We start from the raw sequence: 66,023 nt of genomic DNA, 5'->3' as shown, positions 1-66,023 counted from the left end.
CTCTGTTCTGCCTCAAGTGCCCTGTCCATTATTCCATGCAGCGTATGCTCCAACAGGTGGACAAGAGGTACAGTGTCACTGATGCATGCACTGTCACTGCTCACCATCCTTGTGGCCTCCTCAAACGGTGACAGGACAGAGCATGCATCCCTGATCATGCCCCACTGGCGTGGTGAGAAAAAACCGAGCTCCCCTGACCCTGTCCAGGTACTCATTGATGGCCCTCTGCTGCGTGTGCAGCCGCTGCAGCATGGCCAACGTTGAGTTCCACCTGGTGGGCATGTCACATATAAGGCGGTTCTTGGGCAGGTTCAACTCCTTTTGGAGCTCAGCCAGCCGAGCACAGGCATTAAATGATCGGTGGAAATGCACACAGACTTTCCTGGCCTGCTTCAGGACATCCTGTAAGCCGGGGTACCTGTCCAAGAACCGATGCACCACCAGGTTAAGGACGTGAGCTACACAGGGCACATGGGTCAGTTGTCCCTGTCGGAGGGCGGAGAGGAGGTTGGTGCCATTGTCACAAACCACCATTCCTGGCTTAAGCTGGCGTGGCGTCAACCACCTCTCGGCCTGCCACTGCAGAGCTGACAAAACATCCGCCCCAGTGTGGCTCCTGTCCCCCAAAAAAACCAGCGCAAGCGCGGCATGGCATCGTTTTGCCTGCGTACTTGCGTAGCCCCTGGACCGCCTACGAAGCACCACTGGTTCTGAGGACAGAGCACTGGAAGAGGCCATGGAGGAAGAAGAAGAGGAGGGGGTGGAGGAGAGAAGTGTGTCACAACCAATAGTAGCATTTTGGAGGCGTGGTGGCGGAACAACCTCCAACACTACTGCACCTTGTCCTGCATCCTTCCCAGCTGCCAGAAGAGTGACCCAATGGGCCGTGAAAGACAGGTAACGTCCCTGTCCATGCCTGCTGGACCATGAGACAGCAGTAATATGCACCTTACCGCTGACCGCCCTGTCCAGCGAGTCAAGGACATTGCCTTCCACATGCCGGTAGAGAGCCGGAATCGCCTTCCGTGAGAATAAGTGGCGTTTGGGGACCTGCCACTGAGGAACCGCACATTGTACAAACTCACGGAAGGGGGCCGAGTCTACCAACTGAAAAGGCAGCAGTTGAAGTGCTAGCAATTTAGCCAAGCTAGTTTTCAACCGCTGGGCATGTGGATGGCTGGGAGTGAACTTCTTTCGCCGGTCCAGCAGCTGGGGCAGGGACATTTGCCTGCTATAATTGGACGTTGGTGTACCCCTAGCAGAGTTCCCGGAAGCACTTGGCTGTGACACACCTAATTCTACACCTTCATTCCTCTCAGAGCAGGTTTCAGAGAGGACTGAAGGTCTAGTGGGGTTGGAGATGCCAGCTGATGAGGAGCAAGGAGAGGTCCGCTTTGTTCTTTGGTGTGGGTCTTTGAGGTACGCTTGCCAACGAGCTGCATGGCAGGTCAACATATGTCTGGTCAAGCATGTGGTGCCCAAGCGGCTGATGTTTTGGCCACGCGAGATACGCTTGAGACATATGTTGCAAATAGCAGCGGTGCGATCTGATGCACTCGTCTCAAAAAAGGCCCACACCAAAGAACTTTTAGAATAACGCGCAGAGGCAGCGCCCTGCACAGGCGGAGCTCTGCGGTGTGATTCAGTCGGTGTGCTGCCCCTAAGCTGGCCCCCGGAGGGCATCCTGCCTCGTTGGACATGTGCCTCCTCCTCCTCCTCCTCCTCTCTCCTTCCAGGCACCCACATGGAGTCAGTGCCCTCATCATCCCCTCCCTCTTCATCGCTGTTGCAAACCTGGCAGTATGCTGCAGCTTGTGGAACATGACTGCCAGATTGCTTTCCTTCTTGAGCATCCCCTCTCTCTGCGCTCACGCTACTGCCTTCCTCTAGCTGAGTGTCATCATCAGAGCCCACAAAACACTGGGCATCCTCCTGGAGCATGTACCCAACACTGTGCTCAAAGAGTTCAGGAGACTCCTCAGGAGGACGTGGTGGGTCTAGGGAAGGAGTCACTGATGATGACATTGAGAGGAGGGAAGACGATGCGTTGGCAGCTGCTTTGCTAGTACCCTGAGACTGGGTGAGAGAGGATGAGGAGGATGAAGAGGGCTTGGTCATCCACTCTACCAAGTCAGTGGCATGTTGCGGCTCAACATGTCCAGCTGCCGAAAAGAAGGACAAGCGTGTCCCATGGCCACGTGCTGATGACAATGCACCAAGTCCATGACCAGCACTGTTGTCTCTAGACACAGAGCCTGCTTTCCCTCTTTTATCGGCTCACGCCTGTCTGCCTCTCCTTGCTGGCCTTCCAGACATGGTAATGGCCTGAAGGGAGTTGGGTAAAACAGCAGTGTAATGGAGTCACACAACACCCACTAAGCCCTGCAGATGGCTCTATTAGAGAACAGCAATAAACGGTAGATACAGGTGTATATTGTGCTGGAGTCACACAACACCCATTAACTCCTGCAGATGCCTTTATTATAGAACACCAGAGATAAAGGGGTATACTGTAATTGAGTCACACAACACCCACAAAGCCCTGCAGATGGCTCTATTAGAGAACAACAATAAAGGGTAGATACAGGTGTATATTGTGCTGGAGGCACAAAAAACCCACTAACTCCTGCAGATGCCTTTTTTATAGAACACCAGCGATAAAGGGGTATATACAGATGTATACTGTGCTGTGCTGGAGGCACACACAACTTCCAATAACTCCTGCAGATGGCAAGTGGGCTCAAATAGATAAGAGCTATGTAGGTGGATATAGCGGTGTGTACTGGGTACAGAGCACGCAGAGAGCACGCACAAGCTCCTAACACTACTGACTGCAAGCTCTATTATAAAAGATAGATCACTAGCTATATAGGTGAGGTGAATATAGCAGTGTATACTGCGGTCAGGGCACACAGACAACAACCACTACACAACAGCAAGATCGAAAATCGGCCGAAAACGATCGGTGTGTACTGTGTTGAAGGTACACAGAACACCCACTAACTGCTTCAGACGCCAACACACTACACTAGGCCGCCGTGCTGGCGGCCTTATATAGTGTGGGGCGTGTACTACACAGCCTGAGCTATGATTGGCCACAGGCATCCTGCCTGTGGCCAATCATGGCTCTCCTCTCTGCTGGCGCTGTGATTGACCAAGCATGTGGGGTCACAGTGCATGCTTGGCCAATCATGAGCCAGTAATGCACTGCGATGACGCAGTGCATTGTGGGCCGTGAGCGCCACACGTAATTTGGCGCGAACGGCCCATAACGTTTGGAATTCGCCGAACGGGCGAACAGCCAATGTTCGAGTGGAACGTATGTTCAAATCGAACACGAAGTTCATCCCTAGTAATTTGCCATTTGCTGGCAGGGGTCTGCAGTCCCCTTTGGTGTAGCAATCAATAGCAACTGAAAAGAGTCTTTTTGTGTTAGCTGTGTTCTAAGTGGACTACTGGTCCCAGTCAGTCCTTTGTAGACTCTGCAAACCCTCCTAGATGCAGCAGCCTAGCTCTATTCCCAGTGGCATCACATTCTCTCTCTCTGGCTCTACATCTACTTCTGGCATGTCTCTCTCAGATCTCCTCACTGTGCCTGTCAATCGCTGACCCCAGATGGATCCCTCCTGATGACTTTCCCGGCAATGTTCCCCACTGTCTTTCTTCTGCTCCTTTTCAAGACCCTCTCATTTGGGTTGTATGAAGAGGTTCCTTCCCAGATCATGAGCTCCAGGCCCAAGATCACCCCCCAGAAGGAGGGCTCCCTCAAAGGCCATGACAACCTAACACTCTATCACTCAGTTCTTCCACCCGACAACTCCTCCCCCCATCAGGCTGACCCTGGGTGTATATAGGAGGCCTGCCCCCAGCCAATCCTAGATTGGTAAGGGCTCACAGATACACCCTATGTCACTCCAATCCTCTCTTTCCTCCTCTTTTCCAGAAACCAGAGGGAGGCGCAAGAGAGATTATTCCCCCAGATAAAAAAAAAACAGGCCTAGCTTTTATCTAGGCCTGCCTAAATTAACCTGCACTGGCTGAAACAAAAAAAAAATGACTACCTCTAGCAACCTACCTACCTAAGGTAGAGGGTGTTACACTTGCATGACAGAAGGTCAGTTATAAAGGAGCATTATCACTCATGTGTGCCCGGGACAGCTTCATCTAGCTATGGACCTGCATAAACAATGTACTTAAACCACTGTGTATTCTTAAAGTATACTAATTATTTGAAGTGTGAAAAATAAGTGTGGTTGAAAGTGTAAATATTAGTAATGGTGAACAAACAATCCTTAAAAATCAATAAAAATGTAAAAACAAGGATAGTGGCACTACCTATAGATTGAAGAGCAATCTAGCAGTTCACTCTTTAAAGTCTGTAAGGACCTCCTCATGCAATATAATTGTGAAAAAAATATATAAATGTGAGAAAGATAATAATAATAAATCCCAGCACTGGGATAACCGCCTGTATCCTGTAGGGTCAATGAACTGTCAAAAGACCTCCTCATGAAACCGATCTCTCGCGGATACCACAGGGGGTTATGTCCTCAGAGTGGTCTGGTACCTGGTGCTAAACCAACAATGGTAAAAAGTGAGTAAATCCCAAAGATAATTATAACATGACATAAAAAATATGAATTATAACATAAATCTGAAAGAAATCCATAAGTGAGCTCCCACTTATACCATATACCAATACAGTCACATCATCATAGAGTCACATATATGCATTCATTCTGATATAGATAGATGTTTGTGCTATTGAAAAATAGTTGCAGGTGACTTTTGGTGCTCATAGTGCTTGACAGGTGACTTGCCCCCTTATGGGTCCCCACTCATCAGCTCCTATGACCCCTTCAGGGGTAATATGTCTGTAACTCCACAGTATGGTCCGGTAGTCTCAAGCTGCAACATCCACAAAGCGATTTTGGATGGCCAATCGGTGGCAGATATATGCAGTAAGATTCCTCATAAAAAAGAGAGATTGGCTCCTATGGTGTAGTATCCAAGAAAGTTCATTTATTTAAAATATTTGTTAAAAAATCAAACATAAAATAAAATAAACCCCAAAAGATCACGGGCAAAATCCATATGCCTAAAGTGCCTATCCTGGAGAGGCAACTCTATAACAAATATAGCATAATGCTGTGGTTGTGGGGCGTGCGGTGTGCATGCCAGCTGCATTACACCCACTAGCCCTAGTTCCTGAAAGTCATATGATGTGTGTGTAAGAGCCATACGCGTTTCGTAATTAACGTCTTCAGAGGCGATCATCGCCGCTTTAAAGAATTAATTGCTAGATCGCTCTTCAATCTACAGGCCACTACCCCTGTCTTTACATTTTTATTGATCTTAGGGCTCTCATTTGGGTGCTTTTTAAGGGGCGCTGCAACCTTTTTTATCATCCTAAGCGCAGTTTATTTTACTATTTTCTGAAAATCCTTCAAAATGTTCTTGGAATATTTCATTTATGTCCAGAGCAAATCAACAAGTTCCATTTTGAAAAAAGTCCATTTAAGCTCCTAATAAATTCCTGTTTTTAGTTTAGCTCAAAAAAACACAAATTCAAACCTAACTGTCATTAACCCTTGCTTGGCTTTCATGCCAAGTACAGTTAGAATAAAAATAAATGTGCCTAAAAAAGAGCAATATTAGTTAAGGTGATCAAAAAAAATCCTTAAAGATTTTCTGGGAATATTTCACATACAATATATCCAAAGCAAATCAGCCTATTACATTTTGAAAAAAGTACATTTAAGCCCCTAATAATTTCCTGAATCCATGGTCCTGTTATGTTCTGGACTGCAGAGTGGAAGGGCTCTTCTTCGGGTATCCATGCTGTTATCTATATAATGTGGACACTTCCCCTTGATTGTCCCCTCAGGTTCTAGAAGACTGCAGTAGCATACTGATGTCAGGGAAAGAGGCAGCAACAAATCTGTTAATGGCAATCCCAAACTGCAGTCTTGGATCGCTGGTCTCCACTCCCAGAAAGGCATGAGAGAGAGATGTCCATCAATAGATCTCCCTCAGCAACAATAGACCTCTCCAGTATTAATGAACTCACCGTAACAATGGAGCTTTTCTGTCAGAAATTAAAAACTGTGGGTTTTGGTCCATTCTGCTTATTAATTTTTTTTTGTTGTTTTGTTTATAGCCTTCTAAATAAACGAATACTAGGCGCATTTAGAAACATCTTAAACATGCTTATTTAACTGCTCAGCTGTGTGGTCAGCAATTTCTTATTCTCGCTCAGCACAACTTGAAAGCAGGTCCTCTGTCCTCTACTCAATTTCTGAACAATTTGAGAAAACATCCTCTGAGCCACAAGTTCTTGAAAATTGCCTTTTCAAAATATACCATGTGTGAGTATTTTCTTCTGCAAATTTACTTGCTGCCGCCTTTGCCATTTAGCTCTATTGGTCATAGTTTTTAAAGGGTGTTTCTGAAACCAAAGCCTTGGATGTAAACCGTTTCAACACAATAGTATAAAGACAAGCTAAAGAGGCCTGTCAGTGAATATTATAATATAACTTTTAGTGTGCCTTTAGTGATACTTAAATGCTAAAGCAGGTTGATGATTTAGGGCCAATGTCGGCAACTTTACTAATGACACTGGGTAAGCTTTATAAGAGAGGTTCTCTCGGGTCTAACTGCGCTCCCAATAGGAATCAATTTACATTCTGTGCCTATTTGCCTAAACAGTGTCCAAAAACACAGGTCCTCAAGTAAAATAATACAGTAAGAAATATTTTGAAACCTTGACTCCTTTTGTATAGAATAGAGAAATGCTATTATGGCAAAGAAACAACGTTTGCCAGCTGATAAGTGCATATAAACAGAATACTGAATACATTGTTTGGGTAGTACCTGACACTTTAACACTGTAGTTATATATTTCAGACAAGCGTGATCAATTTGAAAATAATCTGATGCTTTGTTTCCAGCTTTAGACCAACTGCATACTGTTATTAAACGTTTCATTAGTTTATCATTGCAATATTGCATTTTGAGTGTTTTATTTGAGGTGTGTTCAGCCAAGTCAGTTGGCTTTTCCTTTATTGTTATTTCTTTAGGGTGGAATGAGCAAACATTTCTAAAGAGCTGGGCAGCAATAAACTAATTATTGTGAAGTTGTTTTACAATTGTCTAAAGTTTTCCAAGCAGATTACCAAATGTTTAATGTTAAATCCTAATGTCAATCATGTAAAGCAGTGGAAGATGATCAGTCAGATACTTGTAAACATTAATATTAGTAATTAATGTTTTTTGGCACTCCCAGTCTTCCATATATAAGACAGCAGAATGAATAGAGAACATATTGTGAAGGACATCCATTTAGAAACACACACTTTTAGGTCATCTGTACCACCCAAATCCATCATCATGAGTTACAGTGGTCACTCCTCTGCTGGATCACACCATGGAAGCTGCCATGTTGGTAGGAACACATATGGTGTTCCTCATGGAGGATCTTCACTTAGCCATCATGGAGGATCCCACTCTTCTCACCACCATGGGGGATCTCGTGCTTTTCATCATGGAGGATCCCACTCTTCTGATCACCATGGGGTTTCTTATGCTTCTCATCATGGAGGATGTCATAATTTACATCATGGAGGTTCCCATACCTCCCACCATGGAGGCTCCGTCAGATTCCATTCTGCAGGTTCTCATAGTTCTCATCATAGAGGATCCCATGCCCCCCACCATGAAAGTTCCCATAAAGTTCATCACAGTAATCACTATAGAGCCCCCAGTGTACATGGAGGATCAGGAGGCAAAGGAATCTCCATATCCAAGCACGTTCATGGAGGTGCTCACAGCAGCAGCCATAAAAGCATTATTAGCCATCATGGTTTGTTCAGTGTTAATGGGAAGGAAACCATGCAGCATTTAAATGATCGTTTGGCTTCCTACTTGGACAAAGTCCGCTCCCTAGAGCAACAGAATTCCCAGCTTGAAAGGAATATCCGGGAGTGGTACGAGAGGAATCAGCCCAGCACTTTACCTGACTACAGCGGCTTCCTCAGAATAATTCAAGAGCTTCAAGGCCAGGTAAATAAATTATAAATGTAAATTTTTTAAACACACCCTGTTGCCTAGATATTTAAAATAAGAAAACAGACTAGGCATATTAGACATCTAAAAGGATACAACATTACATATTTTATATAGCACCAGAAATGGGTCTCAGTGCATTTTGTTCATGATTTTGAGCACTCTGATGTGTCTTACAGAAAAACACAGACATCCACCTTTTTTCTGCAGCACACTAGATGACACTGGAGGACACTGCAGCACAGGGCTTTGTAGAGAACTGAATGGAGTGTACACTTTGTACACTTTCAATAAAGTTAATAAAAAAGTAAACAATGTCTTGCATTGTAAAACCCATGGCACCACTCATCACCATTGCTGAGTACCAGCTGAATGCTAAAAGGGAATATTTTAGCATGTGGCTAGTGTAAATGTACCCTTAAGTCATGTTACAGTGCAAGTCATAATAGATTTGCAGTAAGCTACATTAATTGATACAGGACAAAGCTTAGGTAAATACACTCTATGAATTTATCCTTTGCAATAAATAATTAACACCTATAATTTCCAGATTTCCTCAACTTCTGTGGAAAATGCCAGGATTGTATTACAAATAGACAACGCTCGTCTAGCAGCAGATGACTTCAGAAACAAGTAGGCCTTTCTATATTTCATGTCTTTCATGATTATTATCAATATCAGCATTAATTGCTTTGTCTTCCTTTTGTCACCAGGTATGAAATGGAACGCCAACTGGCAAGCAGTGTTGAGGCTGATGTGAATGGACTTCGTATACTCCTGGAAGAACTTAACAGGGAAATATGCCATCTGCAGGCACAAGTAGAAAACCTTCAGGAGGAACTGCAGCTAATAAAGAGGAACCAAGGGGAGGTGGGATAGATGTTACCTCTTTTTCAAGATGAATCAGAAATGTATTTTAAGAAAAAGAATTCATAATGTGTTGTTACAGAGCAGGTGTAAATATTGTTGAAATCACTTTTGCTTTAGAGGTATGCTGCCATCCTGGGCCATCTGTGGGAAATTGACAACATAACACCTTTTGTATTTTTTTTATCTTTTTTTATTTGGCAATGAACTTAAAGTGTTAGTCAACCCAAGACACTGCATTCACTATATCTGGTCTCCCATGGTACACAGAACATAGAAATTCAATTATTTTAGTAAATAAAAACTGTTAAATAAATTTTCTCAGCAGTCACAGCAGTCTTGTGACTTCTATTAGTGTCCAGCTGAGCACTGGTTAAAGCTGATAGGAGGAATTTTCTGACTGTCCTATAAAACTGCAAGACTCCTGACCCTCTGTCTGTTTAGTGCTGATTGGACCTGTGTTGGTCACATGCACTCTACCAAGAAAAAGAAAACTCTGTACCAATACACACCAAACTGAGTATGGGCAGCTTGACTACATAGGTTCGGTGTTATCAGGAAATTATCAGGGGACAATGGAAGGAGAGAAGGATCAGAGAAGTCAGAATCAAATAGTCTTTTTACACAATGCAGACGATTAACCTCTTAGGTTCCACAGTGGGTTTAGGAACACAATAAATTATCTCAAAAATGTCTCAAACTATTCTCAAATGCATCTAAAAACCCACTACATTTGCACATTGACATAAGCCCAAAAGCCGAGTCAACACAGGTTCTAAAGCACACATTATGGAGATCTACAGAAATGCACCCATAACACAACTAGCTTCTAAAATTTTTACTTTCAGGAAGTCAACACTTTGCAAGCTCAGTTGGGTGCCAGGGTCAATGTGGAAATGGATGCTGCTCCATCGGCCGATCTGAATAGAACCTTGTTTGAGATCAGAGAGCAGTATGAGAATCTGATGGAGCGGAATCTGAGAGAGGTGGAAACTATTTTCCGTCAACGGGTAAGTCGATTTGTAGACTAAAAAAGCTTATTGAACTTGTTAGAAAAATTGTGGGATAGCAATCTATTCAATTGTGATCATTAGGCCCTATTACTTAATGGTTATATTCCAATAAACAATAAATATTGATGATAACATGTTCAGCTTTAATGCTCAGTTGTACTGTACCACCCCAATCTTCCCATTACAGTGAACATCAGGACCGCTGCTCTCATACAGAAATCTTAAGAGGTCCGCCACACCCCTTGCACAGCCACAACTACCAATGGCCACACTCATGCTTCCTGATCAGGGATGTGAGTCTTTATTGGGACACTGGTGCAACTGGGCGTTAAGGCTGTTGCCTAAGTACACAAAGAAAAAAAATGCAGTGGCATGAATTAAAATATATAAAAACGAATATAAATGTGCAAATCAACTTAAGCCTAGCTACTGTATATTAAAAAATTGTGATGCGTTTCTACACAAAAGATCAGAAATAAACCTCCTTTGACTTTATATATAAAACTATATGGAAATTAGCCTCCATATAATAAGGGGTACATGACTCTAAAAAACTTTCTTTTTATATAGACTGAGGAACTGAATCGTGAAGTTGCTTCTGGTTCTGAACAACTCCAGTCTGTACAAACTGAAGTCATTGACTTGAGACATTCCATCCAAACCTTGGAAATCGAACTGCAGAGCCAGCTCAGCTTGGTAAGTGTTATTGCCAGCCAATTAATAAAGTTTGTGTCAATGACCAGTTGCTGGTCATTTTAGTCTGTTTGCATGTTCAGTTCATTCTGCAAAGACTAACAGTATGTACTGTAATTACCAGTTTTTTTTTGTATACAATCTTTCTCTATTTTTTCCCAGAAATCAGCTCTAGGAAACACCTTGGCAGAAACAGAAGCCACATTTGGGGCTCAACTTGCCCAATTACAATGTTTGATCAACAATGTAGAGTCCCAGCTGGGCCAGTTGCGATCTGACCTGGAACGTCAGAATCAGGAATACAGGATCCTGATGGACCAAAAGACTCACCTGGAGATGGAGATCGCCACCTATAAGCGCCTATTGGAGGGTCATGATATCCAGTATGTATTTCAGGACAAGTAACTGAACTAATATTCCTTAAAACATGTAGTCCTCAATTTATAACAACACCTATTCACACTGATCCTTTTAAGAGGAAAGACGTAATTGTTATATTTAATATAATTTTTATATAATTTATTTGCTATAATATTCAATCAGCTACCAGAATAGAACAATACAATTTGGAGAACAGCTTAATTCTAAAACCAGACAGTTCATAAAATGTTTCCATTTTGTTTACCAATATATTATTTAAACCAAGCCATACAGAATAGTCAGAATACCATATATTTCCTCATTATTCTTTACTGTGTGTTTTACATTTCAGCACTTCAAGTCAAACTTTTCTAGGAGACAGCCATGGTATGTAAACATATATTGTCTTAAAGTGAACCTATATTTTTTTTAAAAACAAACATAACAAACCTGTCATACTTACCTGCTATGTGCAATGGTTTTGCACAAAGAAAGCCCGATCCACCTCTTCTGTCTGCTCTCCTGGCTCCTCCCCTGCAGAGTACCCCCCATAGCAGCTTGTTATGGGGGCACTTGGGGGGGTTTTCTCCCAACCTGGCTCTTTGTGTCCATAGACACACACACAATGTGGCTTGACACCCACCCCCGATCCCTCCTCACTTCTGCTGTCTCTGAATATATGAGGAGGGAGAGAGCAGAGAGAGACACTGCTCTTGTGCACAGGGTTAGATCAAGGCCAGGCGCAAGTAAGTATAAGAGAGGGGTTGGGGCTGCACAGAGAAGGTTTTTTATCTTAATGCAGAGAATGCCTTAAGGCGAAAAAAAACTTTAGGCATTAGAACCACTTTAAAAAGCAGGGCATGAGCTGGTGGAAATATGCATAGAAAATAAAAAATATGGGAAACAATTTAACTAGTACCTGGACATTAATGGAATTTAGACACCATCCCATAGGATTTGGACCTCATTGCAGATCCTTTAAAAGGCGACTCCATTCCATGACCTGGGGGCTAGGCACCAGGATGAGGTATTTCACCCTATTCCGTCCTCCCTCCATCTGTATCTTACCCAACAACCATTGTCCTCCTATACCCTCTTTGGTTCTCCTATCACCCCTACCTCCCTTATCTGCTTTTGTCCCCTAACAACCCCATTAATAAACTCTGACACAGAGACCTTCTTAAGAGATTGGAAAGGATGATTTATTTATACAGTGGTGTGAAAAAGTGTTTGCCCCCTTCCTCATTTCCTGTTCCTTTGCATGCTTGTCACACTTAAGTGTTTCGGAAAATCAAACCAATTTAAACAATAGTCAAGGACAACACAAGTAAACACAAAATGCAATTTGTAAATGAAGGTGTTTATTATTAAAGGTGAAAAAAAATCCAAACCATCATGGCCCTGTGTGAAAAAGTGATTGCCCCCCTTGTTAAAACATACTATAACTGTGGTTGTCCACACCTGAGTTCAATTTCTCTAGCCACACCCAGGCCTGATTATTGCCACACCTGTTCACAATCAAGGCATCACTTAAATAGGAGCTGCTTGACACAGTAAGGTCCACCAGAAGATCCTTAAAAGCTACACATCATGCCGAGACCCAAAGAAATTCAGGAACAATTGAGAAAGAAAGTAATTGAGATCTATCAGTTTGGAAAGGGTTATAAAGCCATTTCCAAAGCTTTGGGAATCCAGCGAACCACAGTGAGAGCCATTATCCACAAATGGCGAAGACATGGAACAGTGGTGAACCTTCCCAGGAGTGGCCGGCCGCCCAAAATTACCCCAAGAGCGCAGCGACGACTCATCCAAGAGGTCACAAAAGACCCCACAACAACGTCCAAGGAACTGCAGGCCTCACTTGCCTCAGTTAAGGTCAGCGTTCATGCCTCCACCATCAGGAAAAGACTGGGCAAAAATGGCCTGCATGGCAGAGTTCCAAGGAGAAAACCACTGCTGAGCAAAAAGAACATCAAAGCTCGTCTCAATTTCTCCACAACACATCTTGATGATCCCCAAGACTTTTGGGACAACATTCTGTGGACCGATGAGACAAAAGTGGAACTCTTTGGAAGGTGTGTGTCCAAGTATATCTGGCGTAGAAGGAACACTGCATTTCAGAAAAAGAACATTATACCAACAGTAAAATATGGTGGTGGTAGTGTGATGGTCTGGGGCTGTTTTGCTGCTTCAGGACCTGGAAGACTTGCCATGATAAAAGGAACTATGAATTCTGCTGTCTACCAAGAGATCCTGAAGGAGAATGTCCGACCATCTGTTTGTGTACTCAAGCTGAAACGAACTTGGGTTCTGCAGCAGGACAATGATCCTAAACACACCAGCAAGTCCACCACCGAATGGCTGAAGAAAAACAAAATGAAGACTTTGGAGTGGCCTAGCCAAAGTCCTGACCTGAATCCTATTGAGATGTTGTGGTATGACCTTAAAAAGGCTGTTCATGCTCGAAAACCCTCTAATGTAACTGAATTAGGACAATTCTGCAAAGATGAGTGGGCCAAAATTCCTCCAGGACGCTGTAAAAGCCTCATTGCACGTTATCGCAAACGCTTGGTTGCAGTTGTTGCTGCTAAGGGTGGCCCAACCAGTTATTAGGTTTAGGGGGCAATCACTTTTTCACACAGGGCCATGATGGTTTGGATTTTTTTTCACCTTTAATAATAAACACCTTCATTTACAAATTGCATTTTGTGTTTACTTGTGTTGTCCTTGACTATTGTTTAAATTGGTTTGATGTTCCGAAACACTTAAGTGTGACAAACATGCAAAGGAACAGGAAATGAGGAAGGGGGCAAACACTTTTTCACACCACTGTAAATACTAACTCTGTTGCTGTACATGTGCTGTATTTGGCCTATGGTAGCTTGCCCGATTTGGCATTACTATCCATTATTCCTTCTAGAATTCCAACAAAACAAAAAAAGATCTTGACCTACTCCTCATGTATATATGTATATGCCTCGGTCTGCCACCATTTACTATCCCATATTTTCCCTACCTTTGAGACCCCTGTTTTGATGGTCCCCCATAAGATTTTGTGTTTTACAGTTATTAACAAAATCTCTTAGACTATTGGTCTATAGTGACTTTTGTCAGATGCATTGCCTGCATTTTTTGTATAACATTGTTTTGTATTGTATTACAAAAACTTTTCAATAAAGTTCCTGTTTATTAAAAGACCACCCCATCTATTTGATCTTCATCTTAATGTCATTAATTTACTGAAACCCAATACCAATCACTTTAATCAGCAGTCATACTCTATAAACATTTATTTTAGCCAAATATATTTAAAAAATGCTATCTGAAATTCACGTTGCATAAGTCACTATGTAGCCAGATATTTTCAGGCCATTTTTGCTAATGAGTTCCATTATAGTCACATTGTCTGCTGTGAATTGTATATGGGACAAACAGCATTCTAGGTGGCAATATTATGAATGATTACACAGCAACCTGCTTCCCTTCCTACCATGTGCAAATGGTGAGCTTTGGTCCAAAAATTGCCCACAGTAGTTTCCAGCTGTGGAAATGTGGAATAGTCTTGCACAGGAACTTATTCCAGCTGTAGACATTTTCTACAAAAGTTGTGTGCATTCATGATACTTCAAAACATAAAGGAATAACTGCATTTTCAAATACACAGTTGAATGTTTGTCCAAGTCAAACTTTCTCAGCTTGTGTACTAAATAAATACATTTCAGGTCTTGAGGTACCACTGCTAAAATCAATATATCTACAACTCATGGTACATAAGAAGGTTTCTCAACTTCACTAATTATGTAACAATAACAATGATAATTGGAATATATTGGATTGATATGAGAAACGTAGACAATTTGTATTCCTGTGTAATGTGACATAGATCTTTCTTAATTTGAACTATCATATCTTCTACTTCCAGGATCTCACCACACAGTGAAAGTTCACCATGTGACTAGCCCCACTCATTTTAGACATCATCAAAGTCATCATCAACATCATAATCATCATAATGTTTGCTAATGTGTTTCTGACTCTTCTGGAGAACCCTGTGGGTAATAATATTATCCTAGCTCTAGAAAGTCTTTTGGTGTCTTCCTCTGCCTTCTTCTTATGTGGCCTTCAGTATCTGCTTCACCTAGGCAAAACTTGGCATGAGATATGAACTAGATCCACCAAGATACCCAGTAGACACAACTGAAATTATGCAAGGTTTAGGATTAGTTAGATACAGAATGTGTTCATCTTTAGAGGTTGGTGTTAAACGATTCAAGTTTACCTAAATAGTAAGTTAATTTCAAGATGTTAATCCACGTGTTACAAATGCTATGGAGTTCAGGCCTTTGAACACTTTTAAAGATGCAAAATTAAAGAAGGTATTTCCATGTACCCAACATTATTTAGGGATTACATTATGCCAGCGCATAAGATATGACTTTTCATTCACTTTTTTCTTGGAGCACTTTCAATACTTTTAGGGCCCAGGCACATTCATCTTGTTACAATAATGCCTTTTAATACACAGATGTTGTGCCAACATGTAATGCAATGTGTCGTGCAGTGCCATTTATTGTGCAACAGCATTGAATGCCACCCAAATGCATGAACAGAATGCATCTATGCTATAGTATGATGCAGTACACAACATGGTACAATATGGGTTATGTTGTAGTGCTTTGGAAAAAACAATAGAATGCAAGCATTTTTACCTGGGACCCATTCAGAACAAATAACCTGTGGTACCACAATGCCCTAAAACTAAGTTGTGGTGAATGTGTTACTGTAACACTTTCAAGAGTAAACAAGCCCTTATGGTACATACAGTTTAAATGCCGTATTCTTCACTCAAAAGAAGTGAGTTGTTCCATAATCAGTCATTTTGAATTACAATGATCCTATGCAAAGGAGTTAGAATATGAACCAGTCTAATCAGTATAGAATAGAATATGAATTTTTGCAGAATTCTCCTTCGCAATGTAGTTTCCGATTAAAAATACCCAAAAACAGCATCTTGAAATGTGCCTATAGTAAGTGAATGCACATCTAAAACACATGATTAATTCAAGTGTAACTCTAGTTTTCTGTTGTGAATTTAGGGGGTTTTATTAACATAATCCTGAGCAGGTTTTATTATAACGTTGAAGCATCAGTTTTATAATAATATGTTACGAACCTATTTGTATTGTCTACCATTTTACATATTAATGGTGTGAATATATATATATATATATATATTCTGGTGTACTACTGCAGTAATCTGGTGAATTTTGATCATCATTCTCTTGTCCTTGTCACCTACTAAATTTTCAATAAAACAAATCATATCTTCATGCATTCGGCTGTGTGTGTGTGTGGTATTAATGATGCACATGATTTTTCCATACTAAAATAATAAAATAAAAAACAAAAAAGATCAAAATACTTTTTTTTATATGAGTGCCCACAGCGCACTCTTGGACCAGGGCCTAGGGCAGCAAGATTACAAGGGCCAGCATCTATACTCAGACATTACTATCCATCTGGTCATTTGTGGCTTAAAAAGAAGCTGCAGGAAAGTGGGTGCAAGGGATTCTGAGAGGGATGCAAGACTCTTTATAGTTGAGAAAGCATATAAAGCAGATCATATGCCACCTCTAGTAGTTTCTATTATATAATTGTGTAGCGGTGTCCCCGTGGGGTCGCTGAGTGTAGTAGTTCCACCTGTCACCCTGCTCAGTCCAGCATTCACTTCCAGTTACTCCTCATTGAACAATAAACAGTCCATCAGCTTCTTTTTTGTGGTTTTATTGAGGGATTTAACTTGGATGGGGTAAAGAGAACATGGGATGCCAAGATAATTTATTTTAAGCAAATTAAAAATATTTGGATGCCAATGCCAATCTGTATTTGCAGTCTCTAAAGCTCCATACTCCTCCAGCACATCACTTCTGAGTCATTTTTGCTTCCTCTACTGCACAATACTTGATTCCTGGTACAGCTAGCATATGGTTAGGCCCCACTCTGAACAAGGCCCAACAGTTCTGGATTCACTATTTGCTGGCTGGGGTCTGTATTCTCCTTTGGTGTAGCAACAAATAGCAACTGAAAATAGTTTTTTGTGCTAGCTGTGTTCTAAGTGGACTACTGGACTACTGGTCCTAGTAAGTCCTGTGCAAACTCTGCCAACCCTTCTGGCTGCAGCAGCCTGTTTCTATTTCCAGCGACATCACAGTCTCTCTCTCTGGCTCTACATACACTTCTGGCATGTCTCTCCCAGATCTTCTCACTGTGCCTGTCATTCATCGATCCCAGATGGATCCCACCCGATGACTTGCCCCGCAGATGGGGTGCTCCCTCAAAGGCCATGACAGCCTAACACTCCATCACTCAGTTCTTCCACCTGACAACTCCTCCCCCCAGCAGGCTGACCCTGGTTATATATACAGTAAAAGTTCACCATGTATGTCCCCAGCCAATCCTAGTTGGGGATTGGTCAGGGCTCACAGATACACCCTATATCACTCCAACCCTTTCTCCTCACCTCTTTTCCAGAACCTTCCAGAAATGATGGAGAGAGATGAAGCCCCCAGATCAAAACAAACATGCCTAGCTTTTATCTAGGCCTGCCTAAATTAACCTGCACTGGCTGAAACAAAACAAAAAACTGAAAATGAACTGTTCGAACTTAACTATATCCCACTGGTAAGACAGATCAAAAGTGATCTTCAAAAATGGGACAAAGAGATTTTTACATGGTTCGGGAGAACCAATATTATTAAGATGAATGTGATGCCCAGACTGTTATACATAATTCAAACTATACCAATTAAGATCCCTTCAAGTTTGTTTAAGGATCTTAGATCAAGATTTATGAAGTTCATCTGGGCTGGGAAACCAGCAAGAGTACGTCGAGATATTTTAGTACTCCCCAAAGGAAAAGGAGGGATAGGACTTCCAGATCCAATAAAATACCAGGAGGCTTCACACTTAACTAGAGTAGTGGAATGGTGTAGGCTTAAAAACGAAAAACCGTGGATACAGACAGAACAAGCAGCGACAGATATCCCATTGGAAGGATTAGTGTGGATTCCAGATACAGAAATACCAATGGGATTGAGAAAACATCCAATACTAGGGGAGACATTACGAATAACTAAAAGAGTATTCAGGAAAACATCTATTTCAAGAATTCCCAGTCCGCTCCTTCCTATCCTTGGTACCCCAGCATTTCTACCGGGAATGACAGATCCAAAGTTTAAAACAATACAAGATAGAGGTATGAGTAGAATTTGTCATTTCTCGGTAGGCAATCGGTTAATGACTAAAAAAGATATTGAAAAAGGAATGACATTAGGACTAGACCCTTTCAGAATGAGGCAATTAGAAGCCTTTATTAGATCTAAATCAAAGGTATACGTAGAAATAAGGGCATTGACTGAGTTTGAAGAGATCTGTTTGAAAGGAGAGGAACTGAGACATCTGATGTCTTATTTTTATAGTATGTTAATAGAACAGGAGACTTCACAAGATTTGCCCTTTTTACAGGCTTGGGAAAGAGATTTAGGGACTACGTTTTCCCCAGAACAAAAGGATAAGATGCTGTTGTTTAATCAAAAGGCCTCGATGGCAAGCAGATATCAAGAAGGGGGATACAAGATCCTTACTAGGTGGTATAGAACACCAAAAGTGTTACATCAAATTTACCCCCAGATATCAGAGACATGTTGGAGATGTCATGGAGCAGAAGGAACATTATTACATATATTTTGGGAATGTCCAAAAATTTGAGTGTTCTGGGAGATGGTAGCCGATACTATTGTAAGGATTACAGGAATTGACCTGGGAGATAAACCGGCAACTTTTCTGCTGCTGGACATCCCAATGGCAATAGAAAGATTCAAAAATTCTTTGCTGAGACATTTATTGATAGCAGCAAGGGCATGTATCCCGGTTCTGTGGAAAAAAAGCAACCCTCCAGCTAGAGCACAGTGGTTTCAGAGAATTGCAGAAATCCAACAAATGGAAAATTTAACAATGACAATGAGAGATCAAGATGAGAAATATCAGAAGATCTGGGCTCCATATCTAAATTATAGAGAAAGTATGATGTGAAACATTTTGAAATATGATAGAGCAGGCGGGTGGTGGTGGGGGGGGGGGGGGGGGGGGAGTGAGGGGGGGGATTATAGTGAAAATTCAAACATTTTTTTTTTTTTTTTTTTTTTTGTATATTTATTTATTTATTTTTCTGGGAGGGAAGGGTGAGGGAGGGGGGAGGATGACGTGGAATTGAGGTATGGATTGAAATATTATAAGACTGTTATAGCTGTTAAAGAAGTTGTAGATGTATAACGAAATGTAATGTGAAATCTATGGAAAGAAAAGATGAAAAAATAAAGAATTTATAAAAAAAAAAAAAAAAACTACTACCTCTAGCAACCTACCTACCTAAGGTAGAGGGTGCTACACTCACCCCCCACCAGAAATCACCTGGTCCCCAGCTGGGAAAATTTGAAAAAATTGCTCCTGAACCCAGGAGCAAGAGCATCCCATAAAATAAGTTGAATTGGGGAAGGGAAACAACTTGGATGGGGAACTGTACAAATAAATATCAGTACAAAAAAAAAAAAAAAAAAAAATATATATATATATATATATATATATATATATATATATATATATATATATATATATATATATATATTTTTTTTTTTTTTTTTTTTGGTGGGCATTTACAACTGTATATACACATTTTGGAGCCAGGGCATCTCTTTCTAAGAAAAGATACTCTGCTTGCTGGAATTCTTGTCCTCTGGAACAATGGGGATGGACAGCCTTCCCATCCCTGAAGATCCTAAGAGAAAACATAAAACATCACATCCTACACTCACATCTACCTATATACTGTAAAAGCCTCAACATCAACAATAACAAAACGTACATATTTTCACAATGAACAATCCTTCTTCTGCTCTGCCCCTCCCTGAAGAAACAGGCTCCAAAAGAGGTGAGCAGTAAGAGTTACACCCAAAGTGTCCATGAACAGACAGTCCCTCTGTCGGTCACACAGGGTGGCGGGCATAGTCTGTTCCTGCAAGTCAGGGAAATAAGGCAGAAAGGGCACAGTCCAATTACCCAGATTTTAGGCCTAGTACTGTGGGGCTGGTAGTCTCTTCCAGCCTTTCTCTCCTCTGTGGAAAACAAGTGTTTGATGTGATGCTGCAACATTCCCCCATAAAAGCTCTGCCTGGTGCTCAGACCTTGAGGCTGCTGACACCTACAATGTACCAGAATAAAGAAAGGGATAGTTGCCACCCAGGATGACATCCAAAATAGTATTCCTTTATTAAATACATGTACGGAGCTGCAAAACAGCCTACACATTTCGGATATTAGTCCTTAGTCATGGCTGATAAAAAACAAAATAAGAAACACCTAAATAGTATATTTATTACAAAAGTCATATGATTAACCAACACAGGTGAATTAAAAATGCAAAAGGGGAAAACCTGGCATGACTCCGTGCAATGTAACACAAAAAGTAGACATATGAAAAACCTGTCCTAAAAAATTTGAACCCACAATAGCATGCATAGTTTTTTTTTCCAAAATGGAACATCATAAAGATAGTGGGTACTATAATATATATTTTTAATTCATCGGTGTTGGTTAATCATGTGACTTTTGTATATACTCTTTAAGTGTTAATTATTTAGTTTTTTATCAACCATGACTAAAGACTAACCTCCGAAACGTGTAGGCTGTTTTACAGTACTGTACATGTATTTAATAAAGGAATACTATACTAATAGTGGGTGCTATAATATTTATTTTTAATTCATCAGTGTTGGTTAATCATGTGACTTTTGTATATACTCTTTAAGTGTTAATTATTTTGTTTTTTATCAGCCATGACTAAGGATTAACCTCTGAAACGCGTAGGCTGTTTTACAGCTCTGTACATGTATTTAATAAAGGAATACTATTTTAGGTATCATTCTGAGTGCCAACCAGCCCTTCCTTTCTCTCCTCTGTCCTTGGGGACTGAATAACTCTCTTCAAGCCAACCCGCTCTGCATATCAGCACCTGGTTCCCATAAATTATCCTTCTAAGTCGCCATTCCTCTTTATCCTCATGGAACTAGGCCCAGGCTGCACCACCTGGCACCCGCGACGGCTTGGTAATGTGTAGATACACCCAGACCATGTTATCCTCTCATCCACCCCGGGAGCTCTCAATGTCCTCCATGATCTGAGAGGGGACATACAGGAGGTCCAAGCCTCACTCCAGGGTCGCTCTCTTCTGCACAATCCGCTGAAACTATGAGAACCTAGGCAGTGCCTTTGGGATTCCCTTTCCAAGCATGACACAGGCAGTAAGGGCCCAATTGACCCATTGGCGATGAGAGGGTTCCCTGGTCTGCATTGTGGTAAGCCTGGGTTTTAGTAGCTTGCTTAGTATCCACCACTGGTGCTGGTCCATCTCCTAGTTTAAGGACTTGGGATTCCCCAGACTCACACTCCTCTTCTGAACTCTCTCAGGGGGGTGACCACTTTGTCAATCATTCCAGGAAGCCAAACTCTGCTTGCATTCTGATTGAATCCCAATCTATGACCTGGCCCTCATTTACATCAGCCAGCTCACCTGGAGACACACCTCCCTCTGGTAAAGGTTCCCTCCGGAAGGGTACAGCAAGGGAATTAGAGCTGGCCGGCTCTTCACGGATATCATCTGGCTCCTGCACTGCAGTACACACAGTTACCAGGCGCCTGGCCAGGTCACAGGTATAAGCAGTTTCTCCTCCGCACATGTCCTTAATTTTCACAGGGGAGTTGCCAGGCCGCAACTCTGCCAACCTTTTAGGGGTGATTCTGGGCCCTCCAGTACCTCCATGGCTGCAGGTTACCAAGTCTTGAAAGCAGGTCTATATTGTAACACCTTGCTTCTTGTTGAAAAAGCCGGAAATCCGGGCAGAACAAGCAAAAAACGCTCCGCTTCATCAATCACCCTAAGGGTGAAGCTCCAGACGGACACCGGTGTCCACAAGTGTCCACAAGTGTCCTACCCTGCTGCCCAGGCAGCCACTGTAAGGTGGGTATCAGCCAATTACCTTCCGCCATCTTGCTCACTCTGTCTCATGTCTGCTGCTAGCAGGAACTTGTTAGTCTCATCCAGGGTGTGGCTCCGCCCTCCAGCTCTCCAACGACCAGGTGCCTGTGAAACTGATAAGCAGGCTCCTCTTTGTGCATGCTGCTGTAACTCCTTGTTTAACGAACTGAAGTTTGCAGGCATGCTGATGCTAGCAGAATTGGCCTAGACATGTCGCTCAGCACCTACCGTGCCCAAGTGACCAAACACAGACAGCAGATGGCTAGGTCCCACTCTGAATAAGTGTATAACAGTTCTGGATTTGCCATTTGCTGGCAGGGGTCTCATTTGGGTTGTATGAAGAGGTTCCTTCCCGGCTCCTGAGCCCCAGGCTCAAGATCACTCCCCACAGAAGGAGGGATCCCTCAAAGGCCATGACAGCCTAACACTCCATCACTCAGTTCTTCCACCCGACAACTCCTCCCCCCAGCAGGCTGACCCTGAGTATATACAGGAGGCCTGCCCCCAGACAATCCTAGTTGGGGATTGGTCGGGGTTTACAGATTCACCCTATGTCACGCCAATCCTCTCTCCCCACCTCTTTTACAGAACCTTCCAGAAATCAGAGGGAGGCGCAAGAGAGATGACACCCCTAGATTAAAAAAAAAAAAAACAGGAATAGCTTTTATCTAGGCCTGCCTAAATTTACCTGCACTGGCTGAAACAAAAAAAAAACTACTACCCCAGGCAACCTACCTACCTAAGGTAGAGGGTGCGACACTTGCATGATAGAAGGTCAGTTATAAAGGAGCATTATCACTCACGTCTGCCCAGAACAGCTTCATCTAGCAATGAACCTGCATAAACAATGTACCTAAACCACTGTGTATTCTTAAAGAACACTAATTATTTGAAGTGTGTAAAATGAGTGTGGTTGAAAGTGGAAATATTAGTCATGGTAAACAAACAATCCTTAAAAACGTTCTGGAAATATTTTCATGTCCAGAGCAAATCAGCTAGTTCTATTTTGGTCATATTGGTTCTATTGGTCATAGTTTTTAAAAGGTGTTTCTGAAACCAAAGCCTTGGATGTAAACCATTTCAACACAATAGCGTAAAGACAAGCTAAAGCGGCCTGCTAGTCAGTATTATAATATAACTTTTAGTGTGCCTTTAGTGATACTTAAATGATAAAGCAGGTTGATGATTTAGGGCCAATGCCAGTAACTTTACTAATGACACTGGGTAAGCTTTATCAGAGAGGTTCTCTCAGGTCTAACTGCGCTCCCAATAGGAATCAATTTACAGGTTGTGCCTATTTGCCTAAACAGTGTCCAAAACTCAGGTCCTCTAGTAAAATAATACAGTAAGGAATATTTTGAAACCTTGACTCTTTATTTTACAGAATAGAGAAATGCTATTAAGACAAAGAAACAACATTTGCCAGCTGATAAGTGCACAGGCTACCTAAATAGATATAAATGGAATTGATTGGGTAATACCTGACACTTTACCACTGTAGTTATATATTTCAGACAAGTTTGATCAAATTGAAAATAAATCTGATGCTTTGTTTCCAGCTTTAGACCAACTGCATACTGTGATTAAACTTTTCATTAGTTTATCATTGCAATATTGCATTTTTCAATGGTTTATTTGAGGTGTGTTCATCCAAGTCAGTTGGGTTTTCCTTTATTGTTATATCTTTAGGGTGGAGTGAGCAAAAGTTTCTAACAAACTGGGCAGTAATAAATTAATTATTGTGAAGTTGTTTTACAATTGTCTAAAGTTTTCCAATCAGACCAAACGTTTAATGTTAAATCCTAATGCAAGCATGTAAAGCAGTGAATAGATGAGCAGTCAGATACATGTAAACATTAATATTAGTAATTGAATGTTTTGTGGCACTCCCAGTCTTCCATATATAAGAAAGCAGAATGAAAAGAGAACATATTGTGAAGGACATCCATTTAGAAACACACACTTTTAGGTCATCTGTACCACCCAAATCCATCATCATGAATTACGGTGGTCACTCCTCTGCTGGATCACACCATGGAAGCTGCCATGTTGGTAGTCATCTGTCTAAGATCCCAAGCCACACATATGGTGTTCCTCATGGAGGATCTTCAATTAGCCATCATGGAGGATTCCACTCTTTTCACCACCATTCGGGATCTCATGCCTCTCATCATGGAGGATCCCACTCTTCTGATCCCCACGGGGGTTCTTATGCTTCTCATCATGGAGGATGTCATAATTTACATCATGGATATTCCCATACTTCTCACCATGGATTCCATTCTACAGGTTCTCATCATAGAGGATCCCATGCCCCCCACCATGAAAGCTCCCATAAAGTCCATCATAGTAATCACTATAGAGCCCCCAGTGTACATGGAGGGTCAGGAGGCAAAGGAATCTCCATATCCAAGCACATTCATGGAGGTGCTCACAGCAGCAGTCATAAAAGCATTGTTAGCCATCATGCTTTGTTCAATATCAATGGGAAGGAAACCATGCAGCATTTAAATGATCGTTTGGCTTCCTACTTGGACAAAGTCCACTTCCTAGAGCAACAGAATGCCCAGCTTAAAAGGAATATCCGGGAGTGGTATGAGAGGAATCAGCCCAGCACTTTACCTGACTACAGCAGCTTCTTCAGAATCATTCAAGAGCTTCAAAGCCAGGTAAATAAATGATCAATTTATATTTTTTTAAACTCACCCGGACACCTACATATTTTAAATATAAGAACAGATTATACATAATAGGCATCTCAAAGGATACCAGATTACATGTTTTATACAGCACCCAAAATGGGTCTCGGTGCATTTCGTTCATGCTTTTGAGCACTCTGATGTGTGTTACAGAAAAATACAGACTTGCGCCATTTTTCTGTAGCACACTAGATGGCACTGGAGGACACTGCAGCACAGGGCTGTGTAGAGACCTGAATGGAGTGTTCACTTTGTACACTTTCAATTAAGTTAATAAAAAGGTAAACAATGCCTTGCGTTGTAAAACCCATGGCACCGCTCATCACCATTGCTGAATACCAGCTGAATGCTAAAAGAAAATGTTTTAGCATGTGGCTAGTGTAAATGTACCCTTAAGTCATATTACAGTGCAAGCCATAATAGATATGGAGTAAGCTACCTTAATTGATACAGAACAAAGCTTAGGTAAATATACTCTGACACAACTTGAGTGTGAATCACAGAGCGACTTGGGGCGACTTACAACACAACTTTAAGTCACCCCCAGGCCAAGCGACTTTAATTTAAAAAAAAAAAAATGGCATGGGTTCCCCTCAAAGAGCATACCAGGTCCTTCAGGTCTGGCATGGATTTTAAGGGGAACCCCACGCCAAAAAAAATGGCGTGGGGGTCTCCCTCAAAATCCATACCAGACCCTTATCCGAGCAGGAAACCTGGCAGGCCACAGGAAAAGAGGGGGGTCTGCAGGCGGGGGCTTATCGGAATCTGGAAGCCCCCTTTAACAAGGGGACCCCCAGATCCTCCTGACCTCCCCCCCTGTGTGAAATGGTAAGGGGACCATTTCACCAAAAAAGGGACAAAAGTGTTAAAAATGACAAGAGACAGTTTTTGACAATTCCATTATAAAAGTCTTCTTTTATCCTCTTTCTTCTGGTCTTCTTCCTTGTTCCTTTCTTCAGCATTTGGTTTCTTCCTCCATCTTCTTCTTCCTCCGATCCTCTTCTTCTTGCTCCGGTGTTCTCGTCTGGCATCTTCCTCCATGGCGTTTCTTCTTCGAGAACACCGGAGCAAAAAGAAGAGGATCAGAGGAAGAAGATGGAGGAAGAAACCGAAGGATGAAGAAAGGAAGAAGGAAGAAGACCAGAAGAAAGAAGATGAAAGAAGATTTTAATAAAGGAATTGTCAAAAACTGTCTCTTGTCATTTTTAACACTTTTGACACTTTTTGGTGAAATGGTAAGGGTACTTTTGTACCCCCTTACCATTTCATATGGGGGGAGGCAGGGATCTGGGGGTCCCCTTGTTAAAGGGGGCTTCCAGATTCCGATAAGCCCTCCGCCCGAAGACCCCCACAACCACTGGCCAGGGTTGTGGGGATGAGGCCCTTGTCCTCATCAACATGGGGACAAGGTGCTTTGGGGGGGACCCCAAAGCATCCTCCCAATGTTCAGGGCATGTGGCCTAGTACGGTTTAGGAGGGGGGGCGCCCCCTCTTTTCCTGCCAGGTTGCGTGCTCAGATAAGGGTCTGGTATGGATTTTGAAGGGGACCCCCCACGCCATTTTTTTTTGGCGCAGGGTTCCCCTTAATATCCATACCAGACCTGAAGGGCCTGGTATAGAATTTTGGAGGGAACCCCCCGCATTTTTTTTTTCTTCATTTTTTTTTTCTTAATGCTAACATGACCTGTGTGCAAATAGCCTTAAAAAAACCCATAGAAGTGAACTAGCGCAAAAAAAAAGTCAAGTTGAGAGGTGTGCCTGTTCAACTTATGCAAATGATTCTACGTGGCTTGACATTTACTAAGATTTTGCTGGCTGGGTGAACCAGAGCACTTGATCAAGCGCAAATGCTGCTTGCACATGCGCAGTGCATAAATTGACCTAGCTCAGTTCCAAGTGTATTTGCAGGCGCAGAAAGCTTGCTCAGAGAAAGTTACTTTTCCGTTCTATTTTGGGCATATTTGTTACTTGGACAGTCATATCTATACTTCCTCACATCACCCCACATCCCCCCCATATTATTGTCAGTTCCAGCTTCTTTTAATTCTGAGCTGAAGATGCCATGTGCCAGGTCTATAGCGGCACATGGAGCGTGTAGCCGCCCATGCGTCGGCATGTTCATAGTAAATGGGGAATTGCACTGTGTTACAGGCGCAAATGCTTTGTGAATACGAAAACGGTCGCTGCGCGTCGGCGTGCGCCACAACTCATAGCGCAAATGCTTTGTAAATCAGCCCCTCTATGAATTTATCCTTTGCAATAAATAATTAACACCTATCATTTCCAGATTTCCTCAACTTCTGTGGAAAATGCCAGGATTGTATTACAAATAGACAACGCTCGTCTAGCAGCAGATGACTTCAGAAACAAGTAGGCCTTTCTATATTTCATGTCTTTCATCATTATTATCAATATCAGCATTAACTGCTTTGTCTTCTTTTTGTCACCAGGTATGAAATGGAACGCCAACTGGCAAGCAGTGTTGAGGCTGATGTGAATGGACTTTGTTTACTCCTGGAAGAACTTCACAGGGAAATATGTCATCTGCAGGCACAAGTAGAAAACCTTCAGGCCTCTTTCACACGGGGCGGATCAGTAAAGATCCGCCCCGTGAAGATCCGCTCGCTCAGCGGGGATCGCTCCGTTGTCCCCGCTGAGCCGGCTTCGGACAGGGCGGTCTCCGCACACTGTGCAGGGACTGCCCTGTCAGCTCTCCGCTCTCCTCTATGGGGATCGGACGAGCACGGACCGTGTGTCCGTGTTCATCCGATCCGCTCTGCAGACGGACAGAAAAATAGGATTTTCCTCCGTCTGCAGAATCGGACATTTGCGGAGGTGGACAATAGCGGGTGTCTGCGGATGCAGACACCCGCTATCCCATAGGGATGAATGTATGGCCCGTATTTCATCCGCAAACGGATGGATGAAATACGGACATACCATCCGCATGTGTGAAAGGGGCCTCAGGAGGAACTGCAGCTAATTAAGAGGAACCAGGGGGAGGTGAGATAGCTGTTACCCTTTTTTCAACTAAATCAGACATTTATTTTAAGAAAAATGTGTTGTTACAAAACAGGTGAAAAATGTGTTGAAATCACTTTTGCTTTAGAGATAAGCTGCCATCCTGGACCATATGTGGGAAATTCCCAACTTTTAACACCTTTTGTTATTTTTTTTAGCTTTTTTTATTTGTCAATGAACATAAAGTGTTACTAAACCCAGGACACTACATTCACTATATCTGATCTTCCACAGTACACAGAACATGGAAATGAAATTATTTTAGTAAATAAAAACTGCTAAATACATTTTCTCATCAGTAGTCAGAGCAGTCTTCAATCCGTGTCCAGCTTAGCACTGGTTAAAGCTGGTAGGAGGAATTTTCTGACTGTCCTATAAAACTTTAAGACTCCTGACCCTCTGTCTGTTTAGTACTGATTGGCCCTGTGCTGATCACATGCACTCTACCAAGAAAAAGAAAACTCTGTACCAAAACACACAAACTGAGCATTTATCAGTGGATAATGGAAGAAGAGGAGGATCAGAGAAGCCATAATCAAACAGTCTTTTTACACAATGCAGACGATTAACCCCTTAGGTTCCACAGGGGGTTTAGTAACACTTTAAATGATCTCAGAAATGTCTCAAACTATTCTCAAATGCATCTGAAAGCCCACTACATTTGCACATTGACATAAGCCCAAAAGCCAAGTCAACACAGGTTCTAAAGCACACATTAAGGAGATCTGCAGAAATGCACCCATCACACAACTAGCTTCTAACATTTTTACTTACAGGAAGTCAACACTTTGCAAGCTCAGTTGGGTGCCAGGGTCAATGTGGAAGTGGATGCTGCTCCATCGGCTGATCTGCATAGAACCTTGTTTGAGATCAGAGAGCAGTATGAGAATCTGATGGACCGGAATCTGAGAGAGGTGGAAACTATTTTACGACAACGGGTACGTCTTTTTGTAGACTAAAAAAGCTTGTTGAACCTGTTAGAAAAATAGTGGGATAGCAATCTATTACATGTTGATCATTAGGCCCTATTACTTCATGGTTATATTCCAATAATTAATAAATATTGATGAGAACATGTTCAGCTTTAATACTCAATTGTACTTTACCATTCCAATCTTCCGATTACAGTGAACATCAGGACCACTGCTCTCATACAGAAACCTTCAGATGTCCACCACACCCCTTGCACAGTCACAACTACTCGGGCCAACTGGCCACACTCATGCTTCCTGATCAGGGATGTGAGTGTTTATTGGGGCAATGGTGCAACTGGGCTTTAAGGCTGTTGCCTAAGTACACAAAGGAAATAAAATTTAGTGGCATAACTTAAAATATATAAAAACAAATATAAATGTGTAAATCAACTTAAAGTGGAGTTCCAACCAAAAAATAAGTAAAAACATTAATTTGCATGAAAAAAAATAAAAAACATTTGGAGAAAATGTTTTTTTTTTACTCACCTTGTTAATGCCTGTTGCTAGGGGTTCCCTTGTAATCTGCCTTCTTTGGCGCCTGGGCTCCTGACGTCACTTCCCTCAGCACAGGAAGGGTGGATCAGCTCTCCCCCCTTTCTCTAGGCAATCATATGGGACATGTGACAGGTCCCAGATGATTGCGCTGCCAGTCACGGAGAATGGCGTGGCTTGCGCCCACAGTTAAAATGCCAGCAGAGGGGTAGAAGAGCGGGGCTTCCATCCCGCGCATCGCTGGACCCTGGGACAGGTAAGTGTCCGATTATTAAAAGTCAGCAGCTGCAGTACTTGTAGCTTGTGACTTTAAATTTGTTTTTGTTTTTTTGTGGGAACTCCACTTTAAGACTAGCTACTGTATATTAAAAAATAGTGATATGTTTCTTCACAGAAGATCAGAAATAAACCTAATTTTAACTTTATATATACACAACTATATGGAAATCAGCCTCCATATATTACGGGGTACATGATTCTAACAAACTTTCTATTTATATAGACTGAGGAACTGAATTGTGAAGTTGCTTCTGGTTCTGAACAACTCCAGTCTGTACAAACTGAAGTCATTGACTTGAGACGTTCCATCCAAACCTTGGAAATTGAACTGCAAAGCCAGCTCAGCTTGGTAAAGCCGCGTACACACGTAGCCGTCTGTCCGACGTACTTAGTCTGGCGGACGTCCGCCAGACTGTCCGTCGGAATTTCCGAACGGGCTACTTGCCCACACATGGCACTTTTTCAGTGGACTAATACGGCGTACTAAGTCCGCCGTACTTTCGAAATGAACGGACTCGCCCACACACGCGGAGGAAAGTCCGCTCATTTCGAGCGCGTCTCCAGGTAGGCGGGGCCTGCGAAGGAGATGTCACTGGCCCCGCCGCCTGGTATGGACTTAAAGGGGAACCCCTAACGCCGAAAAAAATCGGTGTGGGGGTTCCCCCCAAATCCACAGCAGACCCTTGTCCGAGCACGCTACCCGGCCGGCCAGGAAAGGGGGGCGAGTGAGCGCCCCCCCCTCCTGAGCCGTACCAGGCCGCGTGCCCTCAACATGGGGGGTGCCTTGGGGAAGGGGGGGCCGCACGGCCCCCTCCACCCCAAAGCACCTTGTCCCCATGTTGATGAGGACAAGGGCCTCTTCCCGACAACCCTGGCCGTTGGTTGTCGGGGTCTGCGGGCGGGGGGCTTATTGTAATCCGGGAGCCCCCTTTAATAAGGGGGCCCCCGGATACCGGCCCCCCACCCTATGTGAATGAGTATGGGGTACAATGTACCCCTACCCATTCACCTGTAAAATAAAAGTACAAAAAAAACACAACACACGAGATAAAATACTTTATTGCACAGCTCCGGGGGTCTTCCATCTTCGAGGGTCTTCTCGCCGGACTCCTCCGCTATCTTCTTGTAGCTCTTTTGCTAGCGGAGGAGTCCGGCTTTCTTCCTCGCCGCTGGCCTCTTCTCCCGACTTCGGGGGTCTTGTCCCCCTCTTCGGTTCTTCTGCCGGGCCACCGCGCCTTCTTATAGCTCTTTTACAGGCGGTGGCCCGGTCTTCTGTCGCCGCCGCCTACCGTTCTTCTTAGGCGAGGAAGAAAGCCGGACTCCTCCGCTAGCAAAAGAGCTACAAGAAGATAGCGGAGGAGTCCGGCGAGAAGACCCCCGAAGACGGAAGACCCCCGGAGCTGTGCAATAAAGTATTTTATCTCGTGTGTTGTGTTTTTTTTGTACTTTTATTTTACAGGTGAATGGGTAGGGGTACATTGTACCCCATACTCATTCACATAGGGTGGGGGGCCGGTATCTGGGGGCCCCCTTATTAAAGGGGGCTCCCGGATTCCGATAAGCCCCCCGCCCGCAGACCCCGACAACCAACGGCCAGGGTTGTCGGGAAGAGGCCCTTGTCCTCATCAACATGATGACAAGGTGCTCTGGGGTGGGGGGGCCGCCGGGTAGCGTGCTCGGGCAAGGGTCTGTTGTGGACTTGGGGGGGACCCCCACGCCGATTTTTTTCGGTGTTGGGGTTCCCCTTTAAGTCCATACCAGGCGGCGGGGCCAGCGACGTCTCCTTCGCGGGCCCCGCCTACCTGGAGACCCGCTCGAAATGAGCGGACTTTTCTCCGGACGGGAAAAGTCCGCTCATTTCAAAAGTACGGCGGACTGGCACACACACGGCCGGATTGTCCGCCGAAATGCGAGTACGGCGGGGAGATTGGTGTGCAACACGGCATTCTAAGTCCGCTGTACTTTCGGGTCAAAAAAGTATGCCGGAGGCTACACACGGGGGGATTGTTTGGCGGACTTGAGTTTGCCGGACTTTTCCACCGGATTGTTTGATTGTGTGTACGCGGCATAAGTGTTATTGCCAGCTAATTAATAAAGTTTGTGTCAATGACTAGTTGCTGGTTGCATCCTCAGTTCATTCTGCAAAGACTTACCTGTTTATATATATATATATATATATATATATATATATATATATATATATATATATATATATATATATACATATATATATATATATATATATATACACAATCTTTCTCTATTCTTTCAAAGAAATCAGCTCTAGAAAACACCTTGGCAGAGACAGAAGCCACATTTGGGGCTCAACTTGCCCAATTACAATGTTTGATCAACAATGTAGAGTCCCAGCTGACCTAGATGCGATCTGACCTGGAACGTCAGAACCAGGAATACAGGATCCTGATGGACCAAAAGACTCACCTGGAGATGGAGATCGCCACCTATAAGCGCCTATTGGAGGGTCATGATATCCAGTATGTATTTCACACAGGACAAGTAACTGAACTCATATTCCTTAAAACATGCAGTCCTCAATTTATAGCAACACCTATTCACACTGAATCTTTTAAGAGGAAAGAAATAATTGTTATATTTAATATAACTTTTAAATAATTTATCTGCTATAATATTCAATCAGAATAGAACAATACAATTTGGAGAGCAGCTTATTTCTAAAACCAGACAGTTCATAAAATGTTCCCATTTTGTTTACCAATATATTATTTAAGCCATGCAGAATAGTCAGAATACCATATATTTCTTCATTATTCTTTACTGTGTGTTTTACATTTCAGCGCTTCAAGTCAAAGTTTTCTAGGAGACAGCCATGGTATGTAAACATATATTGTCTTAAAGTGATTGTAAACCTATATTTTTTTAATCTCCCTGGCGGTATGATTCGTTCTGGTTTTAGGTGCTGAAAGCGGTACAATTATTTTGCATGGAAATTTGGCGTTTTATATTGTAGTCCTGTAATTCTTAGGAATAACTCTCTTAAATCTGTTCAAACAAAAGTCTAGCAGACATCCCGGGTATGATAAAGTTTATAATATAATAAATAATAATAAAAATTATTCAATAATGTAATCAAATCCTAAAACAATGAAAAAGTTTCTGGTTGCTATGGACAATCTCCAAATTCCAGCCATAAAAAACAGTATTTATAATATAAAAGTGCATGCAGGGCACTGCACAGACCACTAGGAACAAAGGGGGTGTGCATTTTTTTATACAGTACTGTAATCTGTACGATTACAGTACTGTGTGTTTTTTGTGTACTTTTACTTTTTTGAATTTGGCGCCGATCTCCGCTCCCGTGCGCCGTATTGTCGCAGGGAATGGAGCTCGGCGGCATTCAGCACTGTGTGAATTGAGCGGAGGACAGCTCGATCACACAGCACGGAGGACATCGCTGGATCCAGGGGACAAGGTAAGTAACTTCTCAGTGTCCTCCCTGTATCCAGCGACGCAATCCCGAGTCTGGCTCTACCACTTGTGGAACTAAAATCCCAACCCGGGCCAGACTCGGGATCACCGCTAAGGAGGTTAAAAACAAACATAACAAACATGCCATACTTACCTGCTATGTGTAATGGTTTTGCACAAAGCAAGCCCAATCCACCTCTTCTGTCTGCTCTCCTGGCTTCTCCCTTGCAGAGTGCCCACCACAGCAGCTTGCTAAGGGGGGCACTTGTGTGGGGATTGCTCCCAACCTGGCTCTGTGTGTCCATTAGGGATGAGCCGAACAACCCCCGGCTCCGTTCGCATCCAGAACATGCAAACAGACTGAAAGTTTGCGTGAACATTCGAACACTGTTAAAGTCTATGGGACTCGAACGTGAGAAATCAAAAGTGCGAATTTTAAAGGCTAATATGCAAGTTATTGACATAAAAAGGGTTTGGGGGCCCGGGTCCTGGCACAGGGAACATGTATCAATGCAAAAAAAAGTTTTAAAAACTGACATTTTTCGGGAGCAGTGACTTTAAAGTAACTTCACTTAAAGTGAACAAAAAAAGTGAAATAATCCTTTAAATATCGTGCCTGGGGGGTGTCTATAGTTTATCTGTTAAGTGCCACGTGTTTAGAACAGTCCATGCACAAAATGACATTTAACGGAAAAAAAGTCATTTAAAACTGCTTGCGTTTTTAATGTAATATCTGGTTCCGGCAATATGGATGAAAATCATTGAGAAAAATAGCATGGGTAGCCCCCCCCCCCCCCCCCCGCCCATTACCAGCCCCTTTGGGTCTTGTACGGATATTAAGAGGAACCCGTACCCATATTAAAAAAAGGAAAGACGTGGGGCTCCCAAACCCTATATACTCAGAACAGCAGTATACAGGTGGTGCAAACAAGACAGGGACTGTGTAGGTTTGTTGTGTTAAGTAGAATCTGTTTGTAATTTTGAACTGGTAAATTTTTAAAGTGTAGCTCCAGTCAAAGAAATCTATTTGTAAGCTTTTTTCATCTCACTTCCTGTTGTCTCCTTTCGTTTGCAAGTAGGAGACGTTTGTAAGTTGGATGTTTGAAAGTAGGGGCCTGACCTATATGCTCTGCAGAAATGGCGGAACAAGGTGTTGGTGTTGCCACAACATTGTAAGCCCTCTAAGTGACTCTTGGTGGGCGCTGGAGTGCCCTGCTGTGAACAATTATATCAAGAATTGTAATTACATGCCATTGTTGAACTGTGGTAGAAAAATTGGGCCTTTGGTGGTTGTGGTGCTGGTGCTGGTGCCACAACACTATAAGTCCTCACAGTTACTCTCGGTGGGCACAGGAACGGGCCCTGCTGTGAAATATTATATCAAGAATTGTAATTACATGCCCCTGTTAAACAGGGGCTGAAAAATTGGGCCTTAGGCACTGGTGCTGGTGCCACGACACTGCAACCTCTTCCATATACTCTAGTTTTAGTGCAGGAATTAGCCCTGCTACAAAGCATTGCATCAAAAATTGTAATTAAATGCCCCTGTTAAACAGGGGCAGAAAAATTGGGCCTTAGGCACTGGTGCTGGTGCCACGACACTGCAACCTCTCCCATATACTCTAGTTGTAGTGCAGGAATGAGCCCTGCTGCAAAGCATTGCATCAAAAATTGTAATTAAACGCCCCTGTTAAACAGGGGCTGAAAAATTGGGCTGGTGGCATCACCCAGAACCAAAAATGTTCTTCCAACATATCAGCGGAGTAGGAAGAGGATAGACAATCAACATAACAGGACAGTCACTCAGCATCAGCATAGGCAGTCTTGAAGGGATGTGATATTTCAAAAAAAATTATTCGGTTACATAAGCTTCAGGTGCTTGGTAGCTGTGGGTAATCCAAGACTGATTCATCTTTATGAAGGTCAGTCGATCAACCGAGTCGGTGGACAGGCGCACCCTGTGATCGGTTACAAAGCCACCAGCAGCACTGAAGGTGCATTCCGAAAGAATGGATGCAGGACAGGCCAGTAGCTCAATTGCATACTGTGCAAGCTCTGGTGTCCAAGTCTGACCTTGCCCCTAGGTATTCCTGCATCATGTAAATCAGACGCTGGCAATGGTTGCTGGAACCGATCATACCATGGGGCTGCTGACTAAAAAATTGTCTGAACGCATTGGTCAGACGGCCAAATTCTCCAGGACCAGGAGTTTGTAACCTCCCAGTCTCTGGGAACGCGTTGCACAGACCTTTCTGCAAGGTCTCCCGGAGATGTCTCATCCTCTGCTCCCTCTGCGACGGCAAGATAAGGTCGGCAACCATACCCTTGTACCGTGGATCAAGAAGGGTGGCCAGCCAGTAATGGTCCCTCTCCTTGATCCGAAGAATACGAGGATCCTTCCGCAGGCTTTGCAGGATCAGGGAGGGCATGGAGCGTAGGTTAGCTGAGGCATTCAGTCCGGAGTCCTCTGGGTCACTAAGGACAACATGATCCGCAGCTACCTCCTCCCAGCCACGTACATGTCCATGGCTTTCTTGGGACTGTAAGACTGCTGCTGCTGCTGAGTGCCAGCCTCCACCTCCATGCTGACCCAATCATCCTCCTCATCCTGTGTGATGGGTGGGACAGCAGGAACACTGTCTGGATAAAGGGGGCCTTGAGAGGCAAGGAAGTCCTCCTCTTCCTGCCTCTGTTCTGCCCCAAGTGCCCTGTCCATTATTCCATGCAGCGTATGCTCCAACAGGTGGACAAGAGGTACAGTGTCACTGATGCATGCACTGTCACTGCTCACCATCCTTGTGGCCTCCTCAAATGGTGACAGGACGGTGCATGCATCCCTGATCATGCCCCACTGGCGTGGTGAGAAAAAAACGAGCTCCCCTGACCCTGTCCTGGCGCCATAGTCGCACAGGTACTCATTGATGGCCCTCTGCTGCGTGTGCAGTCGCTGCAGCATGGCCAACGCTGAGTTCCACCTGGTGGGCATGTCACATATAAGGCGGTTCTTGGGCAGGTTCAACTCATTTTGGAGCTCAGCCAGCCGAGCACAGGCATTAAATGATCGGCGGAAATGCACACAGACTTTCCTGGCCTGCTTCAGGACATCCTGTAAGCCTGGGTACCTGCCCAAGAACCGCTGCACCACCAGGTTAAGGACATGGGCCACACAGGGCACATGGGTCAGTTGTCCCTGTCGGAGGGCGGAGATGAGGTTGGTGCCATTCCTGGCTTAAGCTGGCATGGTGTCAACCACCTCACAGCTTGCCCCTGCAGAGCTGACAAAATATCTGCCCCAGTGTGGCTCATGTCCCCAAAACAAACCAGCGCAAGCACGGCATGGCATCATTTTGCCTGCGTACTTGCGTAGCCCCTTGAATGCCTACGGAGCAGCGCTGGTTCTGAGGACAGAGCACTGGAAGAGGCCATGGAGGAAGAAAAAGAGGAGGGGGTGGAGGAGAGAGGTGTGTCACAACCAGCAGTAGCATTTTGGAGACGTGTAATCTGGTGAATTTTGATCATCATTCTTGTCCTTGTCACTTACTAAATTTTCAATAAAACAAATCCTATCTTGTTCATGCAATCAGCTGTGTGTGTGGTATTAATGATGCACATGTTTTTTCCATACTAAATAAAAAAAAAAAAGGCTTTCATATAAGTGGCCACAAGGCATTCTTGTAATGTGCCTAGGGCTGCAAGACTGCAAGGGTAAGCTGGTGAGTCCTCTCCTCCTTTTGTCTCCTACATTCCATTTCCCATTGAAATCCAGACCCCGGATGGATGGCCCTGATCAGTACACACAGGCACACTCTCCTCCCTCATGCCTACTCTGCAAATGCAGTCAGCCCTAGGGATGGCCGAACTGTTCGTCCAGCAGTCGTTTCACATCGAATTATGTGTTTGCCATTCGCTCGATCAGCGGACTATTGCTGCTTTTAGCCCTGCGGACATATGTGTTTACAGTGTGAAAGAACTTTGACCCATGATGACACATCCATCATGGGGTACAGGACAGCCAATTGAGACATTTCAGCACATGGAAAATTGGACATTCACCCTACCTTATAAATAGACCTGACCATTTTACATTCTGTCTTATGTCATTATAGGGAGAGGTTGCTGTGTGGAGCAGGGAGAGACTGTATTGACACAAATAGCTAGCTATTAGGTCCACAAAAGTCCTTTTAAGGACTGGTATGGTATAGGTGTAGTACAGTATATAGGGTTCAGTGCACTCCTGTGCTGGTGATTGCAAAAGCCTGTCTTTTGTAAGTGCAGGGAGGGACAGGACGCTGTGTGCAGCAGGGACAGTCAGTTTAATCACTAGCTATTACTATTAGGTCCACAAAGGTCCTTTTAAGGACTGGTATAGGTGTACAGTATATAGGGTTCAGTGCACTGCTGTGCTGGTGATTGCAGCAGCCTGTCTTTTGTCAGTGCAGGGAGGGACAGAACCCTGTGCGCAGCAGGGACAGTCAGTTTAATCACTAGCTATTACTATTAGGCCCACAAAGGTCCTTTTAAGGACTGGTATAGGTGTACAGTATATAGGGTTGTACACGTATAATATACTTTCTTCCAAATATAGAAATAATATTATACTTGACTGCTGCCCTATTCTGCAGCAGTCCTTTATCAGTGTGGGGACTGAGGTACAGTCTGCAAATCACTAGCTACTAGGTGCACAAAGGTCCTTGTAAGGACTGGTATAGGTGTACAATATATAGGGTGCTGGTGCAGGGCTGTGCTGCAGATTACTGCCCTATTCTGCAGCAGTCCTTTATCAGTGTAGGGACTGAGGTACAGTCTGCAAATCACTAGCTACTAGGTCCACAAAGGTCCTTGTAAGGACTGGTATAGGTGTACAATATATAGGGTGCTGGTGTCAGTGCTCTATATCACGGTGCTGGTGATCATCTCCTGCACCCTCTTCATAGCCTACCCTGACCTTTCCTCTCCTCTATTGCCTTCATGCGCTCCTGAGTCCTGAATTGTCAAAATTTCACATATAAAAAAAGAATGCTTCTAGTTGTCGATCCCAGATTCACTTCATACATGTGTTATGTCAGTGGCCATGTGGTGGGACTATGTGTGCACAGCTAGTAATTATTTTGTGGCTGGAAATAAGACCTGTAGGTTTTTAAAGTTCGCCTGCCATTGAAGTCAATGGGGCCCGCTGCGAGCTTTGTGGTTTTGCGAAATTTCGGCCGCGTTCGCGATTCGCATTCGCGAAACGTCCCGTCGGAAGTTCGTCCATCTCTAGTCACCCCTTGACTCATTCCCAGCAACTGGTCAGCCAGTGTCAGAGCTGGCTAGGAAAAACATGGCATTATCACTGAGACAGACCCTGCACATAGATCCCTCTGCAGTCCTAGCCCCACTATCCAATACAGGAACATGGGCAGAGCATGTGGAAACTAAAATGGCTGAGATGTGCACAGCCCATAATGTAATGGATGCTCATACTGAACATGACACTGAACTAATGAATCAAATGAGATTGAAAATCGCAGACCTCGAGGACCATTCGAGACAAAATAACATCAAATTTCGAGGTATTCCAAAATCAGTCACACCGGATATAATGGTTCCCTATAACTCATGAAACAACTTATCCCATCACTTACAGATCTTGAAATGGCCATAGATAGGGCCCACAGAATTCCCACACTGGACTTCCTACCAGCATCAGTCCCTAGAGATGTTCTAGCATGCATTAATTTTCATCACGCCAAAGAGAAGTTTATGTATGCTGCTAGAAACACTCCTGCACTACCAGCACTCTACACAGGGATTAAACTCTATGCGGATCTGTCAAATACAACACTCCTTAATAGGAAGAAATGGACAACTATCACCAAAGCAATATACAGTTGTTAATGTCTATGCCCCAAACTCCAAATAAATAAAGTCCTGCAAGCACCTCTTCACAAAAACTCTGTCAAAAGCGGCAGGCTTATAATTAAAAGAGACTTTAATACAATTGGGAATGCTGCTTTAGACTCTTCATTGGACAAAAGAGCTGCCCATCAAACCATCAACCATCTTCTTCACACTCACGACCTCTATGACATCTGGAGATGTCAACACGGAGCAGAAAAAAATTTCTCTTACTACTCATCTCCCCCCCTTTCAGACTCCAGAATTTATTTCTTTCTCAAGGAAAAATAGACCCTCCAACTGATTACTACCTCGCAGATAGATGCAATAACATGGTCTGGCCATGCTCTGGTCTTCATTCTATTTGGTGACCCTAAAAGACCCAACCTTACCTGCCTTTGGAGACTGGATGCTTCCTTCTTAGCAGTCCCAGACCACTGCCAATCGATCTCAAAAGCTCATGCTCTCTTCTTTAAGACAAACACATCCCCTATTCCCACACTATGGGCCACATACAAGGCCTTCATAAGAGTCTACCCTTCAACCAAACCCATTAACTATACAGAACTTCTTAGAATCAGTAAATCCTCCTACTCTCTCAACATCTCAAATTCAATCCTTAGCTAAACCCTTTTTTTGACAGCAGAAATCAAGCTAGCTATCAAAACCCTTTCATCTAAGAAATCCCCTGGAGCTGATGGGCACACTAATGAGTACTTCAAGCAATTTGCGTCCATAGTCTCTCCAAATCTATCCAACCTCTTCAACCTGCATCCTCTGGCATCTGTCATAACAACAATTCCCAAACCTGGCAAGTATCCCCAAGAGGTACAAAATTATAGATCCATATCGCTTATAAATATGTCAAAGTGATAACAAGACGACCTCTCACCTTCATTCCCTTACTGATACACACTGACTAAGTGGGATTTGTCCCAGGCCGACAAGCTCCAGATGCCATAAGAAGACTGATCTCCCTAATTTATGATCTAGAAAACAAGAAAACCACTTCTCTTCTCTGCTTCTATCTTTAGATGCAGAAAAGGCATTTGATCGAGAACACTGGGGATTCTTGCAGGCAGTATTCGAGAAAGTTGGTATTACAGGCTGGCAATAAAAGGCTATAATGTCACTTTACTCCTCCCCATCAGCCAAGATATTAACAGATGGTGTGCTCTCCAAACCATTTGACATCACTAATGGCACCAGGCAAGGATGCCCATTATCCTCCATAATATTTGCACTCCTCATAGAACCCCTTGCTGCCAAAATACGAGGGGATTCCCGCATTTCAGGCATTTCATACCAAGGGACTGAACATAAAATGAGTCTCTTTGTGGATGATATAATCCTAATGGTCACCAACCCCTCCAAATCTCTTTATTTGATACGCAATATTTTTTTTTTTATCCCAATTTACTGAAGTTTCCTATTATAAACTGAATGAAGCAAAAACCGTGATTCTAAATCTACACACTCCCCTGATCACACAAAATGCCCTTACTAAAACGTACCCATTTACATGGGCCAAGAAATCCATTTTATATCTAGGCATTAATCCAACCCCTTCAGCTAGCCAGCTATTCCAATATAATCACAAATCCCTAATGCAGTCCATATACAAATATCTACAGTCATTCCGATACTTTGGCACATCCAAATTGGGATGAATCACAGTAGTCAAAATGTTTATACTCCCTAAACTATTATATTTATTCAGACCCTTGGCAGCAATATACCTGACCTCTCTTGGCAAAAAATATTCTCACACACCACTAATGCCTACAGTTGTACAAACCACTGGGAGTCTTATCTAAAAAGGCTTCACTTCTGGGACTTTACACCCTTGAAACCCTGTAAAATTTACCCCAATACCTCGCCTCTTTGCTGGCGCCAATGCGGAGACGAAGGTTCCCTGACACATATTATGTGGTCCTGCAAATCCCTCATATCACATTGGAATAAGATATTCAAAGTAATAGCAGAAATGACAAAGTAATTAGCCCAGACTCCAAAATGGCCTTGCTCCACATAGGCACAGAGGAAAGATGAGATACTCCGAGCAGCAAAATTGATGATTACTAGACTGTGAAAAACACCCAAAATACCCACTATATCTGAAACAGTCACAACAATCAATCATCAAGGCAATATGGAATGCAGATTTGCCTTACAGAATCTTTCATCCTCTAAATTTGCCCAAATGTGGTCACTATGACTAAACAACCCTAATTGCACAGTGTTATATTGATAGTATATGCTAAACTTGAGAGTAACTTGTCCACCTCTATATTATACGTGACTGGTACCCTATCTACCTGACTATCACAATCTGCTCTTCACCCCCCACCTCTCCTGTTTCTCTTCACCCTCCTTATTCCTCACCCTCTTCCTATGCCCTATTTCTAATCTTCAACTCGCTTCCTCCCGTGAGTTCACACTTTCATTGTTACTTGAATTATTGGGTTATTACTTGAAATATTGGATTGTACCATACTTATTTGTCTAAGAACTGACCTATATAGAACAACTGTATCATCTCTAAGTGTGATCTCATGTACTCACCATGCTATATTTCTATGTTTAAACTCAATAAAAACTATTTGAAATAAAAAGAAAATCATTTGGATGCCCTTAGAAAATGTAGAATGGGGGTGGAGGGTGGAGGTATGGTTTGCTAAAACACCAATGACAGCTTTATTGGCATTATCCTAAATCCTCTTTCTCAAACTTGCCAGCACCCCCACTACTAATTTTCAGCAGAAGGCCCTAGGTATGACACTCACTGATATTTTTTAATTATGTTTTTACAATGCAGGTCTTGGAACATGACCTATTTCAAATTTATGTACCTGGACGCAAAAGAGTAAAGAACCTTTATTAGAGGCAGGGATTGAATTTAACACAGAAACCCTCCCCAAACTCCCAACAGATCCCAAAGCTTCTGTAGGGTCTGTCAGACCTATCCAAGTTTTTTTAGGGACCTATGTATGCAACTAAGAACAAAGTGAGGACAGCTGCCAGCATTGCTTTTACCTTTACTGAAGTATCAGAAACCTAAGGTTTTAGCTCAAAAATCACAAATTCAAACCTAACTGTCATTAACACTTGCATGGCTTTCATGCCAAGTATAGTTAGAAGAAAAATACATGTGGCTTAATAGAGAAAAATATTACTTAAGGTGATCAAAAAAATCCTTAAAAATTTTCTGGGAATATTTCACATATAGTGTATCCAAAGCAAATCAGTCAATTATATTTTGAAAAAAGTTCATTTAAGCACCTAATAATTCCCTGAATCTGTGGTCATGTTATGCTCTGGACTGCAGAATGGAAGGTTTCTTCTTTGGGTGTCCACATAGTTACCTGTATGATGTGAACACTTCCCATTAACTGTTCAGTGGCAGAGTCCCCTTAGGCTGTAGAAGACTGCAGTAGCACTGATGAGGCTGCACTGATAGGAGGCCCTGATAGGGGGCACTGATGAGGCTGCACTGTTAGGTGGCACTGATAGAAGGCACTGATGGGAGGCACTGATTGAAGTCAATGATAGGTATTGATAGGTGGCACTGATGAGGCTGCACTGATATAGGGCAGTGAGGAGGCTGCACTGAGAGGGCACTGATAAAGCTGCACTGATAGGCCTCACTGATAGGAGGCACTGATGAGGCTGCACTGATGGGCACTGATGAGGCTGCACTGATAGGTGGCACTGAAAGACGACACTGATGGGCACTGATGAGGCTGCGCTGATGGGCACTGATGAGGCTGCACTGATAGGTGGCACTGAAGACGACACTGATGGGCACTGAGGAGGCTGTGCTGATGGGCACTGATGAGGCTGCACTGATAGGGGGCACTGATAGGTGGCACTGATGAGGCTGCACTGATGGGGCACTGATAGACGACACTGACAGGAGGTACTGATGAGGCTGCACTGAGAGGGGGCACTGATGAGGCTGCACTCATAGGCCGCACTGATAGGGGGCACTGTTGATGCTGCACTGAAAGGCAGCAGTGATAGGAGGCACTAATAGGCGACACTGTTGAGGCTACACTGATAGGCAGCACTGATAGGCAGCAATGATAGGGGCACTGATGAGGCTGCACTGAAAGGTGGCATTTATCAGGCCTTTTATTCTAAGAGAATAGGTGCAGGAACTCCTTCTTTCCAGGAAACCCCCCAGTCGTTGCCCCTACCGACCTCCCAGTGCTACCCCTTTTAGAAAATACAGAACCAAGTATCATTTTGTGGTGCTAATAATACGTCATTTATTTGTAATGTGTTAATGATAACTAGAAAAGCATTAATCCCAATAGATCCTCTGCAGCCAGCAACAACAGACATCCCCCCCCCTCCAGCAACAACATATTCCCCAGCAAACATAGATTCCCCCAATAACAATAAATACCTACAGCAACTATAGATCCCCACAGCAAAATACCCCCCAGCAACAATAGATCTATCTCAGCAACAATAGACCCTCCCCCCATCAGCAACAATAGATCACCCAGCGGCCAGCATCAAAATACCCCTCCCTTAACAGTATATCTCCCTCAGCAACAATAGACCTCCCCAGAATTAATAAACCCCCAAAAATGCAATGCAACAATGGATCTCCCCAGTGGCAATAGATTCCCCAGCAGCCGACATCATTAGACCCTTCAGCACACTGCAGCACCCCTTTCCCATTACAGAGATTCAGTGCTGGAGGTGCCCCAGCTGCTATCCCCTGTGATCCTACTGAAAAAAAATCCTGTGTATGGTACATCTGCCAAGTGGTATCTGTATCTTCAAACAACCTTAGCTTGCAGCATTTATTTCAAAATACCAAAATCTGTAATTCAAGGTGCTCTTGGACAGATAGGTTTTTCATTTTTCTTTTGTAGAATAAGCTATGAAATTCTGTTCAAAATGTTCAAACTGTTTCTACTGTTTGCAACCAAACCTTGCTCTCATTCTTAATAAACGTAGTGGTCAGCAACTCCGTATTCTCGCTCAGCACAACTTGAAAGCAGGTCCTCTGTCCTCTACCTAATTTCTGAACATTTTGTAAGAACTTCCTCTGATCCACAAGTTTTTGAAAATGGCCTTTTCAAACCCTACCATGCAGGGGTCAAGTCCTGGGGAAAAAAGTGTGGGAACTCCCACCCAAGATCCACTCCCCCCACCAAAAAAAATAAAAAAATGATACGCTCATATGCACAAACGCTTCAAAAGTGGTATTTTTCATCCAATTTTCGTATTGTGTGTATGAAGCTTAACTGTTAGTACATTAAAAAAAAAACAATTCTCAATAAACATAAATACGGTAATTCTCTGAATAATCAGCATTCATTCAATTGTACTTCCATGCAAACGTGAACATCATATTCTGATCTTTATTGGGGAATTGTATTTTGTATATAGAGTGTTTATGTGGTGAGATTACACTTTTAATTCAACAGAGTTTGGATAACACAGGCTTAAACGGAAAGGTCATAAATGAACTGCACATTATCTGGACAGAATGCATGGGGAGATAGTGATGTGTTCCTGCTTAGGAGATGTATGTTAACTTGGGGGCTGCAAACTCTGTAGGGCTCCAACACACACTCGCTGCTATTCCAACCTAAGCTATTTCCACATAAACTTCCCTCCTGGCATTAAACTTTGCCAGGTATTGTGCTCAGCTTACCACCCCAAACTGATGTTCCTCTCTCAGCTCACCTCTCTCCCTGCATGTCCTGTGAGCAGAATAGCTGTACTCCTCCTCTGGGGTCTCTCATCATATGGCACTGAAGATAGAGGCGGGGGAGATTCAGCAGGACACACAGAGCAAGTATACAGGACAAGGGGGGGGAGGATGAGGAGACAGAAAATCAGGAGAGGCCGGCGGGGAGGAGCGCATCACGAGAGGTCTGACTAAATACAATCTCTTAGCAGCAGGGACCTGATCTACCCGTCGGCTAGCTGTGATTGACAGGTAGATCGAAGCGGAAGCTGTCATGGGGCCCCCTACTGGCAATGCCTGAATGGTCAGGTGTGCGGCACTTACTATTGCGAGCTGTGTCGGCGGCTGCTGGTGTAGCACCTGCCATACAGCTCACATACTTCAAAGTCTTGCAGGACATGGCTGCTAATGGGAACTGAGTTGCTGTTGTGGAAAAAGTACAGAAACTCCGTTCCCGTGCGTTCCCGCAGGACTTGAGCCCTGCTACCATGTCTGAGTGTTTGCTTCTGCAGATTTACTTGCTACCACCTTCGTCATTTAGCTCTATTGGCCATAGTTTTTAAAAGGTGCAAAGTCTTGTATGTGAACCATTTTGACATAATAGCATAAAGACAAGCTAAAGAGGCCTGTCAGTCAATATTATAATATATATTTTAGTGTGCCATTAGTTCTATTTACCATATCTTAAATGCTAAAGCAGGTTGATGATTTAGGGCCAATGCCCTCAACTTTACTAATGACACTGGGTAAACTTTATCAGAGAGGTTCTCTTGGGTCTAATTGCACGCCAAATAGGTGTCAATTGATGGGCTGTCCTATCTGACTAAACAGTGTCCAAAACACAAGTCCTCAAGTAAGATAATACAGTAAGAAATATTTTGAAACCTTGACTCTTCATTGTATAGAATAGAGAAATTATATTATGACAAAGAAACAACATTTGCCAGATGATAAGTGCACAGGCTACCTAAATAGATATAAATGGAATACTGAATACATTGTTTGGGTAGTACCTGACACTTTACCACTGTAGTTATATATTTCAGACAAGCTTGATCAAATTGAAAATAAATCTGATGCTTTGTGTCCAGCTTTAGACCAACTGCATACTGTGATTAAACTTTTCATTTGTTTATAATTTCAATATTGCATTTTTGAGTGTTTTATTTGAGGTGTGATCAGCTAAGTCAGTTGGCTTTTCCTTTATTGTTATTTCTTTGGGGAGGAGTGAGCAAAAGTTTCTAATGAGCTGGGCAGCAATAAATGAATTATTTTGAAGTTGTTTTACAATTGTATTAAGTTTTCCAAGCAGATTAACAAATGTTTAATGTTAAATCCTAATGTCAAGCATGTAAAGCAGTGGAAAGATGAGCAGTCACATACTTGTAAACATTAATATTATCAATTCATGTTTTGTGGCACTCCCAGCCTTCCATATATAAGACAGCAGAATGAATGGAGAACGCATTAGGAAGGACATCCATTTACAAACACACACTTTTAGGTCATCTGTACCACTCAAATCCATCATAATGAGTTATGGTGGTCACTCCTCTGCTAAATCATACCATGGAAGCTGCCATGTTGGTAGTCATCTGTCTAAGATCCCAAGCTACACATATGAAGTTCCTCATGGAGGATCTTCAATTAGCTATCATGGTGGATCCCTCTCTTCTCACCAGTACGGGGGATCTCATGCTTCTTATCATGGAGGATATCACTCTTCTTATCACCATGGGGGTTCTAATGCTTCTCAACACGGATGATCACATAATTTACCTCATGGAGGTTCCCATACTTCTTATCATGGAGGCTCCCACAGATTCCATTCTACAGATTCTTGTAGTTCTCATCATAGAGGATCCCATTCCACCCACTATGAAAGTTCCCATAAAGTCCATCATAGCAATGACTATAGACCCCCCAGTGCACATGGAGGATCAGGAGGCAAAAGAATCTCCATATGCAAGCATGTTCATGGAAGTTCTCACAGCGGCAGCCATAAAAGCATTATTAGTCATCGTGCTTTGTTCAATGGGAAGGAAACCATGCAGCATTTCAATGATCGCTTGGCTTCCTACTTGGACATTGTCCACTCCCTAGATGAACAGAATACCCCCTTTGAAAGAAATATCCAAGAGTAGAACAGAGACTATTCACAATGAGTATCATGACTCGCACATGCACAGTAGGGAACCAGGAGTTCAGCTATAAGTCTTCACAGCCTGGTTCCTTTACCACAACAGCACCGTGAGAAGATCTGCTTCGGGTTCCGACATTGTGGGCTCCCTGGACAGGTAAGTGTCCATATATTAAAAGTCAGCAGCTACAGTATTTGTAGCTGCTGACTTTAATTTTTTTTCTCAGGTGGAGCTCCGCTTTAAATATGTTTTATACTAATAGTAAAGCAGGATTTGTCTTTGCATTAACCTAATCACTATACTATAAAAGCTTTTTTTGGAGGTGTACCCTATTACTATTATATTGTCTTTGTGTAAAAAGCCATATGCTGGTCACACTAATTTAATTATCATGAAGCACTTGTACAACTGTGTGATGTTTTCCAAGCATCTCACAAAATACTTAATATTTAATCCTTATGAAATGCATATAAATATTGGTCAGCAATGATTACTTATTTGTGGTTTAGAATTGTTTGTGCGTTATTTAACTTTAATTGATAATCATATATACCCTTGATTATTATATATATATTTTATTCCTTATAGATAACTTACCTTAATCCAATCCAATCACCATGCCAAAGGTAGATGATGGCTCTCCAAGAACATGATGGGATATGTGAAAGTTTGTGTAACAACTCTTGGTCCAGGAAGTCAGGTGTTACTTATTATTCAATATGTATCTAAATTTTTGAAGCTATTCATATCAACACATCCTAGCATTTACGAGAGCTGTACCAAAAGAAATACAAAAGTGAGCATAACTGAAGAAGAGTAAGGCCGGGTTCACACATATGCAGCCGCAGTTCACCGCATGGGGTCCGGTGCATCCCTGTTCACCAGTTCAGGTGCAATTCAGGTCTGAATTTTTACCGGAATTCACACCTGATTCAGAGCCAAAGATGCACAGGACCCTTTTGGAATGTGGACTGCAGCGGCCCCAGATCTGTGTGAACCGACTCCATTGAGAGCCGGTCACACTCGCTTGTAATGCGAATTGGATGTGGAGAAACCTGCATCCAATTTGCATATATGTGATACCCAGATGAAGATTTACTATAGAAGAAGAGTTATTCTACCAACATGTAAATTTGAATAAGGTAATAAATAAGTTATGCCCACCTATGCATTATTTTCGGTACAACCCTTGTACGTTTTTAAATTTTCATTCATTATAGATAACTCATATACCATAATCACCAAGGAACACGTCAAGTTAGATGTTGTTTGTTCAAGAATATGATCAGACGTGTGAAAGTTTGTGAAACCACTCTTTGCTAACTAGTGAGCAGAGTTCAGCCTGGTGTGTCGGCAAGCAGAGAACACACAGAGGCCGAGGTGAAAGAGAACCGTGTATTCAGAAAGTTCCAACAATGCACAATGAAGTCCGGCAGGTAGGCACAACCAACTGGAACCCCTTATGAATTGTAACAGCAAGTCATTATTGTGAAATTATGTTGACAGCTTTTGCAATAAGGAGCAGAAATGCAGCCTGGCTGGTCCACACCCAAATGGGAGGCTTCCTAAAAAGGGTTGTGGTCCCTGCACTGTCCCTACACCTTCAAAGTCTTTCCCTATCTCTGAGTTCTCTCTGTGACAGAAGGGAAACCTGTCCCTATACTTACCACTCGCAGTCTGTGCATCAAACAAGGGAGCTTATATAAACACTGCCCTGCACCAAGATGGACACCGTGGTCACTAGGGGCACCGGCGTGCAATCGGACATCTGTTCCCCTGGTGACCGCAGGAAATCATTTATTGTTCACTTTTGTAGCATAATATATATATAAATAATAAAATACACATTTTTTAAAGCCTTTATTTCATTGGAAATAGATTTGTTATGCATTGGTGTATCAAAAAATATTTTTAGTATACCCTTAAATGGGGCAAATCATGGGATAAAATGTGCACTAGTTATTTGTGTTTTAAAATGAACACTGATCAAAACTTAAAAAAAAAAAAAAAAAAAAAATCTTTTAAATATATAGAATATAAAGATTTTTTGGAAAAGCAATACTTTTAAAAGAAAGCCTTATTGTTCCCAAAGAATTATCTATGAATTTACTTTGGTGTCTTAAGTAATGACAAATGCATTGCTGATCCAATAGCCCAATGGCTGAATTCATATTAAAAAAAATATTCTATCTCAAAGGGGTTATACAGTTGTGAAAGCTGGTTAACAAGTCCCAGGTGATGACTACAATAACATAAGAGGATGGCAGATTGAAGGAAGGCTCTGCCATGCATAATTTACTAATAAGCGATTTATCTGATTTGGCAAAGATACAAACAATCCGGGAACACTCACCATTTTTTTCATGTTAAACAAATGCATACTAAATGTGTAAGCGTACCAGACACAGGTATTTATGGCCTTTTAGAGAGATGACAGTACCCCTCCTAAAAATACTTTCATCCATTTTTTTCCCCTGTGTTTGTTCAGGCACTATACAAGGTCAACATTTACTTTATGGACTGAGATGCTGGCTCAAAGGTTACACAGTGTTAAAGCCTAGTAGCTGTATAGTTATGGGCTGTGTTCAAAAATTTCTGACACAGATCAGCCCCTGCTTCAGACTTGGGTGGCGTGAGATAGTTGTTTTATTTTTGAGACAGAGGCATCTCTCTAGAGATCATTGGGTTTGGATAGTTCTTTGAATAATCAAGAATAAATACAGTGGGAAAAGGGAACATCATAGATGCAGATGAAAGTCTAGTCTCATTTTTATTGATTATAATAGGTTAAGCAAGTAGTCAATGTATTCCAGGTGCTAACCCAATGGTCCTTCATCGAGAATTTTAAAAATAAGAGGTAGGTAAATGGACATAGAGTCATCTATTTTGAATTGATATTCACTGTACATGTAAGTAAAGGCTTGTTCAGGTCATTCGTCTAACAGCAAACTGATGGCATCATCTCAACCTAGATAAACCCACTGACTACAGATCTTCTTTTTGAAAGATCATACTGTAGGACCCTAATAAAACAGCTTTATAAGGATAATGAAAATCCAACTTCAGAACGCTGCACCTAGACCTAATATAATTTAAAAAAAAATCTATATCCAAGAGACACCTATTGTACCACTTGCCCTTCCCTTTTAGATGGTAAGCTCTTATGAACAGGGCTCCTTCTAAAGCTTCTAAAACACAGGGGCTGAATGTCAGGCTGAATTGGCTGGTTCAATAGAAACCAAGTGACACTCGGCCCATGTGTACTGGAGCCAGACCGACAGAAGCTGGCCGTATGGCTGGCTTCTTTTGAAGGTGCATGACCAAAAAAGGTCTGCCGAAAAGCTTCTAATCAGCCAATGACTGAGAGTGCCAACTGGAGTGTTGTAGCAGGTGGGATTGTGTCAGAACACTTTGGACAGTTAGTACAGTGGCTCCTCCTGAGCTGTCAGTTTTTTTCCTTCGGTCCTGCTGGGTTGAACAAAAAAAAAACTACTAGTGTGTACGGGACTTAACCCCTCTTTTCTTGAATTGTATAGTGACTGTTCTGTCTTCTTTTATATTATAAATCTGTGTGCAAATGGCTGCCACTCTAAATCCTATATAATATAATATTAATTATTAAAAGATACCAAATAATAAAAAACATTTATGAAAACGGCATTACCTTAGATAAGATATTGGTAAGTCCTGCTGCAGGCTTTCTCATCCAGGGTTCCTCCAGAGGTTGCAAGAGATTCCTTGAATGATGAGCAATTTATCCCTCTCAGATAAGTAACCACTAACAACAAAATAGTTTTTAGCTATCTGTAGGAGATTCTTCCTAAGGACCACAAATGTAAGGAGCATCTTTCTCATTGCCCATCACACTAATGTACTGTGAGCTGTAGATATAGTAATTATTATCATGGGTTCCCCCAGACCGGAACGTTTTTTTAAGGGAAAAAACTCAGATTAAAAACGTATTTATTAATATATACACAGAATAATACAGACATAAATGGACTACAATACCAATAAGAAAAAAAACTAAATACACAGGATCTGCCACAGACCCCTGACTTATCTGACAGTCTCTGGAACTCTATAGGCCTGTATTGTGTATTAGACCACCTGTACTGAATTTTTACATTGCAGAACATATAGGCAATGGTTGACCTGTGTTAAGATCGTTTTCAAATACAAGTATAATCAATAACACATATCCTAGGTCCCTTGCACTCAGACCACCTATTATTATCATTTGATATTTTTTTGTGATGGTGACACCTATTGATTTAAAGCACTAGTTATTACACAGTGTTATATTTTTTATGATTTTGATTTGATTTCTGTTTGTTTTACTGAATACGTTAATGAACCCTTATCTCATTTAAACGTAAAGGCCCATATAATTTCTGGTAATTCCATTTACATAATCAGCATGTTTATTGCCATGAGAATGTTATGGGTATTTATATAGTTTTAAAGTAAACCAAAATCTAACTGCTAAATTATCATTTAAGCTTTAACATATTATAACTACATTCATATGGCCGCATAGGTACAGAAAACGTACTGCCTTTGCCTCCAGACTTATGCCCCATACACGCGGTCGGAAATTCAGATGGAAAAAGTCAGATCGGATTATGTTGTTGGAAAATCCGATCATGTGTGGGCTCTATCCGACTTTTTCCAGTTTGAGAGTTGGATCTAAAATTTTCCAACAACAAAATCCAATCGGACTTTTTCCGATCGTGTGTAGAGAATTCCGACGCACAAAGTGCCATGCATGCTCAGAAAAAATTTAGAGAAGAAAGTTATTGGCTACTGGCCTCTACGTAGTCCCATCATACGTTTTGTACGTCACCTCGTTCCGAACAATCAGATTTTACAACAACTTTGTGCAACCGTGTGTATGCAAGACAAGTTTCTGGCCAAAACCCGTCAGAAAAAATCTGACGGATTTTGTGGTCGGAATTTCCGACCGTGTGTATGGGGCATAAGCAACACACTGTGCTATGGCTGCATACAAACTGGCCGATTATTTGCATGCAAAAACACTGTCCCTGGACACACATTGTCTGTCACTGCCATCACTCAGATGAGCGGTTATATGCAAAAGAGCGGCGGTGATGATCATTGATTTGTACTGATAGCTGCTGTTGGTTGCACACAGATGGTGTGGGCAATGTTTAGTACCACTGGCAAAAATGTACTGATTTTCGCTAGTGGCCGCCCCTTTGCAGCAGTGTGAATGAAGCCTAATGTTAATTTTAGAAAATAATTTTCAATCTTTGTAAGCCTGCACTGTTTCCCAATTGTTTTCCTGCATTGCCACCACACCGAATGCGCCCTTTGGGGGAAACTACAACCAGCCACGTGGACGAATCTTGCGCAGTCATGATGTCCACCATTGTAACTATTAAGAAGGTGGTTTTGATGTACAGCTAATGCTGGAAAAAGTGAACGCAGACAGGAAGTGGCTGAAATAGGATGCCTGAGGTCAACAGCACTAAAAAGTTTTTAAAAAAAAGTTAATAAGGAATATTTTTATGAAAATAAAAGAATGTCAATTAATAAGGATACACAGTGTTTTAGCTAAATACTTTTTTTTTTTATCCATTTAGGGTTTAGATATACTTCATGGGTCATGTATATGTTTTATTTTGTTTTCTAATAAAGAATATCTAGAATTTTTGTATTATTTTTTTAATTGGTGGGTGCCACCCCCTTTTGCTGGTGATTTCCGCGAAACCTGTCTTTAACTTTAACCCTAACCCTTACGTTTACCCTAATGCTAAATGAAAACCTATAAAGCCAACCTTACCTTGTCAGATGTAAAAAACTCTACCAGAGCTCAGATCTCAGAGTCAAAAATCAGGTTGACTTAAACACTGAGAAATTAAATTACATTTAGAACAATGACGTATCAACTTAATTGAATTTTAAAGAATTGTTGCTCAAACAGCCTTACCTTCAATAACAGGTTACAAATAAATGATTGTTTAATAGAAAAAAAAAAAAGAAACTATTCAAAGCTCAAGGAGGTACATTGGTCATAAAGCATAGATCTAGCTATTGTGGGTCACGCTAATTGGCTTCTGTCTCTCTGTTGGTTACTCCACCTAAAGCAAGAGGCTGCCTAATTTTAAAAGGAAGCTTATAAAATCAACAGAGCCAGCAGAAACACATGTGAAAGCTAATAAAAATATTATCATTTACCAAGCATGTCATTTTCATAAAAAAAAAAAAAAAAATCAGCTTTTCCTTATAAAAGTGATTGCTTGTAAATGTATAGGTTTGTCTCCTTAACCACTTAATTGCTGCAGATGATTAAAGCCAAACTCCGGGCACAAAAACCTAAATAAATACCTCAATATTCACAATGAATATAAATCCACTTTGTGTGCACCAAATGCCTTTGCAAACTCAGATATTACCTTGTAGCAATAATATTCTCACTATTCTCACAACCTAGCAGCTCCATCCACTACAGGCTGCCTGTAGAAAACTACAGGAGGGGGGTGGAGACAAGACCAGTCACCCTGCATAAGGAGGGAGAGCGGCAATGAGTGGTCTTTATTACAGGAAGCTTCTGTACATAAGAAAAGTTTCACACTGGATTACTGTACAGATCTGATACAAATACACAAAGTACATAAAGATTGAGGGCGAGTACACATGACAAATGTACTGTATTTATACGGTATTTGATCACCCGGGAGTTCAGCTTTAAAGTGGATGTCCAGGAAATTTGTCTTTTACTTTTAAGGAGGGAAAAATTATAATCTTTGTTGTTGTTTTTTTTTTTTTTTTGCTATCTGTGCCCCTGCTAGGTAGGTTCACACTCTCTATTTGCCTCTGTATCCATTGACCCTGAAATAGAATAATAATAGTAATGCAAAATTTAAATTTTTACAGTTTATAGAGAAAATTGAGTACTGTCCGTGATACTTTTTTTATTTGCACCACAGTTTATTTGCGTGTACAGTTTATAAGTTTACACCAGGACAATAGGTGAGGGGATGTTCAAAGGCAAAGCCAGGACAGAAAAAAGAATTACTCCTGCGCTGGTGAAGGCATTGTTAATATGAAGTGGTAGTGCTATTTAAAACAATAGAACTGGAGAAAATGATCGTATGTGTCCCGTTGCCTAGACTGACCAGGGGTGGTCTGAAGAAGACTGTGTGGGAAGAGTGGATGGAAGGCGCGTGATCAACTGCTTGCATTAAAATCAAACAGTTTATTTTCATATGGATGGAGACAGCCATAAACCCTCTTAGATATCATATGCCGTTCAGTTTTGGGCACCAGTTCTCAAAAAGGATATCGGGGAACTGGAGAAAGTGCAGAGAAGGGCAACCAAACTGATAAGAGGCATGGAGGAACTCAGCTATGAGGAGAGATTAGAGGAACTAAATTTATTCACTCTTGAGAAGAGGAGATTAAGGGGGGATATGATTAACATGTTCAAATATATTAGGGGTCCATATAGTGAACTTGGTGTTGAGTTGTTCTCTGTACGGTCAACCCAGAGGACACGGGGGCACTCTTTACGTCTAGAGGAAAAGAGATTTCAGCTTCAAGTACGGAAAGGTTTCTTCACAGTTAGAGCAGTGAAAATGTGGAATAGACTCCCACCAGAGGTGGTTCTGGCCAGTTCAGTAGATTGCTTTAAGAAAGGCTTGGATACTTTCCTGATGGTACATAATATAACTAGGTACTAACATAGGTAAAGTTGATCCAGGGAAAATCCGATCGCCTATTGGGGGATCAGGAAGGAATTTTTTTCCCCTGCTGTAGTAAATTGGAGCATGCTCTGCTGGGTTTTTTTTTCGCCTTCCTCTGGATCAATTGTGGGCATAAAATTGGGTATCTGGATTGTACGATTATTTTTTATTTTATTTATTTGTTTTTAAGGTTGAACTGGATGGACTTGTGTCTTTTTTCAACCTGACTAACTATGTAACTATGTAACTATATATGACAGGACTCTGGTGGGAGATAACGTTTACTACCCACCCCCACAGAAACCACGGCACTCCAGATTCCAATGACGAATGCAGTTCTTTTACACAGCTTTGGAGACAGGTACATCTGACAGACTCACACTAAAAGAGAAATATTTCTCGTTCTACCTTTATAGAGCACTGCAATGTGGACTAGTATAGAGCTAAGGAGAACTAACTACTCATCACATGATATATCTCCCAACTAGCCACTGCTTTCCATGTTGTTTTATGTTGGTCTACCGGTTTACACAGACTCTGTTCCTGTTCCTAAGGCTCTGATGAACAGGTTATCCTCGAAATGCGTCGGCCTCATTTTAAGTACTTGCCCTTGTATGGGCATGTCCTACTTTTAACCTTTTAAGTGTATATTTTGTAACCTATCTTTTACGTTACGTAGTATATATATTTTTATGTATGTATTCCACTATACATGAATAAACTGTATGATTTTGATGCAAGCTGTTGATTACGCACCTTCCATCCACTCTTCCCTCACTTTAAAGCCAGCCAAGGCAGCAAAATCAAGGAACGAGGCCACACTCCACAGAGGTCCCACTGGTAAGTTTTTCATAGCTGGCTGTTGACACAGTCCCCGCTCTTAAACTACGTCCCTTTAACATGTTTTGCCCATCCTAGGGCTTCATCATAGAGGTAGGGGTGGTATGGGTTGGAGAACATTTAAACCCATTAGTTCATCATGCCATTAAAGATGTCTGCATCAATACAATGTACATAATCCAAATTATATTCCATATGCCCAGGCAGCAGTTTATACCGTATTAATCGGCGTATAACACGCACCGGCGTATAACACGCACCCCAAGTTTAGGAGGGAATTTTGTGGAAAAAACTTTTAGGAGGGAAATTTAAGGAAAAAAAAACTTACATTTAAATGCCCATCAATGCACACTTATCAGTGTCCATGCAGCCTGTCCTGATTGCAGCCTTGTCATTGCAGCCTGTCCTCATTGCAGCCTTGTCATGCAGCTTGTCCGTAGCCTTAGTGATGTCCGCTTATTTTTTTTAAAATGGCGCCACCGAGATGTCCTGTGTATCTCGGCGGCGCCCAGAAGTTCTTGGCGGCTTTCGGCCGCTCTCGGACCTTCTCGGCGGCTTTCGGCCAAAAAATTGTGCGGAAATCACAGAGTATCAGCGTATAACACGCACCAGCGATTTTCCCCTGATTTTAAGGGGGGAAAAGTGCGTATTATACACCGATAAATACGGTACTTATTGTTTCTTTGTTTCCCCACTGTTCTTTTTACCATTTCACCAGAAATAAGGAGAAGATGCTCATGTAGGTTACAAGTCAATCTTAAAGCGGGGTTTCACCCTAAAGTGGAACTTCCGCTGATCGGAACCCTCCCCCCCTCCGGTGTCACAATTGGCACCTTTCAGGGGGGTGGAGATACCTGTCAAAGACAGGTATTTACACCCACTTCCGGGCATAGACTCCCGTGGGAGTCTATGTCATTTCCTGTCCTGCCGCGCTGTCTGCTGGGACACACACAGGTCTCAGAGACAGCGCAGAGAATTCCATGCGCAGTAGGGAACCGGGAAGTGAACCCGATTCGCTTCACTTCCTGATTCCCTCACCTAGAATGGTGGCGGCAGCAGCCGAGAGCCGAGCGATCGATCGGCCTCGGCTGCCAGCATCATTGGCCCCCGGGACAGGTGAGTGTCCATTTATTAAAAGTCAGCAGCTGTAGTATTTATAGCTGCTGGCTTTTAATATTTTTTTTGTAGGTGGAATCCCTCTTTAATTAGAGGTTAAAGAGGACTGAGGGCTTGTCAGGCATTGGTGCCTGAGCAGCTATTTAAAAATCACCAAAGCTGCCAGTGGGAGGAATGAATGTGAATTACATGCCCCTCCATATCTGGAATGGCCAAATGAAGAGGTAGAGGAGTAAAGGAAAGTTAATACGCTAGGTTAACATTTGCTCTTACTCTGTCTTTCAGAGTGTAGCTATGCAGCTGCAGTCATGCATTGAGGAGGCAATCTCCAAATGCCTCTTTTTTTTCTCTTTGCTTTTTATTTTTTCAGAAAGGTAATTTTCATCCAAACACTTGTGCTTGTTAAGGTTGCTGCAAGGCCCCATTGAATTATGCAGTCATTCAAATCAACTATTCTATTTGGATGGGCTTACCAAAGGGAGAATACACCAAATTGTGCTATAGTCTACTAGGGTTTTTAGAGATGATTAGCCAGTTGCTTACTGGGCACTTAAACCACCCACCTGCCCAGACCAATTTTCAGCTTTCAGTGCTGACACACTTTGAATGACAATTGCGCGGTCATACAACACTGTACCCAAATTAAATTTTTATCATTTTCTTCCCACAAATAGAGCTTTCTTTTGGTGGTATTTAATCACAGTTGGGTTTTTTATAAAAAAAATCATGTTTAATAGTTTTAAAATGTTGCAAACAGGTAATTTTTCTGCTTCATTGATATGCGCTGATGAGGCGGCACTGGTGGGCACTGATAGGCTTCACTGGTGGGCACTGATAAGCTGCACTGATGGGCACTAATAGACACAGTTAAGGCGGCACTGAAAGGCACAGATAAGGTGACACTGAGGGGGACAGATAAGTCGGTACTGATGGGCACAGTTAAGGCAGCACTGATGGCCACTGATAAGATGGCACTGATGGGCCCTGATGGGTGGCACGGATGGGTGGCACAGATGGGTGGCACTGATAGGCACTGATAGATACCACTGATAGATGGTACTGATGGGCACTGATAGGTGGCATTGATAGGTGGAACTGATGGGCACTGATGGGTGGCACTGATGGGCACTGACAGGTGACACTGATGGGCACTGATAGGTGGCACTGACGGGCAGCATTGTTCTTGAGGCACTGATTGTGGGCACTGACAGGTGGCACTGTGGGCACTGACAGATGGCACTGTGGGCACTGATGGGTGGCGCTGGTGGGCACTGGTAGGGGGCGCTGTTGCCTACTGCTAGGTGGCACTTGTAGGGGGCACAGGTGGGCACTGAGGAGCTGGAAGCAGCTCGCAGTGATTGGGACTGATGTCCCTCTCACTGCCGCCAGTGATCACCTTTTTTTTTCTCCTCGCGCTGACAGCAGAAAAAATAGCCGATTCCCGGCTGTGTTGACATCACATGATCAGCTGTCATTGGCTGACAGCTGATCACATGGTAAGGATCAGATACTCCGATCTGTGATCCAGCAAGTCTATGAGATAACAGAGTGTGCCATGTGCGCCCTTCAGGGGGCGCATAGGCGTTGTCCCAGCAATGCAGGTCCGTGCTGTAGCCGTCATTCGGCTATAGCGTGAATCTCAAGTGGTTAGTATAAAGAATTGTTCAATAAACACAAAAGTGCACTCAAAAATGATTGCCAAAATCCATTAAAGTTACTGCATCTAGGCTCAGATGCATGAAGGGCCAAGGATGTGGTATTCTGGCACAAATGGGTCCAGATACAGTATGACTGCAACAATAAATCTGTAATATACAGGAAACCTGCGTTACATCAGAGGGGGGCGGGGTCACCCACACGTCATTGGGGAAGCCAGGCTTCCCCACTTGAGTCAGAGGGGGGCAGGCTCGGGTGACGGGTGGCCCCGCCCTCCTCATATAAGAAATGTCAGGCTGCCGGGATCCGCGCAGTGTCTCCTCCGGTGGAGACAGAGGATGGATGGATTCGCTGCGCTAGAGATCACCTGTCGCTGGATCAGATCAGCCATCACCAGACCCTGGAGAGATGATCATCCGTCGCTGGATAGCAAGAATGGATTACCACCGCTGGAATCTTTTTTTATTTTTTTTATTTTTAATAAAGGACTTTTTCAACGGTGTGTGTGTCTTTTTTAACATTCTTTTACACTTTCCTTGTGAAATGGTAAGGTACCCCCTTACCATTTCAAACAGGGGGGCGGGATCTGGGGGTCCCCTTGTGAAAGGGGGCTTCCAGATTCTGATAAGCCCCCCGTCCGTAGATCCCCACAACCACTAGCCAAGGTTGTGGGGATGAGGCCCTTGTCCTCATCAACATGGGGACATGGTGCTTTGAGGGGTCATAGACCCCCAAAGCATTCTCCCAATGTTGAGGGCATGTGACCTGGTACAGTTCAGGAGGGGGGGGCGCTCTCTCGTCCTCCCCTCTTTTCCTGCGGCCTGCCAGGTTGCGTGCTCGGATAAAGGGTCTGGTATGGATTTTTGGGGGGAACTCCACTCAATTTTTTTTTTAATTTAGCGTGGAGTTCCCCTTAAAATCCATACCAGACCTGAAGGGCCTGGTAATTGAATTTGGGGGAAACCCACGCTTTTTTAAAAATTTTTATCAATGACTTTCAGTGACTGTTCTCGGTATTACGGGGAGCCGACAATTCATTATAGCCGTGAGTGATTTTAAATTACTTTTTTCCTGCAGAAATGACACTTTGTGCACGGACAGCTCTAAGCATGGGAAACATGCGCCCCTTTACAGGCATACTATACACACCTCCCAGGTACGAAATTTAAAGGAATATTACACTTTTATTGTTTCACTTTAAGCATTATTAAAATCACTGCTCCCGAAAAAACGTCAGTTTTTTAAAACTTTTTTTGCATTGATCCATGTCCCCTGGGGCAGGACCCAGATCCCCAAACACTTTTTTTTTAAAATGAGCACTTTAGATTTTTAACGTTCAAGTCCCATAGACTTTAATAGGGTTCTAAAGTTCACACGAAGTTTAGGTCTGTTCACAGGTTCTGGTGCGAACCGAACCGGGGGATGTTCATCCTTAGTCTGTAATATCCACCAGCTCCGTGATGTCATCATGGAGGAGTGGAAGAGGACTCCAGTGGCAACCTGTGAAGCTCTGGTGAACTCCATGCCTAATTGCGCGTACACACAATTGGAATTTCTGCCAAAAAAAGACAGATGAGAGCTTTTCATCGGAAAATGCGACCGTGTGTATGCTCCACCGGAATTTAGCTGTCCGAATTTGCACCAGCCAAAAATTTATAGCATGTTCTCAATTTTCCCGATGGAAAAACTTTTTATTGGAAATGTGTATGCAATTCCGACACGCCAAAAATCACGCATGCTCAGATTGAACTATGAGATAGAAGCTATTGGCTACTGGCTATTGGACTTCCTTTTTCTAGTTCCGTCATACGTGTTGTACGTCACTGCGTTATAAACGATTGGAATTTGGTGTGACCGTGTGTAGGCAAGACAGCTTAAGCCGAATTCCGTCGGGAAAACCATCAGAGATTTTTCTGTGTGTACGCGGCATAAGAGTTTAAGGCAGTGCTAGAAAATAATGGTGGCCACACAAAATATTGACATTTTGGGCCCAATTTGGACATTTTCACTTAGGAGTGTACTCACTTTTGTTGTCAGCGGTTTAGACATTAATGGCTGTGTATTGAGTTATTTTGAGGTGACAACAAATTTACACTGTTATACAAGCTGTACACTCACTACTTTACATTGTAGAAAAGTGTAATTTCTTCAGTGTTGTCACATGAAAAGATACAATAAAATATTTACAAAAATGTGAGGGGTGTACTCATTTTTGTGAGATACTGTATGTCAAGAACACAAACCCTCTTTACCACAGCTCAAAAGCTGTTTGGATCGTTCACAAGAATGATAGGTAAGAGCTGTTAAAATGAGGAATAGTCTCCCTCAAAACTGGTTCTGGCAAGCTCAGTAGATTGTTTTAACCACTTGCCGCCCGCCATATAGCAGAATGATGGCGGCAAAAGTGGTTGTGATATCCCGACCGGACGTCATATGACGTGCCCAGGATAACACAGCCAGCGCGTGCCAGCGAGCAGCGCTTAGTGCAGCGATCGGAGGTGCTGTGGGTCAGTCTGACACACCGCAAGTATGATCGTGGTATGAAGCCTCTGACAGAGGCTTCTTACCACGTGATCAGCTTTGACCAATCACAGCTAAACATTGCGTGAACTGTAAATGGCTTTCCTCGGTTCACGCTGACAGGGAGAGCCAATTGGCAGCTCTCCCTGCCAGAGGAGGGGTCTGTGCTAATAATCAGCACATTGATTATCAGCACAGCCCCCATCAAAGGGTGCCCATCAGCTGCCAATCAGTACCCAACACCTGCCAGCCTGTACCCATAATAAATGCCTGTCATTGCCCATAACAGTGCCAATCAATGCCCACAACAGTGCCAATCGGTGCCAAAAAAAGTGCCAATAAGTGCCCCATCAGTAATGCCTGTTAGAGCCCCATTGAAGTTCCAATCAGTGCCACTCAGTAATACCTGTCAGTAGCTTCTCATCAGTGCTGCCTATCCAGTGCCACCTATCTGTGTCCATCAGTGCCCATCAGTGACACCTATCAGTGCCATCAGTGCCGCCTATCAGTGCCCATCAGTTTTTATTTTCTTAAATTGTTGGCCTTTTTTAGTTTATAGGGCAAAAAATTAAAGACCGCAGAGGTGATCAAATACCACCAAAAGAAAGCTCTATTTGTAAGAAGAAAATAATAAAAATTTAGTTTGGAACCTCCATGGGCCCACTTCGCAGCATCTGTCTAGCCCCGATGTTATTCTCCCTGGATGTCTGGAGGAAATGCTTAAAGTTGTTCTCTCTAGCCTCCCAATGCCCTCCTTTGATAAACATTTTGTTTAACCCAGATATCCCGGACAGCCTGGCTTATGATAGGATGATTCCTTGGTCCCAAGCTGGTATTTTTCAGCTCCGCAACATAGTACATCCTCTCACCAGGAAACTTCTATCGTTCGCGGAATTGCAGAAACAGCACCAGATTCCCAAACAACTTTTCCACTCCTATCTCCAGATCAGACATTATTTCGCTTCTAAATCCCCCACCCTAAGTCTCGACAAGCCAACCCCATTTGAACTCTTATGCGCACAAGGCCCATACCAGGCCCATTTAATCTCTGACATATATCGAATACTCCAGGAATCGGTACCCATTACAGAATCTTCCCATTCTTATATGCGGAAGTGGTCGCAAATGCTAAAACATCCCATATTGCTCCCACAGTGGCAGAGAATATGGGCAGCTGTCTCTCAGACATCGCGTTGTGTAGAACAGAAGGAAACAGCTTATAAGATATTGCTTTTCTGGTATAGAACGCCTGAAATTCTACATAAATATGACCCCACGGCCCCTGCGGTCTGTTGGAGATGCCGAGGAGATACAGGTTCTCATTTTCATATTTTTTGGGAATGCCCACTGATTAGCCCATTCTGGCTGACAATACAGTCTTTCATCCAAGACTTGTTTGAGATTTCCCTCCCACTAGATCCTCTGTACTTCCTATTAGGGTTACCGATTCCTGGACTTTCTAAACATGCTCAGAAGCTCGCCACCTTCATTTTACTAGCGGCTAAAAGAGCCATCCCTACTCGGTGGTTATCTCATATTCCGCCCGATCTCACCCAGGTTTTGCAGAACTTAGAACATATCAGCCGTATGGAAAAGCTTACAGCCATAGTCCACGATACTATGCCCCAGTTCTCCAAGATTTGGGATCTGTGGAACCGCTCCAAACTGAATACTGCTGCGTAATTCAGATTACTACTCCACGCCCTCTTATGATGAGTTTAAATGCTCAAATTAATCGACCAAACCATGTCATATAATTCTGAAAGGAAGGCATTCCCACGCCCCCGGCTCACTGAGACTTGGTTATTTGAAAGTGGCATTTACGGATCTGTACTGCAAATAACTGATAATCTTTTGAAGACATAATAAATATGCTGAACTATTATGCCCCACCCTCCTTCTCCCCCCCCCCCCTCCTTTTCCTTCTTGTTTTTGATTTGTCTCATATGTCAAACTTACTGTTTCTATGAACACTTGTACAAGTGTAAGATACTGTATTCTTGTTATCTTTCTATTTTCAATAAAAATACAATTTAAAAAAAAAAAAAAAAAAAAAAATTTAGTTTGGGTACAGTGTTGCATGACTGAGCAATTGTCATTTAAATTGCGACATCGCTGCAAGCTAAAAATTGTCCTGGGCAGGAAGGGGGAAAGTGTCTGGTATGGAAGTGGTTAAAAAAGATCTAGTACATTCCTAAATTAACAAATTATAACTGGATATTAACATTTATAGGTGATAACACCAGGGATCAATGATCCAAAAAATAACCAATTGCTTTCTGTAGACCATGAAGAAATGTATATTTCCCCCTGCTGGAAAAAATTGGATCATGCTTTGATCATGCTTGTTTTTTTTTCCACCTTTCTCTGCAATAACTACGGATATGAGATTGTGTATATGGAGGTTTTTTTTTTTTTTTTTTAATTGATTGGACTAGATGGACTTTGTCTTTGTGTCTTTTTCAACCTGACGACAGTAACTGTATACTATAAATGTGACTGGGGCAAGCAGTATTTTGTGCAATAGCACACACCCCATATGAGACATTTTTCAAGCCTGTGCATCGCCAAGCAGGGCCACACATTTAGGACCTCCAGAGCAGGACTAATCAACCTATATACTGTATATAGCAGGGATATGCAATTAGCGGACCTCCAGCTGTTGCTAAACTACAAGTCCCATCATGCCTCTGCCACTGGGTGTCATGCTTGTGGCTCTAAGAGTCTTGCTATGCCTCATGGGAATTGTAGTTCTGCAACAGCTGGAGGTCCGCTAATTGCATATACCTGGTATATAGAATACATTGTGAGGGGTAAGGGGCACTTTGGAGGACAATGCTGGTACAAATTAATTTGTCCTTTGTATAAATTATGTTCTGAATAGGGATGTTCCTATGGATAGCGGAAGATCAAATCGTATGTTTCTATTGCTTATTTTGTAAATATCTTGTGAATTCAGAGTCTTGGTTAGAAATATATATATAAAAAATACTGCATTAAATAGCCAAATAGCTAAACTAAGTATTAACAACTTACTAATACTTGTTAGTTTGTTAGTTATTTCAACATTTAAGCGTATCTGTTGTTCACTAGAGTCAAATTTCTATGTATGTTTAACAAGAAGTAAAGAGACACACCATATGTTAGACTCAGCAAACAAATAATGAAAGGGTACTGTACCTTTGCAATGTAATTTTATTACACCTTGAGTATCTGGTTGAAATGTAGCTTGTGTGCAGTTTCTACAGCTATAATTTATTATAAAATGTTACTTCTTGGTTAGGTGTGGCATGCAGCTGTTTTATAGGAGAAATAAAATTGTATATTCAGAAATTGAATCAGGAACCCAAAATGCTAAATTTTTATGGGCACGTATATTTTGTAGTTATTGCACACACTTGATAGGACGCTTTCTCATGGGAAACTAGACCCTTAGTGGGGAAACACCCTACTGAGTGATATATAATAAAGCTAATTTTGGCCAGTGTGTTGCCAGAAGAATTTGTTCCTCCACTTCACTAGTTGACTAAAGTCATCATGAGCATCAAGCAAAGTCACAGATCTTCATCTGGATCCCTTAGAGGACTAGGAAGTGGAAGCTGTAATGTCAATCGCATGTCCTCAGTACGCTCAAGTGGATCTTTCCAGGCTCCCAGTGTTCACGGTGGCTTTGGTAGCAGAGTCATGGGCTCCGTTTATGGAGCTGGTGGTGCTGGATGTACATCTGCTGGAAGCATTAGCTTAGGTCTAGGGGGAGCTGGAGGCTATGGCTCTGGCTTTGGATTTGGAAGTGGGGGTGCTCGAGGCTATGGATCTGGATTTGGCTTTGGTGGAGGGTCCTTTGCTTCTGGTGCTGATAACATTCTTAACAGGGATGAGAAGGGAACCATGCAAATTCTGAATGACAGACTAGCTAGCTACCTGGACAAAGTTCGCTCCCTAGAGGAAGAAAATGCCCAGTTGGAAAGGAAAATCCGAGAGTGGTATGACAAGCAAGCTCCATACACATCTCCTGATTTCAATCCCTATTTCAAGACCAGTGAGGATATCCAAAACAAGGTATGTTTATAGAAACATTCTGAATAACATTTTTTAAATTATACACATGCCAATGCCATATACCTTGTACGACTTTCTTGAATATCTGCCCATATCCTCAATTTCTCTATCATCTTTCAGATCATGCAAGGAAATGCTACAAATGCCTCCATCTTACTCCAGATTGATAATGCTCGTCTGGCAGCTGATGACTTCAGGACCAAGTATGTTTTATCAATACCTTTAGTTTCTTATAAATGCTGTTATGTTCTAAAACCTTGCTTGTATGTATAGTTTGTAAATATAAATGTGCATAGATGCAGCCATTTTTGTTCATTCCATACACTGGCTCTGCTTTCTGATTTTCAGTGCTACACAGTTGTACTTTATGGCTTCTCACGAAAATGGAAGTCTATCAGTCAGCTGACCTACTAAAAATAACGTGTTTTGTATGTGTTTGGTTTCTTATTAAAACAGCCATAATACATCTATGTAATAAATAATTCTATAATCTACTCTAATATAATACAATATAATCTAGAAAACATATTAATATAATAAAATGACCAAACAAGCATGCAAAGAAAGACATATCTCAGTGATATAAATGACACAAAATGAGATTCAGGTAAATACTGTAATAATAAAAATTGAAAACCTGTTCCTAATATAACCATATCTCACTTCATATACCACCATGAAGTACCTATTTTTTATAGCCTGAACAATCCAAGGTATCATATTATTAATGTATAGCCATATGTTTTAAAAGCACCATCAATTGGGTCAGGTGATATAATCTTTCTGACTATTGTCAATCTATTTACACACCCTATGCATGTTTTATTTGTAGATTCTATATGAAAAGTACAGGTATTTTACGATACTTTTGCGATGAAGCAAAATTCAGAATATTTGAAAATAAGTAACTGCATACCAAATAAATAGCATAGTAGGTAATTTACTAAAGTAGCTTACATTACTCATCAGGTTTTTAGTTCAAGACAGTACCGCTATTTTTTATTTTTTCAAACAGCAAATTCCTTTCCTAGGACTCCTCCCTACAAGCAGGGCCTGGGTGTAGCTAGGCACCATTGAGTATCCTACTGCTAGTATTTCGTTTACTTTAACAAGATTATACAACCTTTTTTCAGGTATGAAAATGAGGCTGCTCTCCGCATGGGGGTAGAAGCTGACATCAATGGCCTCCGCCGTGTGCAGGACGAACTTGCACTGAACAAGAAAGACCTGGAAATGCAATACCAGAACCTAAATGAAGAGTTGACTTTCCTAAAGAAAAACCACCAAGAGGTAATTGTCTTTTTCATAAGGTCTTTTAAGGTATCAGTAGACTACAGATACAAAATACTATTGTGAAGAGAACAGTTTTAACAGTTTCTAAAGACTTCTCTTTA

The 66,023-nt window shown here is 42.4% G+C and overlaps 2 protein-coding genes and 1 pseudogene across 2 annotated transcripts in view; all 3 read left to right on the top strand.

The window, feature by feature from the left end:
- The first annotated feature begins 7,308 nt into the window (after nucleotides 1-7,308).
- On the top strand, nucleotides 7,309-16,318 carry LOC143935781 (keratin, type I cytoskeletal 19-like). Its single transcript, XM_077459891.1, has 8 exons — nucleotides 7,309-8,061; nucleotides 8,615-8,697; nucleotides 8,778-8,934; nucleotides 9,780-9,941; nucleotides 10,515-10,640; nucleotides 10,800-11,020; nucleotides 11,350-11,384; nucleotides 14,920-16,318. Exons 1-8 carry the CDS (start codon nucleotides 7,309-7,311, stop codon nucleotides 15,018-15,020), a joined length of 1,638 nt encoding a protein of 545 aa, XP_077316017.1. The 3' UTR covers nucleotides 15,021-16,318.
- A 7,684-nt stretch (nucleotides 16,319-24,002) lies between these two features.
- LOC143934805 (keratin, type I cytoskeletal 19-like) lies at nucleotides 24,003-32,410 on the top strand (annotated as a pseudogene).
- A 31,636-nt stretch (nucleotides 32,411-64,046) lies between these two features.
- LOC143935782 (keratin, type I cytoskeletal 19-like) overlaps nucleotides 64,047-66,023 on the top strand; it is a 5,104-nt gene continuing 3,127 nt past the window's right edge. The window contains exons 1-3 of the mRNA XM_077459892.1: nucleotides 64,047-64,629; nucleotides 64,750-64,832; nucleotides 65,763-65,919. Of these exons, the coding sequence (XP_077316018.1) occupies nucleotides 64,108-64,629; nucleotides 64,750-64,832; nucleotides 65,763-65,919 (762 nt within the window). The 5' untranslated portion in view covers nucleotides 64,047-64,107. The remainder of the gene's footprint in view (nucleotides 64,630-64,749; nucleotides 64,833-65,762; nucleotides 65,920-66,023) is intronic.

The sequence above is a fragment of the Lithobates pipiens genome, unplaced genomic scaffold, assembly GCF_037356315.1.
Source record: "Lithobates pipiens isolate NorthernLeopardFrog02 unplaced genomic scaffold, aLitPip1_a1.2 Scaffold_28, whole genome shotgun sequence".
NCBI lineage: Eukaryota > Metazoa > Chordata > Amphibia > Anura > Ranidae > Lithobates > Lithobates pipiens.
This window is presented reverse-complemented; position numbering and strand designations above follow the sequence as displayed.

What these genes read in the sequence shown, in the direction of transcription:
- LOC143935781 (XM_077459891.1), top strand. Translation starts at nt 7,309, where the DNA reads ATGAATAGAGAACATATTGTGAAGGACATCCATTTAGAAACACACACT. An exon ending in TAAAGAGGAACCAAGGGGAG is followed by an intron (nt 8,935 to 9,779) that starts GTGGGATAGATG and finishes TTTTACTTTCAG; the next exon opens with GAAGTCAACACTTTGCAAGC. An exon ending in TGCAGAGCCAGCTCAGCTTG is followed by an intron (nt 10,641 to 10,799) that starts GTAAGTGTTATT and finishes ATTTTTTCCCAG; the next exon opens with AAATCAGCTCTAGGAAACAC.